Below are 72089 nucleotides of genomic sequence, written 5' to 3' on the forward strand. Positions count from 1 at the left end.
TGTGTCATGTGTGCAGCTTATCTCATAAATAGAATGCCTTTGAAAGCTATCAATCTTGACACACCTTATTTCAGAATGTTTGGCATTGTTCTCAATCTCTCTCACTTGAGAACTTTTGGATGTCTTTGTTATGTTTCAACTTCTAAGGTTGGGAGAACTAAACTTGACAGCAGAGCATCTCCATGTGTGTTTATGGGATACTTAGTTACTCAGAAGGGTTACAAGGTGTTAGACATTGATACTAATAAGTTATTTGTTTCCAGAGATATTCAATTTCATGAGAAACACTTCCCATACCATCTTTACAACAAACACAAACCACCTACTTCTAATTACACCAATGCCATCTTTCTTCCAGCTTTTGCTTCACCACCTTTATTTGATACTCCTGATTTCACCACTCCAGAACATATCTTTCCCACTTCTCATTCTATACCTAACACTCCCACTTCCTTCTCTTCTCCTGTTTCTTCTTCCCCACTTGTCACTTCTCCCATTGATACTGGATCAACATCATCTTCCAGTCATAATACTCATAATGAAGAACAAATTGTTTCTTCCACACCTATGAACCCCATTTCTACTGTCACTCCTCCTCTAAACCATCCTAGACAGTCCACAAGAAACCCCAAACCTCCTTCTTACCTAAAAGATTATATCTGTCACACAGCCACCTCTCAAGATCATATTCATGATCTAACCACCACCCACTGGTGCAATCTGGTATCTTACATCACATTTCCCACAGATTTTAAAGCTTTTTTATCTCAAACCTGTGATATTCAAGAACCAGTGAATTACACAGAAGCTGCTAAACATCAAATCTGGGTGGAAGCTATGCAGAAGGAGATAGAAGCATTGGATCACAATCTCACATGGGAATTGGTAGAATTACCAAAAGGAAAGAAAGCTATAGGTTGTAAATGGGTTTTTAAAGTTAAACTGAAGTCTTGTGGTGCTTTGGAAAGGTGCAAAGCAAGGTTGGTAGCTAAGGGATACAACCAGAAGTATGGGATTGATTATGAAGAAACTTTTAGTCCTGTGGTTAAAATGAGTACTATAAGATGTCTCATTGCAGTTGCAGCAAGTAAACACTGGCCACTTTACCAACTTGATGTAAACAATGCATTCCTTCATGGTGATCTAAAGGAAGAAGTATATATGCAAGTTCCAGAAGGCATTCCTAATCCTACAAACAAGGTCTGCAGATTACTCAAATCTATATATGGTCTAAAACAAGCATCAAGACAATGGCATGAGAAGTTAAGAACAGCTCTTGAACATCAAGGTTTTATTCAGTCTAAATTTGACTACAGCCTGTTCATTCACAGAGAAGGGAACCACATCAATATTGCTGCTGTGTATGTAGATGATGTCATTCTTACTGGCACTAATCCACAAAAACTTGATGAGATGAAATCTTACTTACACACAGAATTCAGCATCAAAGATTTGGGGAGACTAAATTATTTTCTGGGCATAGAAGTTGGGTATACTGATGATGGTGTCATTTTGAGTCAAAAGAAGTTTACTAAAGAACTTTTCTTTGACTGTGGTTTTGATCTCACCAAGAAAGCCATCACTCCTTTGCCTTTAAATATCAAACTCACTGCTACTGATGGAGTTTTATATGCAAACACAGAGAAGTATAGGTCTTTGGTTGGCAAACTCAACTTTTTGACCCATACAAGGCCAGATTTATCTTATACACTTCAATCTCTGAGTCAGTTTCTTCAAGCTCCTAGGGAACCTCATGTAGCTGCTTTACAACATACATTGAGATATGTTGCACATACTGAAGGACAAGGGATCCTACTTAAAGCTGCAAACAATATTACTTTACAAGCTTTTTCAGACTCAGATTGGGCAGCTTGCCCTGATTCCAGAAGGTCAGTGACAGGCTATGTGTTGTTACTTGGTGGATCACCTATTTCTTGGAAGTCAAAGAAACAAACAACTGTTTCTAGATCTTCAGCAGAAGCTGAATACAGGGCCATGGCAGCAGCAACATCAGAAGTCACCTGGATAGTAAATCTCCTAGCTGATATGGGGGTACATAATTTAAAGCCAATTTCTTTACTTTGTGACAATCAGTCAGCATTGCACATTGCCAGAAACCCAGTGTTCCATGAGCGTACTAAACACATAGAAATAGACTGCCATTTCACAAGGGACAAAATTCTTGATGGGCTCATTCACCTCACTTACTTGCATACTCAACAACAGCTAGCAGATGTATTCACCAAGCCCTTGCCTTCTGCTCAATTTCAGCTGTTACTATCCAAGATGGGATTGTCTGATTCTCACCCCCTTCCATCTTGAGGGGGGATGTTGGATTATTATGTACTAAGTGATGCAATCAGCTTATTGCAGCAGCTGTGATTAATGCTAATTGTAACTAACTGTTGCTGACTCATCACCACATCAGCATAACAGATTCACTAGAAATCAGTTACGCATTGTAACAACTTTTAGTACATTCTAGAATTATGCTAAGCTATAAATACTACTTGTAATAAGCTTGTGATTATCAATCAATATAATTTCTAAATTCTGTTTTCTTCCCAAATCTTATCAGAGACTACAACATAATACTGACACGTTATTAATTTCTTAGTATTCTCAAGGAGAGATATTTTAAGCATTTAAATGTAATAGATGCTTATCGTGGACCGTGGTTATGATCCTAGTTTTTCTCGGAGGAGTATGTGGGGGGGGGGGGGGGGGGGGGGGGGGGGGGGGGGGGGGTGCAAAGTCGATTATTAGAGATGGCTCGGTGTGGCGCGTGGAAAATGGTATGAATATAAAAGTATGGTATGATCCTTGGCTTATAGTCGACAGAAAAAGTTCATTATCCTACGCCAAATGATGCGTGCAATACGGATTTAAATGTAGATGACTTGTTCTTAGCTAATTGTGGTGAGTGGAATGATGAGTTGATCAAGAGTTTATTCCCCTCAAATATTTGCAATACAATACGGGCAATTCCTACAGCTACATGTTGGATGGTAGACACCATTTCCAGGATGCAAACATAGAATGAAGTGTACTCCGTTAAATCAGGGTACTGGTTGGCGGTGAAAATTGTACTCCGTACAAGATAGGCAGGATGCGATTGTTGAGGAGAAAGTATGTCGTACTACTTGGTTTATCGAAGGGCCTCCGAAGCTCAGCCATTTTCTGCGGAATGCATGTAAAATTGACATGGCAGTACGAGATCGTCTTGTGTATCGTCACTATTGGAGTATAGAACATTAGCTTGTAACTACCTTGTAAATACTTAGTTATAAATACTCTAGTTTTGTACTATTCCTATTATCACGACATTAATAATTACTCTACCTGATATTTTTTGAGGATAAGAAGCCCAATTGCGTAATGGTGGCAACATGGTACTAACGGCTTGTGGAGGAGTATAACTCCTACTCATGTAAGGTGTTTCGACCAAGCGTCAATGTTGATACTTTGGCTTTTGTTTTTCAGGTTCTGATTTGCACATATACGTTGGTTTTTGCTTTGCAAGTTCTGATTTGCACATATACATATAGTTTTATTACATAGTACTCCCTCCGATCCTATTTGTTGTATCCATTTGGAATCTTAGGGGGTTTTTTAAGAAAACTGGAATCTTGGTTTATATGGGTATAAGTGTAATAATTGGGTGTAAGAGAAATGATTGTGTGTAAGTGATTGGAATAAAAGAAGGAGAGAGAAAACAATAAATAATTAGTATAAATGGGAGATATTTTATTATTATTAATAAAACAAATCAGATTTCATCACCACTAATTTGTATACCGGAATTCGAACAAAAATCAACAAAAAAAAATCAAGAAAATTCGAAAAAATTCAACCCGGAATTCGAACAAAAATTCAAACAAAAAAATCAACCTAAAAATCAACAAAAAGAATCAACAAAAATTAACCCAGAAATTCGAACAAAAATTCAAACCCAGAAATTCGAACAAAAATTCAAACCCAGAAATTCAAATAAAAAAATCAACGAAAAAATCAACCCAAAAATCAACAAAATTCAACCCAGAAATTCAAACAAAAATTCGAACCAAAATCAACCCAGAAATTCGAACCAAAATCAAGAATTCGAACCCATAAATCAAGAAATTCAAACCCAGAAATTCAAGAATTCGAACCCAAAAAACAAGAACTCGAACCTAGAAATTCAACCCAGAAATTCGAACCAAAATCAACCCATAAATTCGAACAAAATCAACCAACAAAAAAGCGACAAATTCGAACCATAAAAATCAACAAAATAAAATAAAAATCGACAATTTTACCATGAATCCAAGATTTTGAAGATTTAGAGGTCAAATTCGACCATTAAAACTCTAGATCTAGAATTTTTATGACCGAATTTCACCACCTAAAGCCTTAATATAGAGTTTTTTTTCCCAGAGGATGGTGGTGGAGGCGGCGGAGGCGGAGGCGGCGTGGGTGTGGTTGTGGTGGTTGCGGCAGAGAGAGAAATGAAGAAGAAGAGGAATGAAGAAAATCACAGAGTTTTTGGAGGAGAGAGAAAAAAAATCGGAGAGGAAGATTGTAATCCCCCGTAAATTTAGAAACATTATTTATATATTTTAACATATAGTTAATTATATTCAAATAGAATTTACGAATTTTAGAAATAAATATGTAATTAACGAATATTTATTTTTATACGTTTTAAATATTTCAACGATTTATGAAATTAAAATAATTTAAGAATTCGATATTGAAAAGAATTTGAATTACGAAAACACGGTCGAATTTAGAAAACAATCTTAAGCGGTGTTGAATTCAAATACCAAACGTAATTCTAATCCTAGCCCAAGTTAGCAAAGCCCAAAATAAGTAAACCCACATCCCTTACCCATATTCCAAATTCATGTAAAACTCTCAATCCTCTCCTCTCCTTCACGTGAAAAGAGAAGCAGAAAAACCCTCAAACCCTCTTCAAGAATTCACGTGAACTCTCACACCTTAGTGCTCTCCTTGTCGCCGCCGTCCAGCCACCCACGCCGGACCACCGTCGTCCCTCGCCAGCCGCCGGTAATCCCCCTTCTCCCTTCTCCCTCTCTTGCTTCGTCCTTCTTTCTTCTCCTTAGTTTTATTGCTCTCCTCCTCACTCGTTTCTGTTGGTGCGCAGCCACGCACAACCATCGAGCACCGCCTTCTACACTCGTCGTTCCCCTCCACGCTGCGCCGCCCACCTGCAGCGTCTGTCCAAGCCGGCAACTCCCCCTCCTCCTCCTTGGATTCGGTTTCCACTCTCTCCCCCCCTAATCGCAGTGTCTTTGTTCGACCAACAACCACTACTGCCTCCCACGACAACAACCGCTGCCGCGCCGCAACCGCCTCCACGTCGCCGTGCCTCTGACCCGGCTGCCCTCTTTCTCCTCTTGATTTGGTTGATTTTCTTAAACCCTAAGCTAATTAAATGTTTTAATTATGTTGATTAATTCTAATTATGTTCTTGAATTAAATTTATAATCTTTATGGTTTGAATATGATTTTCAGATTTGGTGTTGATATTTATAAACTAATTATTTTCAGTTTTGGTTGATTAAAATATAAGTTAGGGTTTAATCATGTTTTATTAATTCGAATTATGTTTTCTTGAATTAAAGTTATAGTTTTTATGATTTAAATTATATATTTCAGATTATACGAATTATATAATAAAGTTACTAATTTCCAGATTATATTATATTGGTTAAATTAGTGCCTTTAAGTAGTAAAGTGTGACTTTAAAGCATAATAGAACGATTATATATTATTAAAGCTATTATTCTTATGATTCTAAGAATGTTAATTATGTTTTGGAGTAGTTTGAAATTAGTTATATTGCTGAAAGTTTAAAGTACGATGTTTGCAAAGAGTTTTCAATGAATTTCAATCACTAATTCAATAATTATGATGCTAGGAAATCAAAGGTTTAAGTTTTGATATTGGGGAATGTTCAAAATATGTTTAGGATGTATTTAGAGTACTTTAATATTGCTGTAAATTGTTGGATATTGATTGGGGAATTTTATTGGTTGTTTTTAGGCGGAGAATTCTTTGTAGGCGACTTTTGAATTCTTTAAAGTGGCCTATCAGTTTGTTTACACAAGGTACGTACATACCTGTGTGCTTGGAATGAGTGTGATTTGTGGAAACCATGTTGAAATGATTCATGAACTTCGTTATGTTGAAATGATTAAGGAACTTGGTTATGTTGAAATTGTTGATGAACTAGATTATGTTGAAAGTGCATGTTTAATATTGTTGGATGGACATGTTAAGCATATATATTTCGTTATGAGAATTATAGCATGTTGGTATGGATGATTGATGCGAACATGTTGGTTGGGAACATTAAATTATCATATATGTTGATTCAGATCGATTGTTCAGTGTTCCCTTTTAGCTTTTCACTACTTTATAAGGGCCGAGGACCTTGTTTAGTAAGTTGAAACCTTATACCCATATAGAGGGGTTTATCAGTATTAAAGGAAAGGTTGAATTAATTGGAATAAGTCTTGTGTGACGTCTCTGTGATCACTTGTTTAATTCAAAGATAAAAGAAGTTGCGTTTACTTGTTGAATATAATATTTATGTTTGATGAGTCATAACCAAGTATTAAAAGTTAAGTCATGTAAAGTGAACATGAGTAGCAATAGCTTTAGACTGTGCACGTCTAAAGTGTCGGACAATCAGGAGTTGGGGTCATGGGTCGCCTATGGCTTTTTCTGGGGCCGGATTGATCACCGGTTCTATTTTTATTTAAAAGTCCCTCGATATCGCAGGTCATTGGGGTTTACGGAGTCGCGCCCGTACCTCGTCTTCCTTAGTGAAGAAGAAGAAGTTTCTAGTAGACAACTCAGTCCATTGACTATTTCAATTAAAATAATGTTAATGATACAAAGGTCTAGTTCAGTCAAATATAGTTTTCAAGTCAATATATCTTGATTATCCTTGCTTATGTTTTATTTAGTACCATGTTAGGATTGTTCGTTTAATAGAATCATGTTAGGATTATTATTGATTTAGTATGTAGTACTCAGCTTTGCTGATTACGTGCTTTTGCTTGTGCATGTTGATCATGGCTATGCCTTATTGATCCTGTGATGACCCAATCTTTGGTGAGCAGTCTCTAAGGATCAATAAGCATTGTCCATCTGCAGGTTTGAAGATGTTGCATCATTGGGATCGGGAATAGAGAGCTTGTATTTAGTTTTGATTTGCTAAGTTAACTTGGGTTTGTTAATTGGGACTTTAAACTTGTCGTACTATTTATATTTCCTTATTTTCGTTGGATGATTCTTGGGGACTAAATCTGTAATAGATTATTTATAAACCTAAAGTTAGTTTTATGTTTTCCGCTGCAAAATTCTGAATAAGCCGTTACGTTTTCACACGGGCGATAATGCCTTGATAATTCTCTACGTTTTATGTTAAAAGATTATTTTAGAAAAGAGAGAATTGTCGGGGTGTTACAAAGAAGGAGAGAATGAGGAGAGAGAGGAGTGAAAGGGAGTTTTTGGAGGAGATAGAAAAAAAAATCTGAGAGGAAGAAGGAGTGAGAGAGGAGAGAGACGTAAGAGAGGAGTGAGAGGAGTGAGAGGAGAGAGATGGGGGGGTGGGGAAGTGGGTTATAGGGGGGGAAAGTAATTTAATATTAGGGGTTGGGAAGATAAATTAATTTAGTATTAGGGGTTGGGAAATTTAGTGGGAATATGGGTAGAATCTTTAGGTATTTTGGTAATTAGATAGGAATGTGAGGGTATTTTGGAAAAAAAAATATGGCAAAAAATAGAATAGATTCTAAATGGGTAGAATAAAAAGAAACGCCTAAAATAAAACCGGGTAGAACAAATAGGATCGGATGGAGTATTATTTATTACACACTATTTATTTAATTTCTTTTAGGCAAATACACATTTGTTCTTGTTGATCATTGGTTCCTCAGTTTCAGATAATGACCAACTAGCTTATATAACTATACTAGATTAAGTCCCGTGCACGCACGGATATTCAAAAATTATTATTTGACCATGTCGTTAAAAATATATATTAATTGAATGAAATATTTATCCCTAAAGCTAATGTATAAATAATAAATATTTATTGATATAGTTTTTGACTAAAATATTAACAAAATCATCTATTATTGTGATACTCTATAAACTCTAATCCAATATTTGTTACCATACATAAATAGTTTATAAAAAGGATAGAAAAATAAAATAAAATAAAATAAAGTGATATATTTTTTAGGAAAGAGGTGTTTTGGCGGGAAAATTTTGCACCATGAAATGACATGTGTCATTCCTGGTGTCTGTTTTAGTATAAAGTAATAGATAAGACATGTGCAACGTACAAATGTTACTAAATAATTAATTAATAATTAATCATAATGGCGGGGTATTATTAATTAATCATAAACAATAATTTATGAATAAGAAATATTTTTAACGAAATAAAAATTATTTAGACTTTGTTATGTTTGATTGAGAAAATATGAGATAGAAATGAAAAATAATGACATATTCCGTAGTAAAACTTAATATTTGTATAGAACGCATTTATTTCAAGTTGGGCAATTAAGCCTGGTGTTATACACTACTTAATTACTTATACTACGTACAATAAAAAATTTAGACCTTGTTATTTTCATTATTTTTGGGGGGAATTTTTTTTTAGAGAAATGGACAAATTGAAGTAATTTTGAAAAAAAATACATATTTTTTTTGTTAAAGATTAAGCATACCCGTATAAAAATTGTTGCAATAATGAGATGATGAGAAATTGTTTATGTTAACATTATATGATATACTTGCTACTTGTTCTATTTATGAAGCTGAAACAAGGCATACAACATCAGCATTTCAACATCTCAGCTTGAAGCATTGCAAGCTTGTTGTTTAATCTGCACTGTCAGCATACAGTCAGCACCTTGGGTGCACTTTCTGTTATTCTGCTGACATCATGATCAGTTAGTTATAACAACTTATAGATGCTTCTAGAATTCTAGCTTGTATATAAACACTCCTCACTGTAATTCTGTTATTCATTCAATCAAATATACAAAAGCTCCCAAACACTCTCTGCATTCTTTTTGCTCTCAAAACTGCTGATCAATTGCTCTTGTTTCAAGTTTTGTCATGGTATCAGAGCAGGATTAAAGATCCTTAGCTCAATTGTTTCTGAAATTCCGCAAAATTGTTTTGCTCTAAATCATTCTGTGTACTTGTTCTTTTGAGTTTCGATCGTTCTGATTCTATCTCCTTCTTTGCTGAATCTGTTTCTTGATTTCAAAACCTGTTCAAATTTTTGATAATGGCTGCTGGTGATCACAACACTGACAATTCACTGAGAAACAATGTTTTACCTCCAAATCAAGATCCAGCAAGCATATACTATATACATCCTTCTGATGCAAACTCAGTACAATTAATTTCTTTCAAATTCAATGGTGAGGAAGGTTTCACTAGCTGGAAGAGATCAATGTTACTTGCATTGTCTGCTAAGAACAAAATTGGTTTTGTTGATGGTAGTTTTATCAAACCTGATTTTGGCACAGCTGAACACAAGGCCTGGGAAAGATGTAATGATCTAGTGTGCTCACTGATTTTAGGGAATTTGAATGAGACTATAGCCAAAAGTGTTATGTTCATGAAATCTGCAAGAGATATTTGGACTGATTTGGAAGACAGATTTGGTTTTGCATCACTAGCACAGATTTATTCTCTTGAGCAAAAATTGGCTGAAATAAGCCAAGGAGATAAATCTGTAGCTGAGTTCTTCACTGAAATCAAATCTGTGTGGGATGCAATTGAGGAAGCAAATCCTTTACCATACTGTACTTGCAATAATTGTACCTGTAATGTGACAAAGAAATTTTTTCAGAGGCAACAAGAGAGAATGGTGATGCAGTTTATGATGAAACTCAATGATCATTTTGCTACTATTAGAGGAAATGTACTGATGGTTCCAACTTTGCCCAAGGTATCTGAAGCTTACAGGTTATTTGCTCAAGAAGAGAGGCACAAGGAGGTTTCTCAAGCTAGTAATCAAGTTGAAACACTGGCGTTTGCAGCTGAGAAAAGGAGGTTTACTGGAGATCATTGGAACTCTAGCAACAAAACTTACAAAACTGGTTTTCAGACAGGTTATCAATCTGGTTCTCAGAAATCTGGAGGAACCAATAGATTTAGTAGACCAGGATCCAACTACTACTGCACACATTGTCAAACACAGGGACACAGTGTGGAGAGATGCTTCAAGATTCATGGTTATCCACCTGGCTACAAGACTGCAAGAGACAATAAGGTTGCAGCAGTTTCATTTGGTGACAATTCTAATAACAGTGTGCCAGAGTTGCCACAAACTGAAGCATCTCCAACTATCACAGTGGAGCAATATCAGCAGCTTATGGATATGTTGTCTAAACAACAACAACAGAATGCTAATACCAATCCTAACCTGGCTATGATGGCAGGTAATGTCTGTTTACTCTCTCACACTAAATCTAAATGGCTGTTAGATAGTGGAGCTTCAGACCATTATTGTCATGATTTGTCCCAATTTTCATGTTATAAGCCTGTTGACAATCAGAATACTTACATTACTATACCTGATGGGAGCAACATTGCAGTGAAACACATAGGTTCAGTAACACTGAATGATGGTATAATTTTGAACAATGTCTTACATGTTCCAGATTTTAAGTATAATCTGATATCTGTACATAAGTTGTGTCAAGATTTGCAATGTGAGATTCATTTCACTCATGATAAGTGCTTTGTTTGCTGCCAGCAAGGGAGGCTGATTCCTCTTGGTGATATGAAATCAGGTCTATACAAGTTGGGAGAACAAGAACCTGAGAAAGTCAACCCTGTCCAAACACACATCTGTAATGTGGCTTGTTCATCCACAGTAGATAATGCTAAATTGTGGCATTTAAGACTTGGACACTTACCTTTTAATAGACTGAAACTAATAAATCCTAGTTGTGATGTGTCTGTTTGTTTACAAGACACCATTTGCCAAGTGTGTCCTGCTGCAAAGCAAACTAGGTTGAGTTTTCCTCACAGTAGTATTAAGTCAACTAAGCCATTTGATCTTGTACACATAGATGTTTGGGGTCCTCATGCTGTAAAAACACCTTCTGGTTGTACTCAGTTTTTGACTATTGTTGATGATTATACCAGATTTACTTGGATCCATTTTCTGAAAAACAAAAGTGATTGTGTTTCTGTTATGGATAATTTCTTGAATATGGTTGAAACACAATTTGGAGTGAAGGTTAAATGTATTAGATCAGATAATGCCAAGGAACTTTGTGAAGGGGATATGAAGAAATTGTATCTGAAGTTAGGCATTCTAATTCAAACCAGTTGTAGCCATACACCCCAACAGAATGGTGTTGTAGAAAGGAAGCATAAACACTTGTTAGAAACAGCAAGAGCCTTATACATACAGTCCAAAGTACCAGAGAGATTTTGGGGGGAATGTATACTTTGTGCTGCTTATTTGATCAACAGGATGCCTTTGCAATCCTTGAAGCTTGAATCTCCTTACTATAGGTTGTTTGACCAGACTCCAAATCTCTCACACTTGAGGACTTTTGGTTGTCTTTGTTATGTGTCCACAACCAAAGTAGGGAGAACAAAATTGAACCCAAGGGCCACTCCCTGTGTGTTCATGGGTTACTCAACAACACAGAAGGGATATAAAGTTCTGGAAATAGATACAAACAGATTCTTTGTATCAAGAGACATACATTTTCATGAAAAACACTTTCCATTTCACCTTTATCACAAACACAAATCCACAAATATCTCTCCTTACACCAATGCCATCTATCTTCCTACTTTTTTATCCCCTACAGTTTTTGATCCACCAGATTTTTCTTCACCCACTACCATTTTTCCTCCTCATTCCATAACACAAGCTAATGTGTCACCTGAACCCTTCACTCCATCACCATCACCATCCACATCTGCTTCTCCTTCTGTACATAGTACAGAAACTTCTTCTTCTTCTTCTCCAACAAATTCATCCACTCAATCTGCTACTCCTTCTGTACATAGTACAGAAACATCTCAATCTACTTCTATTTCCACTTCTGAACCACTTCCTTATCCCATCATCAGACAATCTGCAAGATTACACAAACCACCTGCATATTTGGATGCTTATAAATGTTTTACTGCCTCAAATCCAGACACAATACCAGTTGCTCAACACTGGTGCAATCTGGTTTCATATGTTACTTTTCCAGAGGAATTTCAAGCTTTCCTTACTCACGTTTGTGACATAAAGGAACCTTCATCCTATTCTGAAGCTGCTAAACACCCTTTATGGGTTGAGGCAATGACAAAAGAACTGGATGCTTTAGACAGAAACTACACCTGGGAGTTGGTGGAACTACCTAAAGGGAAAAGAGCTATTGGTTGTAAATGGGTATTCAAAGTGAAGCTGAAATCCACAGGGGCTTTAGAAAGATGCAAAGCTAGATTAGTGGCCAAAGGATACAATCAAAAATATGGGATTGATTATGAGGAGACTTTCAGCCCAGTGGTGAAAATGAGCACCATTAGATGTCTTCTTGCAGTTGCAGCAAGCAGGAAATGGCCCCTTTTTCAATTAGATGTCAACAATGCCTTTTTACATGGTGATTTGAAGGAAGAAGTGTACATGCAAGTACCAGAAGGAATTGACAATCCAACCAACAAAGTGTGTAGATTGATCAAGTCTATATATGGGTTGAAGCAAGCTTCAAGACAGTGGCATGAGAAGCTATTAACTGCTTTAGAAAAACAAGGGTTTATGCAGTCTAAACATGATTACAGCTTGTTTATTAACAAGCAAGATGGGCATATCAATATTGCAGCAGTTTATGTTGATGACATAATCTTGACAGGGACTGATTCAGATAAGCTACACTCTTTGAAGGCTTATTTACACCAGGAGTTCAGCATCAAAGATTTAGGAACTCTTAACTATTTCCTTGGCATGGAAGTAGGATACACTTCTGATGGAATAATTCTCAGCCAAAAGAAATTTACCAAAGAACTCATTGAGTGCTGTGGTTTGGATGTATCCAAGAGAACAGTTACACCTTTACCAGTAAATGTCAAGCTCAGTAACACAGAAGGTGAACTTTATTCTGACACAGAAAAGTACAGATCACTAGTTGGAAAGTTGAATTTCTTAACACACACAAGACCTGATCTCTCATATGCAGTACAAACACTGAGTCAGTTTCTGCAATGCCCTAGAATGCCACATGTAGCAGCTTTGCACCACACTTTGAAGTATCTGGCACACACAGAAGGTCAAGGGATTTTGTTAAAAAGTTCAAACAATATCAGCTTACAGGCTTTCTCAGATTCAGATTGGGCTTCTTGTCCAGATTCTAGAAGATCCATCACTGGATACATTCTTTTACTTGGTGGTTCACCAGTGTCTTGGAAGTCTAAAAAGCAAGGAACAGTTTCTAAATCTTCAGCAGAAGCAGAATATAGGGCAATGGCAGCTGCTGCTTCTGAGGTGACTTGGATAGTTAATTTATTGGAAGATTTGGGTGTTTATGATCTCAAGCCAATCACTTTGCACTGTGATAACCAATCAGCCTTACACATTGCTAAAAATCCAGTGTTCCATGAGAGAACAAAACACATTGAGATAGACTGCCACTTTACAAGAGATAAAGTCCTAGAGGGATTGTTGCACCTCACTTATCTACCTACACAGCAACAATTGGCTGATATTTTTACTAAACCTCTCTCATCTGTACAGTTCCAGACTCTCTTGTCCAAGATTGGAGCTTGTGAGCCTCCATCTTGAGGGGGGATGTTAACATTATATGATATACTTGCTACTTGTTCTATTTATGAAGCTGAAACAAGGCATACAACATCAGCATTTCAACATCTCAGCTTGAAGCATTGCAAGCTTGTTGTTTAATCTGCACTGTCAGCATACAGTCAGCACCTTGGGTGCACTTTCTGTTATTCTGCTGACATCATGATCAGTTAGTTATAACAACTTATAGATGCTTCTAGAATTCTAGCTTGTATATAAACACTCCTCACTGTAATTCTGTTATTCATTCAATCAAATATACAAAAGCTCCCAAACACTCTCTGCATTCTTTTTGCTCTCAAAACTGCTGATCAATTGCTCTTGTTTCAAGTTTTGTCAGTTTATGAAACTATAGTTTTTGTAAACATGCATGTTCAACAAAATCTAATAAATAAGTCATACGTGTATAAACTTTTTTTATATATATATATAGAACGGCTACTTTTGATTAACTACTTCTTTGTTTATTTTATTTTTTCAATGACACACTTGTTAATGATTTGTCTATTAATATCTGTAATATTTCTATTTGTAAAAATTTCAAAAAGTTGATATTTATAAAAATAAGTATTTTAATTTGTAACTAATTCAACATTTTACATATTGATATACTCATTATATATCGATGTTTGGTCTTACTAGGCCAAACCTAAAGTTACGTGAATATACGTTCGTTTGTCAACATTTAATCACGTGAAGCTTTGGAAACTCTTAAGACAAGTTACATGGTTTACACTTTACAGTCCAAATTAATATGCACACGAACAACATAATTAATCCATCAAATTACGCTGTATTACATAATTATCCACAAGATTACAATAACCCCATAATTAAGTAAGAATCTTTTAGAGTTTTAGTAAACACTAGCAACTAGTAAGCCTCCGGGGAGCTGCCGGACTTTTCAAACTACCAGTAATCACACCCATTGATTTCCACCTGAAACCCCTCTCCGGCGACTTTTCCGACGACTTCGCAGCCGATCTCATCATCTGTATTAAAGCCTCAGCATTCCCCGACAACATCTCCTCCAACTCCGTACGATCAATCGCCATTTTCACCCTCCAAACTCCATTTCCCCTCGACGGCAATACCTCAAAAGCAGAGCTTTGATCCTTCCTGAAGCTCACCACCTCATTCGACGGCGGCGCTTCCACCGTTACGGCGGATAAGGTCTTACTACTAGAGACCCCAAATGGTAAAAGATAGTAAACTTGACCGTTAACAAGAAGTTCATCCTCGAACAACGGCAGTGAAAGATGACCCTTTTGGTAGATTCCATAACCCGGGAAATCATCGAGAACTACTTGAGCTAGCTTCGGACCATCGATTACAATCACTCGACCCGAATCCGTCATTATACGGATAGTGGTTTGTGTTTTGTTGGACGGTGATGCTGAGCTTTTTAGAGAACAGTTACCCATTTTTTGTGTAGTGATTAATAATGTGTTATGTTTGGGTTTGAGAGGAAGAAGGAAAGAAAGGTGACATTATATATAAACGATTGGGAATAACAAAATTGCAACTAGGGAGTCACGAGAAAGAGAAAATTGAGGGGAAATGTTGGAGGATTATAGAGTAATTTATTTGAAAATAAGTGCGGCGGAAATTAAAATTATGCAAATATCGACCGTTAGGGAACAACCAAAGTACCAAACAGGAAAACAGAGACCATAGTTCAAGACTTCAAGTGTTTAATTTCACCGAGTTATATTACTCCGTACTACTTTATCCTTGGGATGTGCAAAAATAAGCTATTATTGTACTTTCTCCCTTAGTAAGTTAGTAGGGCGTAGTATATTTTTCACTAATTATCATTTTAGATTAAAAAAAATGTCACTTATATATAAGGAGTACATACTACTTCCTCCGTCTTTTAATACTCGCAACGTTTGTTAGTTTCACGCATGCCAATGCACAACTTTGATCATTTATATCTTCAATTCTCTTTATGCAAAAATTATAAAAAGTTGATATTTTGAAAAATATACATTGAGACGAATCTAACAATATCCCACATGATTATGTTTTATCTTATATAAAAAACACTAAGAATAGTCAAAATAGATTATATGAATAGTGGCAAAAGTCCAAACGTTGCGAGTATTAAAAGACGGAGGAAGTATTATATAATGGCTCAAAAAAAAATGTGAGTACTTATGGTGATCTACTTCGTAGATACTTCGTAATAAATTGTTATAATCATTTATTTGTAGTCCGAATTTAGTTGTAGAGTCTATAGAGCTGTGGAGTTGAGATTTTCTTCAATTGAAATAACAGTTTACTTTAGTTTGATTTGGCCCAATTTGATTGAACTTTCACCGTATTTGTGTAATAATAATGATGATCCTCTTTCTGTATCTTTGTCCAATGTCAAAAAAAATGATGATCCTCTGAACTCTAACTAATCGAGTATAAAAACAAACTAATTTGAGACATAGGGACGAGACAATAGTTAAGAGGAACAATAGTGGGAGGGTCTTAGGTGTCTCTTAAGTAGAGAGAAAAATTAAGAGCTAGCTCTTAGATGAGAAATGAGAGACTCGTAATTAGTGTTTGTAAGTTAATTTTTTTTTTTTTTTGAAGGTTTGTAAGTTAAAATTCTAAAATAAGAGCTAGCTCCAATAAATAAGAGATATAAAAAAAGAGAGTAAGAGTTATCATTATTTTTATTTGTTTTTTTGAAGTAAATAAGAGTTAGTGTTAAGAGTTAGTGCATTTCAACAATTTTTGGGAATGGCTCTTATTTGGAGTTGGAGCTTATGATTAAGAGTCATCAAAATAAGATCTCTCGCAACAACAATTGGGAGGGGACTAGAACCTATCCAGCCAGAACTCGCCCCAAATCCGGATTAGCCCTAAGAGTGAACCGGATGCTAACACCAAAAAAAAATCAAAATAAGAGTCTCTATCTCCTTGTTATTGCTTAAGGGTTTAACTTCACCAAGTTATATTACTACTTTATCCTTGGGATGTGCAAAAATAAGCTATTTATTGTACTTTCTCCATTTTATTTCCACTAATTATCATTTCAGATAAAAATGTAACTTTTTATGTAATGAGTATTACATTGTCCCTGTGATCATTCGAACAAAAAACAATTGAATTGTAAGGAGTACGTTGTGAATTGTGGATCAACTTGCTATAACCATTTACTTGTAGGCGAAATTCTCTTCAACTGGAATAAGACGTTTTGATCTGAACCTTCATACATCTATATCTAGTATTTAAAAAGCGAAACCACATTTGATTAGATGACATGTCACATGTGTCATCCATTCTTTCCTCCACCAATTTGATTTGATTTTATTTGATTTTTTCTTTGTTGTATCACTGTATGCGCTATTATACAACTTCAACTGCCTCTTCCACTTCATCTTCCTCATACAACATCATTTAACATTTTTCACTTCATCTTCCCGATTAACACTCAATATTAATACACTATTTAATTTATGTATTATTTCAACTTTCAAATTTTACCTCTATTTAAATCATATATTATCTCTAAAATCATAAACTCGATAAAATTAGAAATTAAAAAGATAGACTAAATAGCCACTATACAACAGCCTGTTCTTTGAACGGGCTCAGAAACTAGTTTGGTTTAGTTAAGTTTGATTTGGCCCAATTTGATTAAACTTTCACCAAATTTGTATAATAATAATTATGGTCGTATAAACTTTAACTAATCAAGTATTAAAAATAAATAAAAAATGAAGGGCCCAACCGGGTTCGAACCGGTGACCTCTTGATCTGCAGTCAAATGCTCTACCACTGAGCTATGGACCCTTGTTTGAACATATGTCCATGTCAAGTATTAAGACAGTATGCACTTCGTACTTTATACGGAGTCACCAATTCTGAAAAAGATTCGTTAAAGGCCAATTCTTTCAATAAAAAAATAAGATGGCAGAATTTTATATCAAATACGGAGTACTTGGATATTATAAAATCAATTGGTGCGACTGTTTTTTTTTTTTTACGTTCTGTGTATGAATTTAAATTATTTGGGGGTTTGAATTAGTATTGATTTCGATTTTGTTGTTTATGTTCAAGAACAAAGAACCTCACTTAGTCACTTATCCTAACAATAAAATAATGCTATCGTACATACATGATACATACTCCCTACAAGAAAAGACGTATTTGAGTTTGTTTGTTTGTTAATTTATACTCCGTAATAAATTATTTATTACTAAAGCTCAATCATCTAGGTTTCCTCAAACAAAGATTTATGGAGTATGATTCATCTAAGAATAACCCTCATTTTTTAAGTTCTTGATTAAAAGAATGTGGTAGAAGAGAAAAGGTAGGAGTTCATTGTACGTTGTTAATAAACAAGCAAAAATTAAACACAATTCTTTATTGAAATGGGCCTAAAATAGTAGGGTGATGATAAAGATCGCGAGTTGCTACAACATTTAATTGTAGCAATCTTACGTGTCAGAGTTTAATTGGTACATATAGACGCCACGTAGGCTATGCGTCATTTGAATATTTTTACTACGGAAAATGAAAATAAGATAGCCGATATGAATAAGGAAACAAATTATAATATTAAGATTTTCCTACATTTTTTTTAATAACATGTATAATAGGTTATACTCCGTATAAGTTAAATATTTTAGTTTCCAATTTAAATCATGGCACATAAGCATATCATATCATCATTGTGACACAGCTTAAATATTGCATGTTACTGCCTCTATCATTTTTAAAAATGGTATATATTGGTTGCTCAATTGACAACTCAAATTCGACTTCTTCTATCGTTTTAATCTAAAGTAACATATTTTGAACTACGTAGTACGAAGAACCACTTAACAACACTTTGATTTTAAAATTTTATGTCTGAGAAAAGCTCATACAATTATTTAACGTGGCAACAAAGAAAATAAACTAATTCACATTTTAAGTTTCGTATTTTAAGCATTTTGTACTTTGTTACGATTTATAATTTAGCAATAATTTTCATTTAACAAGGTTTTGTATCCAATAGATTTGGTACGCTTTAGATTTCAAATGGTGGAATTTTCTTTCATATGTCACTTTCGAAGACTTTGATTGGTAGATAGATATTCAGTAGAGAAATATGGAACCATGAATAATGGTCCAAAATATGAAACAATCAAAGTTTGAATATTTTACTCAAAATTTGAATTAGCGTAAGATAACGGTATGCCATTATGATAAACAATTGATAGTTCAACTTCAACCCACATAATACTCCGTAGTTGATATTTCATTATTGATTGATAATTTGATTATCTTTTCATAATTCCTTCACTTAAAGCTGGTAGGCTCAACAATACACTTACCTCTCGTGACAAGAAACGTACATAACTTTCAATCTATCATGATGGTCACGGGCTCATGAGGTCAGAACGTTCACTATTCAATCGGTTGTATCTTGCGAGATTTTTCACCAAGACTATTTTTTCACTCTCGTCGCCGTATGTTCATAAGATATGAGCACATGGACAAGATACTAATCATAGTTATGGTTATGGTTGTATGAAAAATTACCCCGTCTCCGTATGAATATCGAATTGAAGCATCGGATATTATAGTCTATTCCATACACAGTATGGGAGAAACGATTAAGATGTGGAAATGATATTTTCGCAAGTTTTGTATTATCAACCACGAAACATCTAATGATGGAATTAATATAATAAAAAAACAAACTACTCCGTATGAATAAACTTCTTAAAGGAAGAAATACATATGATGGAACTCTATTAGGTATCTTTGAAGCTCCGATTTCAATTGACAATTGAAAAGGAAATCTACATATCTTCACAAAAAAGTATCCATCACTCTCTTCACGAGAAAGTCTATGTTAAAAATGACTTTAGTAATATCGATAAATTTGGTTTTCGTACTGATTATTGTGTTATTGGTCTATTAACACACTGACACTACAGTACTTACTACTTAGTACTACTTCTGTTGTGTTATTAATACCAAAAAACATTATATCGGATAATTTACGAAAAGGCTACATATTATGGGTATGGAATAGTGTCATGCCCTGGGCTGTGATTGGTTTAGATTTATAAATTCCATGTAGGGTTGCTATTTTAGATTTGAATTTAAATCTCATGTGGGGTTGCTTATGTAAAAACAACCAATAGGAGCTCAGGGTATAACACTATTCCATACTCAGGCGGTATATATATCAGCTTCCAATAACTTATGTCCAATTTTTAATCCATTTGACAATTAGAAGAAAAAAAACCCATTTTTTCTTTTTACCTGTACTCCAGAATTGTACCAAAGAATAGCAAAAGGACTATTTCAGCTTTAAAACAAATCGCAATATATAGATTAAATAGCACAAACCATAAAATTCCCACTATAGATAGATTTGTACAACAACGGCACAAGTAGTCTAGTACCACTAACTTTGTGGTAGCTAGGCTTACCTGAAAAATCATTATTCGCAGATCGTACTTATTTTTTTCATAAATAAGACGACATACAGGCAAAGTAAGTAACCAGGTGACATCTCTATGCCCAACTTTACAAAATGTATGTCACATTGTCGTTAACCATGTATTACACTATATATAAACAAACTTCTTTTTTTTAATCCCTGATAGTATGTGTTTCTTTCTCCTGTCTTAAACAAACCCACCACACCGTATAACTATCTGTCTACTTAGCTTAGCTCATTCACTATTATCTTGTAGAAGTGTTTGATGTCTGATGTATATATATATAGGACTGCTCCTTTAACAAGGGTTTGTGTATTCTCAAGTACGGTTCTTACTTCTCAGCAAAAATGTCCAGAAGTGAAAGAGCCTGTAAACACAGAGAATTAGGATTAACATCTTAGCTTAATAAGGCTAAAATAAGTAAGCAATGTAAACGCGATTATAAGGATAATCACGGGTTTATGTGTGTTTACCTCTGGCACGCTTAACTCAAGGCGGAATTTGGGACCGTCGTAATGATGAAGGATTGGCCTGAAAGCATCTTCGTCTAGAGGTTCGCAGAGTTTTCTAGATTGGACTTTAACCTATAAGTAGATTCAGATGGTAAGTAAGTAATCGAACAAAAACACAAAGCACAACATGTATACGAAATACGTTACCAGTGCATTTAAGAGCAACTTTAATGGCAAGATAATTTGACAATTAGCTTATAATGCTACATAAGATTACAAGTTATTTCATTTACTAGCTAATTTGTACTTCAATGGCTAGCAACTAGCTGGTTATTTGAATTGGTCTCACTTGTCTATTAAAGAGTAATTATTTGGCAATTTCTGACAACTATTTGTCAAACAAATTAATTTGTTAAAGCTAATGTGCTTGGCTAAGCTAATTAGTCATTCATTTTCGCTCTAATGGTCTAGCTATTACTAATGAGTAACTTAAAACTTTTATAAATTGCAAGCTAGTCCCTGCTAAAGCCATTAGAGTTGCTCTAATATATAGACAGAACTCTTAATTTTTCATTTAGAATGCTAGAATCCAAACATAAGTAAACCTATTCTGTAAACAATTTCACTAACAGAAGTCTTAATCTTTCATTTAGACTACTCGAATCCAAACATAAGTAAACCAGTCCAATACACATTTTCACAACGACTAATGGTTGCAAACAACGCAGGCAAAAAAACAGAGATTTGTGGTATACCTGAGCAGGAAAGCGAGATTCGCCGGGGTTCTTTTTGTCCTCCCAAGCTGTAGGATCAATGTTAGTTCCTCCAAAACTGGCAGCCTGTACACATAATTCTTTACCATTAGTCTTCATTTCCACTCAAGTTGATTATTGACAAACAAATCAAAAGTCATTTTCCTATCATTAAAATTAGGCCAAAAGTCACGAGTAACCTACAAGTCATAACCAACCACACCAACAAAGTTCCCAAAATAAATTGATTGGAAACCGTGGCTCACCTCATATATACCGTGAAGCTGGTGGGTGGAGTAGTTATACAGAAAAAGAGGTAATCCTGGTGTTATCTGTCTCACTGAATCGCGGTAACGTGGCGGTAAACCTGCAAAAACATATCCAAACACATGATCTTCTCGCCTAATTCCAACCACTTCCACAATTATGAACAATATACTACCACCACTTTCTACCCATATCTTTGTCAAATTACACAAAACTAACATCTTCCATCAATTTCATGGAATTTGAAAGCTAAGGATGATTGATGAACTAAATGCAAAATTGACACTTCAATACTATAAAGTATTCATATTTGTCTAATTTAAGCATGATTCATAATCATATTATCCAGTATTATCCATTCGCGGACAACCAAACATAATTAATCAATCACATAAGGAGTAGCATCATACATAGCCTTAATGAGCAAATTCTGATTGCCTCAGTTTCTTAATTATGTATGGAATGGCCTTTGTACCTTAAAGATTGCTTCAATATCCTAATCATGTAAGGAATGGCCGAATGGGGTAATCTTTAGGGTATGGAATGACCGAATGGGACGATCTTTAATTCCTTAAGGTATGGAATGGCCGAAAGGGGCAATCTTTAGGGTATGTAATGGCCAAAAGGACATTATTTAACTCTTTTAAGGTGTGGAATGCCCGAATGGGACAATCTTTAGGGTGTGCAATTGTCAAAAGGGACGATCTTTAACTAAAGAAGCTAAGAAATGCCCGAATGGGATGATTTCGAAGGTCATAAATGGTCCGGATGGGACGATCTTTTAAGGTATGGAATGGCCGAATGGGATAATTAAGGTTGACCCAATTACAAAACCACATGTCACGCACAAATGTACAATATGACACCAATCCCTAGAATTTAACATGCTTCAATCATAAGTACACCTTATATGATCCTCCTAAACATTCCAAGTCACTTACCATACACTCATACACACAACACAATTCCTTGGAAATCAAGATATAATCGATCAACCCTCAATTAGCTTTTATCCATTTTTCGAAATCAAAAATTCTACAATGAATGTCATGTACCACTACACCACAATACTCATAATAAGTCAAATACTTGTAAAAATAAAAACAATAGTGAAGAAGGGATAACATACCAAAAAGTTGTCTTTTGAGATTTTCCTCCATGGTATCATTGTTGCACACAAAGATATAACCACCAACAGTCTCATCTCTAGGGAGTGCTTCAGAAGGTGGTAAAGTCTTAAACCTCTTATCAACCCCACTTTTACTCTCACCATTATTATTGTTGTTGTTATTATTATTATTATTCTCCTTTTTTACATCTTTGTTCTTCTTCCCACTTTTTCCTCCAATGAGATGTTGACTAAACATATCATCCCCTTTCAAAGACACATTCTTGTGCCCCTTCAATCCAACATTATTGTTATAAATGTTATTGTTAATAATATTATTGTTGTTATTAATATTATTATTAACATTAGCATTAAAACTCCTCAATACTTGATCATTCTGATTAACACCAACTCCCTTTGAGTATATTCCTTTGTTGAACCCGCCGTTGAGATTGATGCCCGACCCGAAACCCGACCCCAGCTTCCACCCATCGTTGAACGAGTTGAAATCCGAGTTTGACGAAGGAGGAGGGGTGGAATTGACGAAATTACCCTTGGGAATGGGATTGGGGTCGAGGTTTCCACCGACACGGATGTCGAAATTCCGGCGATCCTCTGTTTTCTTAGTGGGGTAAGAGTTGACGCTCCAGATTGAATCGTTGAGGGAGAGATTAGCTAAGTTGTTGTTTGAGGTGTGAACACGAAGCTCATCGCTGAATTGCCAGAACGATTGTTGATTGTTGTTGTTCTCCATGTGTTCGATGAAATGCCTCAGAGAAGAAAATGGTTTGTATCAGAAAAAGCTTTAAAGTGAAGGTAAAGGTAAAGGTAAAGAGTTTATGTCACTTTGGTGGTTTTTGGGTGTGTTGTGTTTAAGAGAAGAGAGACTTAACAAATGGGAAAGATGGTGAAAATGGAATTATATATAGAGAGAGGAAAAAGTCTTTTTGAGGAAAGTTCAAGGAAATTAGTGGGGATAGCGTGTTAACTTGTCATAGGAAAAGTAAAGGAGGGTTACTAAATAATTACACTCCGTGTATTTTTAGTTGGGGTTCAGGATTCTGTATATACGTTGTCTTAAGAATTAAGTTTAAATAATAAACGTTATTGTTATAATTATGATAAATTATTGACTTTTAAAGTTACTCCGCATAAGACATTGTATGTTAATAGATATATTAATTTGTGTTTACTTTTTTTATAGAATGTTTATCTTATTTTCATTTTTCTAAAAAGTAAGTTTATGAAAAATAAGGGACAATCAAGCATGATTTAGCGATTTACAAATAAATTAAGTAAAAAGGGTTTAAATATTAGTTATATTCAGATAAGTAAAAGATTTAATCAGACGAATATAACACAAATCTAATACTTAATACTTTTTTGGGAATTGAAGGGAAAAAAATGACTAGTTGAAACTTCTAATGAGAGTTGTTGGTTGACTTGATGGGGGGGTTTGAGCTCAAAAGCTAGTATTGTTTGCTAGAGCTTTTAGGAAGAGGGCTTTGTACTCTTGTAGTGGTGATGAAATGAATATTGTATTCACGATGTACTCCGTATTTATCGGAACTTTTACTAAACACCTAGGCTATGTTTGGCAACACAAGCTGAAATAAAGCTGAAACTGATAAGTTACCTGAAATTGATAAGATGATGTCTGAAACTGATAAGTTACCTGAACTGATAACCTACCTGGTTACGACAATTGTTTGGCAAAAGTAAATGTTTAGCTAACTTAAATTATACGATGATTATACAATTTATTTGCATTGTATTGAAATTTTATTATTATAATATATTTTACACTTTACCTATTTTCGTAACTCTTCATTATAATTTAGTAGACCATTACTTTTAACATGTTTTTATTTAAGTTTCTAGTTGTTCCTTATATACTTGCTCATACGAAGTATTAATTATATAATTATTGATCATTCATATTAAATAATTACATTTCCTAACAAATATATTTTCCCACTATGATACAGTGATACAAGAAATTTTGCTCCCATTTACTACCTACATCATAGTCAAATATACACAGGTGTCATATATTAGCGCTTTAATACCAACAAAATGTCAGATTAATGGCCTTGAGAAGCGAAGTAAAATACCGATGAAACTAATGTTGCGATGGGATTTCAGCACCTGATTTGCAGACGTTACTTTTAGTAGCGTCTGTATTTCAGTCATTTTCTCAGCATTTCAGCTCCTGAAATATGATTTCAAATGGATACCAAACACATATATTCATTTAAGCTACCTTAAATTTCAACTAGCTGATCATTTAAGCTAACTGAAATAATTTACCAAACAGAGCCCTAATCTAATCAATTGACGTAAGCCAATACTAATGCAAAGCATTAACAAATTATCTACTTCGTATAATTTAGGGATAGACAATATTAAATGGATTCTTATTCACCCGTAATTATTAAGGATAGAAATTCAAATTAAACGGATGATATGCGGGTGACGGATTAGGTCGGATACAAATGGCTCTCGCTCCATCCATTTAACACACTTTTAACCCAAATTTAATTAAAAAAAATTACATTAATGAAAATATTTTTAATTCTTGTTGAAAATTATGTTTTAAATTGATGTAATTTTTTAAAAAATAAAACATTAATCTGTTAGTCATCTGATCCACCTATTACATCCGCATATGACCGGTGGGTGAAAATAGGTAATAAGTTAAGCGGATGACGGATGAATGCGGGTGATTCTGATTGATAAACGGGTGAATTCGGATGAAGCTCCACCCGATTCGAATCCAACTTAGTACCATCCCTAGTACGGAGTAGTATTTAGTCTGATTTCTACAATTTGATCAATTAATAAAATTTGTCCTTTTCTGCTAGAAAATTACTCCTATATCTTTAACTATAAATATACTTGGTATAATCTTAAGATATAAAATTCGTCAAACCGTCGTAGTTCGTATTAGTTTATCATTTATCCCCTAATTGTTTTTTTTTGAATAGGAGAAAGGGGGTTTAGGTGAGCAAATAAGAGAAGAACGTCGGCCAAAAACGCGTATTAAAGATTGATGGAAAACGAAAGATATGATACTACTAGAAGAAAGGACTATTAGACCAATTCTAGGATGTTCGGTGAGTTCACATTGAACAATATTCTAATAATTTAATAATATGATGTGTTTTTAGATATTTTGCTTAGTTGCTAAGGAGAGCAAAGTGTGAGTTGGGGTGATAACATAATAATAATATACGGAGTAATAAGAGAGCACATGACATGTGTATACGGTTGTTGTTGGTACTTGGTAATGCTGCATTTCTATTGGTCCAAGTGTGTCATGTTTGGGATGTATAATTGCCAACTAAGCAACTTGTATCCGTATGATTTGTGTGTTTTTTTAGTGACAAAAATATGTGGAGGGTACTTGTTCACTAATGGAGTAATGGCCTTATGTCGTGGGGTTTTGCTCAACACGTCGTTATTGTTATTTTGGGGTGTGGGTATATGACTATATGGCCGTGTGGGTGGAGGATTAAGGGCTTAAATTGGGACATGTATAAAGAATTAATATAAATTTTGTTATAAAGCGGTTTTACACAAAAGACCACATTGATTGATCTCATACAAGTTAAAGAATGAAATCAATTAGTTAAGCACTTGAATCAATTAGTTAAGCACTAAAATTAATTAGTTAAGCAATTAAACTGGTATTTCCGATAAGGCGGTTTTACACAAAAGTTACAAAGAATTAAAGACCAAACAAAAGTGTAGAACTAAGTTACATACTTTTTTTTATTTTGTTTAGTTGTAACGTTTTAGACTTTCGCGCTTTTCAACCTATATGGTTAACTTATAATATATGTATAAGTAAAACTTATAAAAAGTACTCTGTATATATTATGAAAATATAAATTAAGATGAAACTAACATGTTCCGACATAACTATGTTTTAGTTTATGTATAAATCAACAAATCTGGTCAATAAATAATGTAAAACTCAAAACTCTGCAACCAAAACAGAACAGGGAAACTATGTTTTCTTCTATTTTCCTTTTTTGATTTTTTCTGATAAAATATGAACATACGACTTAGATGTAAATGGGAAACACTAACGTGTAACGAATAAGGTCATAGAAAATTTCGTAAAAGTAAATAAAAACGCTAACGAATAAGTTCAAATAAATACATACTACCTCCGTTTGTGAAAGTTCTTTACGCTTTGAAAAATGTGTCCAAAATATAAAAACTTTGACCGTAAATTCTCACTATTATACACATCAAAACGTTATATGTAAGATCTTGTTAGATTGGTCTCGGTTTGTATTTTTAGAATATCAAATTTTTAATATTTTTTCACATACGAAATTGGATATATTAATAGTTAAATATCGCATTGGAGTTCGTGCAAATAGTAACCGTAAAGATCTTTTTGAAACGGAGGTAGTATGATATAATGCCAAAGAAATAACTCAAGCATTACCACAATTTATTACATTATTCGTTCCAAAATAGTTACATCACTTTGATTTTCAAGTGTGCCAATATATAACTTTGACCACTAATATTTGTAATGTACTAACAAAAATCATGAAAAAGTTATATATTTAAAATATACATAGATACAAACCCAGTATCATTTTACATAATAACCTTATTTTTATTTATTAGTAGAAAATTATACTCAAAATAAGATAAATTCATAGTGTCAGAAGTCAAATGGTGCAACTAGTCTTTTTTAAAATATCTGATACTCCCTCCGTATTTATTTAAGAGATACACTTGACCGGGCACGAGTATTAAGAAAAAGAATTGAATGAAATAAAGTAATAAAACAAGTGGGGTTAAGTAGATATTTTAATAAGAAAAACAAGTGGGGACCATGTCATTTTAGGGATTGGGGGGTAGGGGTGTGGTGTAGATTTATTATTACGGTTTTTTCATGAAATGCCCCTGAGGTTTCACGAAATTCACCAAATACCCCTGCGTGTTTCAAAATACATAGTATACCCCTATTTGAACTTAGAGTGCACCAAATACAACCTTGACTTAACGGCCGTTAGTGTTCCGTTAACGTTATTTTACCTTTATGCCCTTACTCACCCAATATTTTACATTTAACTTTTTTTTTTTAAAGAAAAAATTCCTCTCTCTTCTTCTTATTCTCTCTCCTCTCCTCTCTGTTGCTCGACCCATCTTTGACATCCTGTCTCTATTCATCTTCTTCTTCTCTCTCCTCTCTTCTTCTGCCATTGTTGCTCTCTTCACAAAACAAAAAAATATTTCTTGCCCATTGATTAGCCTAACCCAACGCGAATTCGTATCCATTTTCCAATCTGAATTCAACCGTAAACCCTCTTCTTTGGGTTCGCCCTTCTTGTTTCTCCAATCTCAGTTCAAGCGGCGACTTATCCGACATGATATCGCCTCCGGTCAACCCATGTTGGTCGCCAATGAGAGCGGATCTCACCGCGGTGTGTCAGGCGTTCGCGACGGTGGCGGAACCGGACAAAAGTTTGGGTTTGCAATTTTCAATTTTTTACCCAATTTGATTTGTTTGAGGTTTGGAATTTTAAAGATGGATAATGCGGTGAGTCGGAGGAGGGCGATAAACGCGAGTTTCTCCAATCTACCTTCCCGTATGTTCTCCTCTGTGTTCGGGCGATTATTTTCCAATTGATGATTTCAATTGTTTTTACTCATTTCCCATTTCAATTTAGGGACACCAATTTATTTCAATTTATTTCAATTTATTTCTCCATTTGGTGAGTTAGATGGGGATGTCTCCAATTCATGCTTTACAAGCCACTATAGCTCAAGGTGTTGCTTTTGGAACTGGAAGTGTCGTAGCACACAAGGCTGTGGATGCTATTATGGGACCTCGCACAATCCAACATGAAACTGTTGGTACAGAGGTTGACAATATGATTTTGGATCTATGTTGTAAATGTAAAACAATTCATTGAAGGTTAAAGGTTGGCGGCGAATATGATTTCCGCGGATATGAGTTCCAATATTGTCAATTTTTCCATATGATTTGGGATCTATGTTGTAAAAACAGCAGATTAGAGAGAGATTATATATAGACACTAGAATTCGAATTTGTAGTTTAGATTTTCGATTTTAGGAATTAAACTCTCAAAATTTAATATTCTCTTCTTCAATATTATGGGTTTTGTTCTTCAATTTTCACATGTGTTCTTCAATTTTGGGCTTCAAATTCAATTATTAATGGTATAAGCTGTTTGGGTATTTGGTACAAAAAACTTTATAAATAGGTGTATATTATGCAAAAAGTTTATAAATAGGTGTATTTGGTGAATTATAAACATGACTTAACGGAGGACTAACGGAAAGTCATAATAGGGGTATTTGGTGAACCAGTTTGAAAAAATAAGGGTATTCTATGAATTTTGAAACGCGCAGGGGTATTTGGTGCATTATTGCAAACCTCATGGGCATTTCATGAAAAAACCGTATTATTTAATTAGATGGTGGAGTTGATAAGTTACTAAAAATGACAAGTGTATCTCTTAAATAAATACGGCCGGAAAAGGCAAGTGTATCCCTTAAATAAATACAGAGTGAGTACTAATTATAACTGACAGGCCGTGATAGATAATGAGCTTACTAAACCTCATAAATACTCAACCAACTACCCTCTCTAAATTTACCCTATCCCTCCTTACTTTTCACCCAAATACACTTTTCACCTTTAACCTTCTCACCCACTCCGACTGACATAAATCCGACAACAAAATCCGGCAACCACCACTCCGGCGAGGGGCAATTTCCCGCGCAACGTAAACCTCCGACGAACTTTTGTTTTTTGTCGGCAAAACTTACAGAGACTTTTACAGTTTGAATTTTCACCATGGTGAAGAGTTCTGCAGTCATGGCAAGAGCTCAAATAGAGTGGTGGAAGTCTCAAACTGGGGATTATGAAATATCGTCCGTCAAGTGTACCACAGTACAAGTATCATCAGCAACTGGGAGGAGAGGTCTAGTTTCCCCTTGTTAGTGGGCAAATAGATATCCTATCTAAGTTGGGCCTCCTGCATTAGTACCATAACACAAAGGAATTCCTAACACAAATGCTTAGTAGTTAATACTTCGTACAATACAAATACAATATTTTTATATTGGCAGGTAATAAAAATAAAGCCCCCAAAGTCCCATTTTACACCCTCAGCCCCAATTAGGCCCATTGGACCCAGCCTCTTCCATCCTCATTTTCCACACTTTTTTATTTATTTTGAAGGGAAGTGAAAATCCGAATTTCCATATAACAAAAAAAATGGTGTATAACCAACATGTGCACAGATTAAAGATGGTCGTGGGCCACCCAGGTCCGAGGCCCGACCCGGCTTGGCACCTGGCACGAAAAAAAAGTACGTCGTGGCACGAGCACGAAGTCATGGTTCGTGGGACGGGTTTGGGCCGCATTTTTTTGAAAAAGCACGACAATACCCGACATGACAAAGCACCTAAATTTAGTAAAAATTAGGCTTAGGCAAGACAGCTCGTGGATCTGGAACCTATTTTGAACTTTTCAGCCCGACTCCACCCGGTATAATGGAGAGTGGGCCTAACATGGGACCGGCCTGTTCAGGCTCACGTTCCGTGAACTTTGTCCGAAGCCCGGTCCGTCCCACATCCATCTTTACCGAAACTCAAATGCTTAGTAGTTAGAGTGATGGGGTGTGATCATTGCCCTGCCGACAACAATTTTCCACAAAATTTAAGTGCGGTGGTAAATTGATTTAGAGTAATGGGGTATGATCATATGTATTAAGAATTTACGGACTATCAACGGATAGGAAATTTTGTAATTGTTTTCAAGTATACACAACCAAAGATCAAACTCCAATGCCTAAGTGACCCAATTGAAACTCTATAGATAGCCATTAAATCAAATTTTGCTAGTTTACTAGTTTTGACTTGTATTGTTGATCACTATTCACTAACTATACGGGGGAAAAAAAAATCGTAGAAAATATTTATTAAGTCATCCAGCACATAGCTCCAGTTAGTTAAGAATTTGGGTTCTAGTTGATTGAAATTTGGATGCGATAAAGAATCAAACCATGTGAGATGTAAACCTTCGAACACTAACCAGCTGAGAGTATGTTGTGACTTAACTCCTCCATGATGCTTGAAGACCGGTGGTAGTGGCGTTTGGCGAGGGATTGCCTTTTTGTCATTGGAAATTTTGTTAATATGAACTAGCTTTTGAGCTCGTTTATAGAACGGGCGGTTGTATAGTGGTTGTTCAGATGTCCTTTGAAGTTTTAATTAGTGATTACTTTTGATTTTTGGTAATATATGAATTAAATAGAGGTGTAATTTGAAGGTTGGAAAAATATAAAAATTATATGTTGAATAAATATTGGATGTTAAAGGGTGGCGTGGAAGAGACTAATGAGTATATAAGACTATTAATAACTTGATGTTGAATAAGGAAAATAGAGTGGAAGAGACATTATAAGTTGTAAATCATAGAAACAATAAAGAAAAATTGAAAAAAAAAAAACAAAACAAAATAATGGATGAAAAGAGAGATGCCACATGTCTTCTAATAATAAGATGGCACATGACTTCTAATAATCTATGATGTTCCTTTTTAAATACTAGGTATAGACTATCTATATATATAGATTAAGAAAAAGATGGGCAGAAAGAGGCAAATTTTGGGCCAGGGTCGAAACTAGGCCCAACCATAAAATGATTAGGGTCAAGTCTGGCAATGCTACATCTTTGGACCGAGTATCGTTGGCCCAAACTTAGTCATTATTTGGGCTTTTAAAAAAAATGTCTCTTCATATTAAAACATGTTTGTTTTCTCCATCGTATTTGTTAATACGCATAAAATCTAATTAAGCATGTAATCATGATCTGATCTTCGGAATCCAAAGTGAATATGCTTTGAAGTATCTTCAACAAACTTGTGACTCAAGCATTTGACTTAACTTAAATTATTCCACATAATTAATACACTTATTTGCAACTACTGATGTCAACATGTAATGAAATACCTGTACACAACCAACTTGCAATTTACAAAAAATGGACTCATAACAAAACTACATTATTGACAAATGACAAATACATAAGAAATGGCCTTTATATATGGAATACTATGAGTTCCTATAACTTGGAAATAAGTTTCTAATGGTTTGGCATATTTGTGATGTCAACTGGTTTGGCTGGTTAGGTTTTAAGGAGCTGGTACCCAAGACCTGAGATCGAATACCGTCTATATCATTTTTTACCTTGTCCGTTTTTGCTCTCTTTACATCAAAAGTAAATAAATAAATTACTTGTCATACTTTGAAGCCTTTTTTTAACGTTTATTTAAATGCTTCCCTTCTGTTGCAGATCGATTAAGAACTTTCAGTACCGATGAATGACTATGAAAGGTTTTATTTTCTCTAAGTAAATTATGAAAGAGAATACTATACTTTGGATAAACATGTGTTCAATTCGATATTAGTATGTTTCGTACGAGACTGTCTCGATTTAAATCAAAACGGACAGTATAAAGGTGTAATTCCTTATAAACCATAAGTTGTTTTGTAATACGAAGTAATTTTTAAAAGTTGTGTAATAATCCGCACTCCACAAAAATTAGTCCTGTCATTGACAATAATCTATGCGTAAAATCTTAAGTCTCACTGCACCCTGAAATACGGTGACGCCTCTCACAATTTTTTACAATTGGTTACAGAGTAAGTACTACTCCATACTTGATAACTTGATAATATTATCAGAGCCGTGTTCGAAATTCAAATTACACCCATTAATGACAGCTGGTTTATGAATCCAGTGATCCGATCCACTGAAAGGGAAATAAAAAATTATATATTTGAGCCTTCTCTGTTAAATTATAATTACGCTCAATACTAAAACAAGTGATCACTACTTGCTCCATAAATTTGTGAATTTTGTAGCCATGTCAACCAACATTTTGTACACTTGAGGGTACTTATCAATTTAATCATTTTATACTTGGTTTCCTAGGCATTTTTAAAGAGTGTCACCATCCAAGTCGATTTTCTGATCCAAAAAATCAATACTACCAATTAGAAACGTTTTCTTCAATCGTGGAATATGCTACAAGTCAATTCATTCATTTGAACATCATTTTGGATCTTGATTATTTTAGATGAATTCTTAGTTTCGTCTATTCTTGATCAATCTTGTGATCCTTAGTTCTATATTTATGACCTTTTGTGACTCTGAAAATGTAAAACCCCTGTTTGTTTTGTTTTTTTCTTAATTTTATTGTTGACAATATTTAATTAAACATAAATCATTGTACAATTTTTTATTTTTTATTTTTTTATAATCAATCATTGTACAATATTTGTTATTAACTTTTTAGTTATTGACGTAAATTGAAGAAAAATGAGCATTAACATTCCCTTTTTGGATAGGTACATAACTACATATGGGCTTTGACCCACCTATCTTATGTATTTGGGCCCATTCGTGAGGAAACCTACCTTGTGAGTAGAATAGACCTAATTAACAATGGTCATGCAAGAAAAATGTGCGGGGTTGGGTAGTCCAAAACGCGTGATTTAACCAAAATCAAGCCTTATCCAGAAAAATCAACACAAACCAGTTTTGGTCCGAAAAACTTGTCCTGGTTTCGCAATCTTGGGCATGAGATTTTTGTGTTAAAGTCCAACCTAAACCGATTTTTCATCACCGTTTGATCACCTACTTTACCTCTAAAGTGGAGGGAGGGGTATTAACTTCCCACAAGTCCTAGCGATAAGATTTGAACTTGAGACCTTAAAGACAAATCGTTAGCAGAATTCCCACAAGTAGAAAAAGTCTTGCATGGTAGTATAATTACCTTCTATGTTAGTGAAACTCTCGAAACTAATTATAAATATATTGAATTGTCCACGATATTTTCAAGGCTATATTTACGGTGTCATATAAATTTTTCATCCTTTTGAATTGAAAAGTCAAAAAAAATAACTCATTAATGGATATCTAAAAAGCAACAAAGAATTTTGTTCCCCATGTATGTATTCTTTTCGTCTTGCAACATTACTTGCATAGTAACTAGAGAAGGAAGGTGCTAATTAGGGTATCAAGTTAAGTTTTGATGATCACATATTAAAATTCTACTATGTCAATGTTAGAGGAGGCTAAGTGTAAAGGATAAAGAAGTGAAAGTTTTGATTTGCACCACTAAACAATCTAGAGGGACCAAATTTCCACTCATCCATTTTTCTAAAAAAAGAATATTAAAAAAAAATGTGATAAAAAAATAATAATTAAATTGATATTAATATATGATTAGATGGATGCAAATATGCAATTGAGAAGGTTAAGGAATCCACTAACAAAGTTTCAAGTAATCGCCTAATTCCCATGATTGTATTCACATGGATTCCAATCTCATATGCTTTGATTTCTTTGGCTTTGCGCCGTGCAAATAGTTTGCATAAATAAACAAATCAATAATAGTTCTCCATTAATTATACTTTGCCTTTTTAATTTATTTATTTAATTAATTAATTAAACCTTTGAAATAGTGCAAACCTTAATAATGCTGAAACCTAGGAGTTGATGGTTCATTATAAAAATAAAATGATTAGAGCAAAACGCTTACTCATAATTCAACTTGGGGTGTTTCTGATTCGCAAGCCAAAGACCAAGTGCATTAGAGATAGGAAACCAACACCAACCGTATTGGTCTCCACGTGGGAGTTCTTCTTCTTTTTTTTTTCTCCCTCTTGTTTTGGAGGATTTTTTGGGTTGAGTTTGGATCAGATCATATTCGATTTTATTATCAATAGACTATCATTGGAATAAAATTAATCATCAATAACTATATTTAGTATCGAGCCAATTCGGGTTAGATTGGGTTAAAATCAAGCCTGGTACACTTTTTAATTAAAGTGATTTCACCTATAATTAGATCTCAGATCAAGTGATATGGATCTGATAATCGCATACAAACCAATTTCTCGAGTTTACTCATAATAATATTTATTAGTGAGCCGCTCATAATTAAAGATGGTTGTGGGTCGTGGCAGGTTGTGCCTTGTGCCGAGCCCATGTGGCCTTGGGCCTGAATAAGTCCGACACTCGCCAAGTCCTCTTGTTATGTGTTTGGTTTTTTCATGCCTATAATTACAAAATAATGGTCTAGACTCTTGTGTCATGTTTACGATCCTAGCCCAAATTCACTCAATTTAACGTGCTTTTTTAGTGTCGGACATGCCTTGTCATTATTTTTCCAAAGAAAAAAAAAATATGATGTGTGTTGTCGGTTGTATTTTTCCGTTTTGGGTTGTCTCGTATCTCAGGTCGACCAGGTCCAACACCATCATTACTTGCAGTGTTTCCTCCCCTTTTCACCCTAACATTTTATTTTCCTGGTTTAAGTTTTTGGGGCGATTAAACCACACGGACAACATTCATATACAAAGTATTACAAATGCCGAAGTGGACATCTGAACTTACGATCTACTATTGTACACAAACGACCAGTCTTAAATTTTAAACACTAGGTCACACAATAATTCGAGTCTGGATCCTCTAGAGTTTTAATAAAACTCTACAAGGTAGAGTTTTAATAAAACTCTACAAGGTAGAGTTTTATCTAAATCATACATTTTAAAATCAATGGCTCATATTGATCAGAAAAAATATGGAAACCTTTGGAAAGATAATATATGAACCATTGATTTTTCATTCAATGCTTGATATGCTCAAACTCTACCTTATAGAGTTATTTTAGAACTCTAGAGGATCCAAAACCCAATAATTCAAGTTTGTATATTCTAATATATTTTCTCACAATAAGTTAGATTAGGAGAGTTGCCTAGTTGCCTTTTAGGCTAATTACAAGTGACACAAACTGTACTAAAAATGACCAATTATTGTCACATGTCGGAGAGGCCATTATGGATCTAGAAAAGTACTCTAAGTCACAACTACACAAGTAGTAAAAGCCCGGTCCTTTCTTCTGTAGGACTCATGTGAACTGTTGGGTCAATTTGAAGTAAATAGTTTCATCAGTAATTTAGTACAATACCCAATTCAATTATTGTACCATGTACCATGATCTACCATCTAAATTACAGATCCGTTTTACAAAAACTGTTTTGGATTATCTCTAATTCTCTATGAATGTTGGTGTTTGATAAGATATTTCAAACTTCAACCTTTAAAAGTAAAGTGTAACCATTTTTATGAAACAGAGAAGAAGACTGATTAAGTATACTGTAATGATTATCCGGTACCAATGTGTTGTCAAACACTCAAACACCATGTACTATAGGGGACAAGTCTTTTGTAATTTTAACGATTACTTGAAGGATTGATAGACTAGTCCGATCATGTGCAAATTGTTTATTTTCGTACAAGAATGGATAATGGAGGTCCCTCCGTTCCAAAATAAATACCACATTTAACTTTAAGCGTTACATAGTACTATTTAAAGTATTTAGATGAGTATTAAATTTTCTAATTAAACTATTACTAATGGACCACTTACATAAGGTTCTAGTGCATCGAACTAATCGCAATTATTAGGTGAGTTTATCTTGGGTAAGTACCACGGAGTAATTAGTTGGAATTGGTAAAGGAAGAGGACCACAAATATAAATATGATCTATAATGCATAAAGCTTTCTTCTTTAATGCTAAATTTAGTAGTATTATGGAATATCTCCCTTTCAATGAGTTTTGTTCTTTACAAAGAAAACAACTTTTTAATTTTTTGTCTAACATGGTTAATCATGTATAAAAGTTCTTGTGTATATTCTGTATACAATAAATTTATTGTATATCGTGTAACTTTTAATCAGTTCGGTTTAATTTTTAACTTGTTTTGATTTATTTTGTATATTACCCTTTTTTAATAGTTTGTGAATGATGTACTTTAATTACTATTTAATATTAATAGAAGAAAAAGAGAATGACTCTTCCAAAATGGCAAAGGTCGTTATTAGCACCTTTAAATTAAATTAATAATGACTTTAATAGAGATTAAAGCATGGGGTTTTATTAAAATAGCAATCAACAGGTGTCGATCAGTAAAGTGAATGATACCAAATCTACCTTAATGCCTAATTTTTGCAAAGACAGTCAGACATTTCACATAACATACTACTCATTGGTTTGTCCTCAACTATTTCTATCTAACCCTTTTACAATAAGAAAATACGTTTCTACGTTTTTTTAGAGGTACTTAACTCGCTAATCCATAGCCAATTAGAATATAAAAAAATTTGGATCCGACCCGAAATCCGATTGGAGCAAGCTCTTCCAACAAATGATGTTGCGTTCGGTACTCAATTATGATTGAACCCTAATATTGAACAACCCCGTTGCTAGACTCTCACTAAAACGGATTTGAGTCGAGCCAACTCATAACTAAGGTGTTAGAGTGTTGAATATGTTATTATGGACTATGGTTGTCTGACTACGTCTATTTTACTGGATTTCTGCATCTGTCTGGAGAATATTATATAAATTCCTTGGGTCATAACCGAATTGTATTTTGTAAATTGTACTCCTCGAGATCAATAAGACTCCCCCTTCTTTACTTGTGGACGTAGCTAACACATTGTTAGCGAACCACATTAAATCTTTGTGTTCTTACTTATCTTTCTTACTTCCGTTATAACATGAGGTATGAAAAAAGCATTTTCCCAACAAATGTTGTTGTTTCCCAGACTTGAACTCGAACTCGAACTCGAACTCTGGTTAAGTTGAAACAACTCCTGTATCTATTGAGGATCCTTGCACTTGATAGATCTATTTTAGGTTAATTATCAGCATAATGGTAGCTTAGTTGCGCTTATCCACTTGATCAAAAGGGGTTAAATAAATTAATATAGTGGCAAAAAGATCAAGGAAAATGATCAAAGCAATGATCTCATGTTGCACCCATAAATTGCAAACATTTAATTAAAAGTACATGCATATGATTTTCATTGGTGATCATAGTAAGGTGGTTGCCTCTTGTAGTTTAAACTAGTCCGTATTGGTGTATTATTTGCTTTTGGTTACATACTAGGATGTCATTAGAGACCTAATTAGCATTTGCCAGCTATGTTACGTTTCTTTTGTACGATTACTTATCTATTTTTTATGATTACTTCGATCATATTATTGGATCGATGTGTCATTGAGTTAAGCCAATCGATTGATAAGAAGATCAAACTAATTGGTGTAGATTCAATTATTTGCTACTTTTGAACTTAACTAGTTAACTTATTTCCAATGTATCATGGATTGCCATAACGTTTTAATTTATACTACCTCTGTTTCAAAAAATCTTTACACTTACTATTTGCACAGACTCTTGTGCAATGTTTGACCGTTAATATACCAATTTTGTATGGAAAAAAATTATAAAAAGTTGATATTTATAAAATACATTTTGAGACGAATCTAACAAATATCTCATGATAATTTTTTTATAGATATAATAGTGAGAATTTATGGTCAAGGTTTTGATTGTTGGACACATTTTTCAAAGCGTAAAGAATTTAATGAAATAGAGGTAGTAGTAATTTGATGCCGAACTAATAAAGACATGTTACGCTCATAAATCGTAATGTATACATTTACGGTAATCGAAAGACAAAAACCAAATTAGATTAATACTCTGTATAAAATGTTGAAAATAGTCTAAGAGCAACATCAAGGGGGTCTTATTTTAAGACTTTTCTCATATGTCATGTCAGCTTTCCGCTAATATTTGATTAATTAAATTTTGTTAAGATTTCTTCAGACTAATCCAAATTTAGCTCTTCACCCCTGATCAAACTCTTTTAAAACATCTCAAATAATATAATATCTTTTTTTAATTTATTTAACTCATATATTGAGTCTTAAGTTGAGTCTTAGTTTTTCAAGACTCGATTTAAGACTTTGTTAAGACTAACCTATTTCAATGCTACTAACTAATATGTTTGATCTCAAAACTAGATGAGTCATATGTCATGTCAGCAAAATTCAAGGCTTAAAACTTGGTGCTAATGTTGCTCTAAGTCTGTTAGAAATTAGACTATTATCTGTCTAATTGACAAAAAAAAATGAAGTCAAGCAGAAGAGGAAGATGTAAATGAGTAATCGAAAACTAGTTGTACTCCATATTTGTGTTAATTAATGCATGGACATGAGGATTGTAATTTGTAAATAAAATTTGGTTAACTTGATTTGTCTTCCTTTTAAATCAATCGATTATATATACATTAGTGATTTTTTTTTTCTTTTTTGAGTAAATTAAATTGTAAAGTGAGTCCATTTTAAACACTTCATGATTTTTATCATAAATTTTGGTTGGTGTTTTTTTACAACTTGAAAGGTAGTGTTGAGTGGTAATGAATAATGATAATTGAGAGGGGGGGGGGGGGGGAAGTGTGAAATTTCATTACCCAACATTCAATTGCAAGGGAGTACGGATCATTGTTTCATTGTTCTCAATATCTCATTGTGTGAATTGATTTTGGGACTTGATTCTCAAAATGGGCATGAAATTTTGTTGGTTTAAATTCCCATTTCACCGGTGATACAAAATTAATTTAGGGTGTGTTTATCTCTCAAACTCAACTCCAAACTCTAAACTCGACCACATCAGCTTTTCTCTAATTTTTATTCAGTTGTTCATTCTTCAGACTTACACAAAATTCTCCTTACTTTCACACATTATCACAGACTCACAATAAACTCACCTAAGCTCCTAAATAATTAAGTTGGATAAAATGTATGGATGTGACATGATTTGATTTGGCCGAAGAAAATAAGGCTTCGTTTGGTAGGGCGTAAAACGTTTTCATGGAAAACGATTTTTCCCTTTTCAATCATTTTACGTTGTTTGGTTGGGTAAGGGATGAAAAACAATTTTCCATGACTCCCTCAAAGGTGAAAAACCCTTTTCCATTTGAAAGGGAGGGAAAACACTTTTCCTTCTTTTCTCCTTACCTCCCTCTCCTTTTTTCCCCTCAATCTTCACCATCTTCTCTCATTTTCCTTTAAGGTACCAAACAAAGAAAAGTAGTTTGAAATTGTGTTTTCCCTTGAAAAATGTTTTACATGGAAAATCATTTTACAATGAAAATGTTTTACGTCTTACCAAACAGAGCCTAAATGAAGTCTTGGATTTTCAAACCCATCTCCAGACTTGATGTAGTATTTTACCACGATATCTCAAGAGTCTGGCTCTACACTTCCTTTCAAACTCCCCTCAATATATAGGGATAAACTCCCCATTACAGAAGTTGGTGGAAAATTCATCTTGTTAATTGAAGATCATACAATCAATTATGTCCCTTCAACTATAAATTGCTTAAAAGCGATTCAAACTTAGACTTACATAACTGAGCGGACTAACCCACTAACCTAAGTCCTGAGATATACAATACTCATAGGTGTCACAAAAACATAAGAAAAGAAGGAAAGGAAGAACCATAGACGTGGGAAATGATGTACGGTAACATAAGAAATCACATGGCAACAGTGGTAAGGTACACTAGTGCTGACATGTATCGATCAATCAAAGGGACCACCTGTATCCTTTGAGGTTGAATTTTCTGCTCATGAATTATACTCTGTACGGAGTACATTTTCAGTTTTCAGTTTTTACCCCTACCAACAAATGCTTTTTTTTACTTACACACGAGGAAATACACCCCCACCATGTCTTACTTTGATCCCACCAAATTAAGGTTAAAATGTCAAATTGTACTCCGTAATCAAAAGATTTGTTGAATCTTTCTAGCAATAATCTTGTGTTAACTACTAAATCAATACCTCAAATGGTATAACCTGGTGTTACTGAAGCACCATGAGTCCATGATGCACATATTCGGTACATTTATTACTCCGTAAACGTTACACATTGAATGATACCTAGTCTATTAAGTTAAATTTGTTACTTTGTATGTCTGTAATACTTTATTGGGTTAATTTCTTTGTTAAGAACATGATAGTAGATGAATGACGAAGTATTTATTATGAGAATATATGATGTAAGTAGTTAACACAGTGTGACCATGGAAAAAAATTAAAGATTAATATAAACGAAAATTGGAATAGAGGTTGTGATTGGAGATAAATAAAGTTAAATAGCGTAGAAATTTCAAATTTTGAAAATATAACTGTACGGGGTGTCCTACCGGCACCACCTGGTACCGGCAGAACTCCTCGTATGTAAACTTAACCTGCAGGTAATCTGGTCATCTTAGGTAAATATCCTCTACCGGCATTATTTGCAAGACAACCTACCGGCATTATCATGAAGACAACCAACCAAGGGTCACTATCAACAGGTCGCTATCTAACCACAAGGGACCTACCAGATCGTACCCTTGGATTGGTCTATATAAGGAGCACCTCATTTATTGCTATGAGGTACACAAACACTTAAACACACTTCTTTCTTACTCTCTAATCATCTCTTAACCATCTCTTAATCTCTCAGTAATCTTACTTAAGCATCGGAGGGGGATCCTCGAACCACCCCCGAGGCTAGTTAATCCATTCTGTTATGCAGATATCAACCGGCAATCTCGACAGGAATCCAGTATCCCACAGTCAGCTGTTCTCATTCCACACCCGGAACAATAACACTGAAAATAAAAAGGGCGATAAGAGTAACACTTGAAAAAGGGAGAGTGTAGTATTAGATATTGTAGAATGTGATTCACGACATTTTGCTGGTATTTATTTCCTCTTCATTTTAGAGGGATAGGAATGTATCCAAATCTATACTAATATATTAAAAGGCGTTGTGGAAAATGTATATGTGTCACGTAGTACTCTCCTCACGCCACATCATTCACTCACCAAGTATTATGTAATGGACAACCAAAAATCAATACAATACAATGAGGTTCGAACACCAGACCTCAAGTGTGGATGATAATTCTCATTACCATCTTAACCAACTACCAATTGTGGTTCATATCTTCACATTAATTTATAAATAAATGTTCACATGAAATCTAAAACAAATAAATTTTTAAATGACTTTTTAATTTCTATGGACTATTTTGAAAAGAAGAAAAATTAAAGCATTATGACAACCATGAAGAAACATGATGTCATAAGTCTCATAAGAATCAACTATAGGATTGCCTTACATAGCTGTATATATATCTAATTTGGTGTTTATAAATTTGACGCACTTAGTTCCACGAGAAAACAAATTATACACATTGTAAGATGATATGATTGAAAACTTACTTGCCATGATAAATGACTTAGCGTGTCTGTGTAGTTGATGAACTTAACGGATATTTTTCATTCTATAGAAGACAAGTATTTTGGTCAAATATTGAGCTCAAGAAAAATCTAAAACTTTAGTTATTCAATGTAGCATCCGGGGCATCGCCCGGACCACACACTAGTTTTATTTATTAAAACTAGTGTTTGTATGAGTGATGCATGATGCATGACATTTTATATCAAAAATTATACAGTGTAATTCTATATAAATAAAAGGTGCTCGTATTTGTTTCCTCTTTATTCCGGAGAGACATACTCCGTAATGTATCACGTACATTTTATTATGAAAATTTATACAGAGTAATTCTATTCCATATAAATAATAAAAGGTCAAATGTAATCTAAAGTATTTATATCATACTATTCATAATTCATGTAGTGATTTTTTTTTACAACTGCTTATATAGTGATAACCGACACTGCTTAATAAAATTAACACAGATGTTGTACGTTCATGTACTTATATGGTGTGTCCTTGTGTTACGGAGTATTAAGTTTTCTAAGTTGTACCCATTGTTTTTAAAAGTTACATGTTATACCCTTCAGATGCAATTATTTTACGCACCATAACATTTTTGCCAACTCGATATTTAGTAATTATGTTAGTCATTTACTAATCAGTCATTTACTAATCGTTAGTTAGTTCTATCATATCTTTCCTTTACCGCGACATGAGTCCACACGACGAGACTGGAGTGTCTTTAATTCGATGGTGTATTTTAAGCTTCTATAATGCTGCCAATTTTTATTTTATTTTTTTGCTTCCGTCATTTTCAAATCATTACATAGGCTATTGTTTGTTCAATTGGTGTAATTGAGGAGTACGATGTATAACTTTTATGAATAATGGGTACGACATAGAAAACTCCATAACACAGGAGTACAGTGTGAAAAATCCCAATAAATTTTATTAACTGAATAGTTCTCCAATGTTAGATCAATCTCAACAAGTCACCATCCTCACAAAGTCACAATTGCAAATTTGCAATTGCTTGTACAACACCATCATAGAGAGCAAAGAACCCGTGTGTAAAACGTGAGCTACGCACCAGAGTGGTAGGTTAAGTGTGAAGAGAACTAGAGAAGCCAACATTTTTATATTATTTTTATTTTTCTTGAAATCTAACAAAAGAATTGGGATCAAAACATCAAATGTGAAATTGGAAACTCTTGACATTGCCATACTAACTGAATCGATTACGTATTTATGATACAAAAATAAATTGGCCATAAATTATCAACGACACTTAAAAAAGGAAAAGTTACTTCGTATGTATTTCCATACGTAGTATAAGAGGGAAAATGGGAGAAAGTTTATACCCCGTAGAACGCATGGAAAAAACATTGAAAAGGGGACACGTAATGTGACAGATCATGACCAGATCAGAACTGATTTGTACAGATTATAACTGATATGTATAGATCATGTCCAAATCATAACTGACCCGTAGAGATCATGTCCAGATCATAATTGATCCGTACAGATCATGTCCAGATCAGAACTGATCCGTATAGATCATGTCCAGATCAGAACTGATCCATACAAATCATGTCCAAATCAGAACTGAACTGTACAGATCATGTCCAGATCAGAACTGATATGTACAGATCATGTCCAGATCAGAACTGATCTGTACAAACCATGTGTAGATCATATCCAAATCAAAACTTATATGCCTAGATCATAACCGATCTATCTAAATCGAGGAAGTCATTTTGGCATGCTGTGATGTGTTTCAAAATATATCACAGGGCATTTTTGTAAATAAATTGAATTTCAATGGTACATGTTTTTATCGTAATGGTACATGTTTTTATCGTAATGGTACTCCGTTTAACGAAATGGTACTTTCTTTTTAATAAATGGTACACAAAATGCTCCTGTGATGTACATCACAGCATGCCGAAATTCCGCTCCCATCTAAATCATGTATAGGTCTATCTAATATAAGGAATAGTTAAATCATGAGTAAAGTCAAATAAATAATAACAATATTATAAATTTATGTAACATTTATTTTACACGTAAGTCGTTTAATATTAATAAATGTAGATTTTTGTTTAAACTTAATTCTGGAGAATCATATCAGATCAGATCAGACCAGATCAGACCATACCAGATCAGATCAGAACAAATAAGTCCAGATCAGATCAGAAAAAATAAGTTCAAATCAGATCAGACCAGAAAAAATAAGTTCAGATCAGATAAGATCAGGAGAAATAAGATGAACTAAATAAGGCTTAAAGGAGCAATGAATATGGATACATTCATTTACCTCATTTTCACTCTTTTTTTTATTTATTTTTATTTTTTATCTAAACTTGTACGGAATATAAACTTATCTGGATTTATTTATTTTTCCAAAAATAGGTTAAACATGTGATAAAGTCGTTTTTCTTGCTCTGTTTTACGGAGTAATAAACTCCGTATCCGTGTTGGTAGCATAGTCGCAATTAGCATTGAACAATTCAAAACTAAACCTATTTTATGAGAGATTCCTTTTCAATTGTCATTAAATTGGGGAAAGAAAAGGAAAAAGATACTTTAAAGGGAAAAAAAAAAAAAAAAAAAGGCCCAAAAATTTCTGCCGGGTTTCCTCTAGCCAACCGTGTTGCCTGCCGCGAAGCAGACAGTGATAGTGACGAGACTTAGCGGTAACGGTAGCCCCACTAACTTCCGTCACTGTTGTCTCACTTTCCCGTTAAGTCAGTCAATTACTATCACGCGCCTCTAGACGCCGTTTTATTACTTGACTGACTGACACCTTAATCTCTCCTTTTTATTCATGGTGGAGTATTATTTCTACTGTTTAGTCAAATCCGTCAACCTACTTGACTTCCCGCCGTTACCTAACGGCCCCGTCTATGGTTTCTGTTTCCACCCCATCTCACCAACATTAATGGTTAAGAATCTAACCATGGTTAGTTAGGTTACTTTAGTTTTTTGTTTTTTTTTTTTGAAAGGAGGTTACTTTAATTAGTTAGTTTTTACCCGTTTTGCATTTTTCGGGTGGTTATTTTGTTGCCGGCCTTGCCCACATTCATGCATGAGAAATTGAGAAAGAAGAAAGGTCCCCCCACAATCCCACATTATGTACTACACTATTACACTAATGTCTTGTAATTATTGAACTACTTGTGTTTCTAGATGTGACTTTGTCAAATCACATGTTTAATACTATTTGAATAGTAGTGCAATATATCTTGATTTACCTAGGTTTTTTTTGTAAATTGTATCTCTTCATTACTAAGCTAAAAAAAATCCAAAAAAGAGTTATTCAATTAAGGGAAAATTTTCCGTTTATAGACCTCTGTGTATGTTCACATGTGCAATGTATGTTGAGAGGCCCGCACCAAAAGTATTTTGTTGAGATTTGTAATTTTATACCCCTTTTTGCAATTTACATACAAAAAAATCTTAGTTTTAATAAACAAATTAAGAGGAATTAGAGTAGTGTCACCACGCAATAGATAATTTGTAAGTATTGCATGTGTTAAATGAGTATTGTTTGTCATGTTTGCTCACTATCTATTACTCCATTAATTGTCGAGGTGACAAATCACAATATTACGCATTTGCAAGACAAATTATTTGGTGTCACATTCATGCACATAAACGACTTGAAAGTTGAAACATTTTACTCATCCATTCACCGACTTTATAAAGAAAAATCATAACTACAAGAAACATAATGAACTTCATCTTTTTTTGCACCATTAACAAATAAATAATAATAAACTTCCTCTATTTTTTCGAATACTTGCACAAGAACTTATTTTGTTCATTTATCTGAAATAAGTTATCATGAATTAAACTTGCAATAAATTGAAATAAGTGAAAATTAAAATAATAGAATGCACTATACTAACGTAATTACGGTAACAACAAAAATCAAGGAAACATGGGGGTATTATTGAAGGAACTCGTGGCGATTGTACTAAAGATGCATGGGAAGCCACCTCATCCTTCCCCCTTCTATGTTTTAGGGTTTGAAAGAATTAACGGTTTCTAAGCCAAAAATAATTTTGGCTATTTTCATCGCTTTGTCTTATTTTGTTTTTTGTTTTTCTTGTTATAAATTTCTCAATTTTATAGTTTATTTGTATCCTATTGTTTATTATTGCATCATTTGCATAGTATATAGTATGAATGTTTCATTAACGCTTCTTTGTTGTGGTAGTGTTCCAAGTTCCAACCATCATCAAAGTTTAATGACTCGGTATCTTTAATGCCCTATGTTGAAAATTGAAGTACGATCTTCATATTGATGTTCTTGATCTTCAACCAATAATATCACCCCGGGTATAAGATTGAAATTGACTTATGATTCATCATGTAAACCAAGAAAAAATTTCTCCCTAAAAGCATAATACAAAATTTGTATTTCGAGGGGAAAAAAGGTACTTGTTGAAAGATGAAACATTACAGAGTACGGAGTATTATAAATCTAAAGCACAAATAAAATTAAATAAAAACCCAACGGAATAACAAAGATTGAACTTTTCAATCGACAAAAACAGATGGAAGTCCCTTCATAACTGGCTAATAGAAGTTGGGGTTTAGAGATAGAGAAGGGAGGAGGGAGCAACCAAAAGCCCAGAGATTTTTAAGTTGGAATTGACCTCACACGACTCATTGACTCACATACTCCATACACACCAACATGATACAATATATCCACCGTGTACAAATTGATGCCATTTTTTACTCATTTGTTAGACGTTACATCTATATTAAAGCAGAATGGTGGTAAACGTGAGACCTCCAAAATCTCATCCCTCTACTCTCCTGCGTCGTTATTTTAGGCAGGTTAGACAAGTTTAAACAAAAATAAAGGACAAACCAGTGCCAAAATTCACGCTCTTTCAAATTGGGTCTTCAATATGGCAAGAATGTAGCTAAAATGGTAATATTCACGGTCTAATTACAACATAATATGGTAAACAGAAGAATTCAAGCGAATTATTCCGGAAACTTACAAAATTTAAAAAGAATCAAAATCATCAGCAATAGTCACGCACAATTATTTGGGTCTTGAATATGGTAAGAAGATCAATTAAGCAGCGAAATAGGTAATGATTCACTGACTAATTTCAAAATTTGTCAAAGGATTTCAAAATAATTCAAGCAACACAATCGAATTACACAGTTCAACAGTACCACAATCAAAAAGGATTTCACAAAATTATTGAGAACTTGCTGCACCGTCAAGAACGTTTCCTTCATCTGCCGCCTAAAACATTGACATTCCGCCTCAAACGAGGTTATCAATTACGCTCCCTCTCCCGTCTTTACCGTATACCTGAATTTGACTCCATTAGTTTTCAGTACCATCTGTAATAAAAAAAAATAACTATGTTGTTATCTATGTTAATATAGAACTTTACCGCACCATCGAGTAGTTTGCTGTGCCGCTGAGAATATTGTCCCTACGCCATATTCCAGGTTAGCCATTAATCTCCCTTCCTTTGTTGAATTACACTCCATGACATTGGATATTTTTGAGCTTCTTACTTCGGATTTTATGGTTTTTTAAGACACATACAATGTTTAGATACATTTCGGTACCCATATAATGTTTAGATACATTTTACTATTTCGTCATTTAAGAGATTTTATATTTTTAACAGGTACCCGAGCAATAGCACGGGAATAGACTAGTATTGTATTAGCTAAAAGTCATTATATGCCATCTTAAAGCATCACCAAAATGGAGAACTCCCATGATTTTGATGAGACTTACTTTTCATATTTTATACGAATTATTTGACAAATTACAACTTTTTTTTAACACGGTAGAAACATACGAAATGTACTTAAACCACATCGGTATCCTAATTAAAATAACTAATTAACAACAATTTATAGTAAATATTGAAAATTTACAAGAATACTTTCTATATTAGAGATAATATCCATTAATAAAAATAAGATATCCCAATCAAGAAGATCCTCCACAATATATATACAAAAATATCCTTGAAATATTCCTACATAACCCAAACCAAAGTAATCAAATATTCTCACAAGTATTAGAAAGTCTCACAATCTATAACTTTGTCAAAATTAAGAAATCCGAATATTACATTTTCTATAAATACATTTTAAAAAATATAATCTTAAATCTAAAATAGTACAATAAATAAATAAAAACAATCATGCTTCATTACAAAAAGTAAAGGAATATTTAATGAATTTATATAATTAGAATATAAAATCATTTCTATTTTTATAATAAAGTTATTATAAATAAAAAATTAAGGAAGATTATAAAAAGATTAGTCCTATTTAGGAGAGAGAGTGTAGGAACGACGAGTGATGAGTCACGACACGGTGAAAGGCAACCAAACAACATAAACGGGGGTAGGAAGGATGCGTATAATAAGACGCGCGTAAAGCGGTTTTGGGATTCTGTAACGGCGTTTCCTCAACCCCATCAAATCAGAGAAAAAGAGAGAGAAAATACTAGAGAGAGAAAATACCCAGAGCGACTTAGAGAGAGAAAACTACAGAATCAACTACTAGAAGAAGAAGAGAAGCTGGGTTTCTGGGTTTTGTGTGATTAAGCTTTTGGGTGGTATTCTGTATTAATTTTCAGTTACAAACGTTTCGAAACGCCAAAGGGTTTGGAGCTTTAATTGCAGACAATAATATTGGTGATAAATTTGAGTATTTATTGATTGAATCAGAACTTCGGTATATTTTTTTTACCATTTTCAGCTCGTTTTAAGATTTGAAGGACAAGAAGAAGAAGATTTATGGCTAATAGTATGGCATTTGGGCAACCCAATTTGTCACCTGCGTTTCGAGATTCAGGTTTTTATTTTTAGTTTTTTGAAATTTAATTTCTCTGAATTTCAACAAATTGTGCTCTAAATGAATTATTTTAACTTTTCTTTTTAAATGTGAAATGGTGAAATTTTCAGCTGGTGGAGGTGATGTTCTGTATCCAGAGCTATGGAGGGCGTGTGCAGGTCCACTGGTTGAAATTCCACGTTTAGGAGAGAGAGTCTACTATTTCCCACAAGGTCATATGGAGCAAGTAAGTGTAATTTTCATTTTAAAAAAATTTGGGGTTTTTTGATGGATTTTTCTGGGTAGTTTTTGATGATGAATTGCAAAATTGATTGATTGTAGTTGGAAGCTTCAACAAACGAGGAATTAAATCAGAGAATACACATGTTTAATCTCCCTACTAAGATCTTATGTCGTGTGATGAACATTCTTTTACTGGTAAAATTTTCTTATAATTTTGCAATTTAATTTAATTTTAATGGGAGTGTGAATTGCTAAAGTAAATTGTTTGTTTGTTTGATTGTAGGCTGAAAAAGAAACAGATGAAGTGTATGCACAAATCACTTTAATGCCAGAAGCAGATGTAAGACTCTTTGAAAATGATGTTATTTTTTGCTTGATTTTGACATGGCCTTTGCATCTTTTGATTTGGTTGTTTTTACCTTTTTATGTTGTCGAAAATTCCTTTTTTTGGTGTGTTTGCTTTATTTGATTTTCTCCTGATTATTGTGGGTTGTGTCTACTTTTGTCATTTGGGTGTGTAGCAAACTGAACCGCGTAAACCTGATCCCTGCCAACCCGAGCCACAGAGGCCGGCGATTCGGTCTTTCTCCAAGGTCTTGACTGCATCCGACACTAGCACCCATGGCGGATTCTCGGTTCTTCGAAAACACGCCAATGAATGTCTTCCTCCATTGGTATATACTGTTTTCTTGACTCTTTTTTGAGTTTAGAAGTAAAGGGGTTGTAATTATAATTGATGATCATCAAATTGTCTTGTTTTTTTGGTTCCTTAGGACATGACCCAACAAACCCCAACTCAAGAACTGGCTGCAGAAGATCTTCATGGTTATGTGTGGCGTTTTAAGCATATTTTCAGAGGTATGATCGGTTAACAATTCAATTAAATTCACTAGAATTTTATGTTCAATTCTCATTGATTAGTATAAACAACAAATGGAGTTGGTGAAGGTAGCTTTTCTTAAATAAATTGTTGAAAGTAAAGATGCTTGCTGCCTTGTTCTAAACATAACATCACATGGCTAAATAGAAACCACCTAATGTCCTCACCTATCATTTTGAATACTTGTGTAGGCCAACCTCGTAGGCATTTGTTGACAACTGGATGGAGTCATTTTGTGACTTCAAAGAGATTAGTTGCTGGTGATTCTTTTGTTTTCCTCAGGTATATTGCTATAGCTTAATGATTTACCGTATTTCATATTCAAGATTTGGAAATTTCCTGGGTCTTGTATAAATTGTCATTTGGTTGTTATTCAGAGGAGAAAGGGGTGAATTACGGGTTGGGGTTCGGCGTGTTGCCCGCCAACAGAGCAGTATGCCCTCCTCTGTGATCTCTAGCCAAAGCATGCACCTTGGAGTACTTGCCACTGCATCCCATGCTATCAATACAAATACCTTCTTCGTGGTCTATTATAAGCCAAGGCAAGTTTTGCTGTTGTAACTTGTTTAGTATTTTTTTGCCCCTTCCCTTTGATAAAAATGAGAGCTGTTCTAATTGAAAAAAGCATGATGTTCCTGAAACTTTCAGCAGCATTTGACACTAGTCCGTTCTTGTGTATTTTTGAAACAAACAGGATGAGCCAGTTCATTGTGGGATTGAACAAATATTTGGAGTCAGTCGACAATGGTTTTAAAGTGGGCATGAGGTTTAAGATGAAATTTGAAGGGGAGGACACTCCAGAGAGAAGGTATTGATTAGATTGTCATTTCTCCTTTCATTTAGATTTGTTTTCTGGGATTAGAGTGTGTCATTAAACAATCTAATCTGTTCTTAAATGTGGTTATTTCCAAAGGTTCACGGGTACAATTGTTGGCGTTGATGATCTCTCACCCCAGTGGAATGAATCAAGATGGCGATCACTGAAGGTTTAAAGCCCTTATTTGGTGTGTTTTAAGTATGAAATTACTGCACTTTTGAGTCATGATTCTTATTATTTGACCTTTCTTTTTGTAGGTTCAATGGGATGAACCCACATCCATTGCAAGACCAGACAGGGTGTCTCCGTGGGAGATAGAACCTTTTGGGTCGTCTTCTCCATCAGAAGTCATTGATCCTGTTGTTAAGACCAAAAAGCCTCGGCCTACCATTGAAATCCCTGGCCATGGTTAGAAGCTTTTATCGTCATTACCTGCCTTCATTTTTCTTTTGAGTTCAATTTTTTTTTTTAAAAGCTTCTGTTCCTAATTTCCATCGTCTTATATTCTTATGACAGCTTCTATGTCAGTTAATGATTCAACTCCATGGAATTCTTCAATTGACTTTGCTCAGGTAAATCCTTTGGGCTGAATTTCATAGACATAATTCTTGTGTTATGGATTTCATTCATGTTGATATATTTTCTCCATCTTAAATGAAACTTCTGCCTCAGGGAGAAATAGAGGATTGTAAAAGTGCAACTGCATGGTCCATTTTCACTGGATACACAACCCCACAGTCCACAAAACAGAATGGTGATGTAACTGAAAATGGGAAGAAAATCGAGACCACTGCAAGTTATCGGCTATTTGGTATTGATCTAATGAAAACTTCTACACCGACAACTATAGAGGAAGAATCTATGCAAGAACTGAATGGGACTGGAGGCTGCACAGAGGAAAACGGGCGTAGCTTAGACTCTCCTGTTGATTCGGAGCAGAAATCAGATCTTTCAAAGGTTTCCCAAGAAAAGAAACAAGTGCTACCATTGGCTTCACCCAGAGATATGCAGACCAAACAGGGTTCCTCTACCAGAAGCCGGACCAAGGTATATATGAAAGTGATTCATAGAATATGTTTAGACAAGTTCAGTTAAGTTCAGAAAAAAGTTACTCCCTTCGTATTTTTTTAAGAGATACACTTGGTTGGGCACGGGTCTTAAGAAGAATAAAAGAAGTGGGGTTGGGGTAGATATTTTAATAAATAAGTACATTGGGGACCATGTCCTTTTGAACAAGTGGAGGTGGGGGTGGGGTGGGTGTAGTTGTAAAATTATTTTTTAATTGGATGGTGGGTCATAAAGTGTAGTAGATATATTATTTAATTAGGTGGTGGGGTTGATAAGTTACCAAAAATGGCAAGTGTATCTCTTAAAAAAATACGGCCGGAAAAGGCAAGTGTATCTCTTAAAAAAATACGGAGGGAGTAGTTTTTTTCAACATTTTAATACACAAATAAGTTTATTTCAGTCAAAATAAGTTCAGATAATTTAAGATAAGTTAAGTTCAGAGAAGTTCAGAAAAATAGATAATATAAATTCAGACAAAATAAGTCGAATAGAACGAAGCCTAAGACCTCGTGAATCCGTGATCCTGTTTTTCCTTGTTCTCAATCATTTTCACATTTTGCTGGAAAAAGGTGCAAATGCAAGGTGTTGCAGTTGGCCGGGCTGTTGATTTGACCACATTGGAAAGCTATGCTCAGCTTATTGACGAATTGGAAGAACTATTCGATATCAAGGGAGAACTGCAGCCTAGAGCTAAATGGGAAATCGTGTTCACTGATGATGAAGGCGATATGATGCTTGTAGGCGATGATCCATGGCCGTGAGTTTCATTTCACCTTATCTCATAAGAATCGGACATAAGATACATAATTCCAGATGATTGATTCGGGGTGTTTATTTTTCTTTTTCTTTTTTCCTTGCAGTGAATTCTGTAGCATGGCGAAAAAACTCTACATATGTTCAAGCCAAGAAGTAAAGAAAATGAGCGCCAGAAGCAAACTGCCCGCGTCCTCATTAGAAGGTGACGGGACTGTTTTAAGCATGGAATCATCCGGGAATTGAAGGCCGTTAACCAAACTCCAGTTCCTTCCTTCTTACTTCAGGGTGGTCCTTTTCTTCTTCTTTTTAATTCATTTTGATGAAATGGAAACTGTTTCAGAAATTGTTAGTGCTAATGTGGTGAGGTTAGGGAAAAAGGATTCCTCTCCTTTTTTTCGGCTGCTCACTTTTTAGGCCTTCTTTTTAATTTTAATTTATAATTTATAACTTGGTAGGCTAAGGGTTAGTCTAAAAAGCCAATTACTAAAGTTGGTTTATTTTCTAATCATCAGGGTGATTAGTGGAAAGAGAGAGAGAGAGAGAGATGTTAGGAGTTTTAGAATGATGTGAATATATAAAATGTTAGCCATTTTTAGTGGCTCATCTTTGTCTTGTTCTCTCTCCTATGTGGTTTGTTGTAAATAACAGTTCTTGGCTTGTGGCAATTTGGTCATTTTGTTGCTCACTTTCATAGGAGTAGTACATACAAATAGAGTAATTTCTTAGAAGCATTAATGGACCGTCAAACTTTTGAATGATGAGAGTGGAAGTTGAGGCTTTAGTTGTAGTGGACCAAATGGAATGATTGTGTATGTAAAAGGTTCTGAAATTTGAAGGAAATTTCCCTGTTTTAACAGCGAAAACTGTAAGTGTAACTGTTACTTTGACAAGTTTATTTCCATTTTTTAGTGTAGAGAACTCCTAGTTTCTTTGAAGTCAAGTCTAGATGTTGGTGATTATTTCTACCATCCTTTTCACACAAGAATGTTAAAGGTTCTTTTTTACGAGTACTTTTTAACTGCATCGACGAGGTATTGTTGTGGAGAACTCGTGTTTGTGTAAAGTGTACTTATCGGTTGAGGAGAGACTTACATATTATGTGTTGTATATAAATCTGTATCAAGGATGAGTTCATTTACTTAAAGGAGTTGCTTGATAGCAACACAATGCTCTTTTTGATTTTAAGAATGTGTTTGGTGTGTGAATGCAAGTATGTGACTTGTCTTATTTCGGGTGTATTCCCGTATAGATTTCATAGCTTAACGATTTTGTTCTTTTCACCTTATTCTTATTGCTTATTAAATCAAACCCAATCAGACCAGGAAAAAGCAAAGCGGTCTCACAAAAAGCATTCACACTAGGCTATATCAGAAATTTAAAAAATCAGACCAGACCATACCATGTGAACAGAATAACCCTAAGTAACCAACAAGAAGTCGTGATGCTCAAGTCTTCTGGACCCCGTAGGCTTACCGAGAAATGAGTTTTTGTTCAATAGTGTAGATCATTAAGGCTGTGACACAATCCTACAAGATTGTTATCCGTTTCCAGTAAATCGTGCAAGAAATCCTGCACCGTATATGGCCAATTGGCTATTTTTTCACAATATTATACAACAAAAAGAACTATACTTCATTATGTTCCGTACATCAGTAACATTTCTCCCTCTAGATGCAGGCAATGTGAATTCAACACATCAAAGTCTCATGAAATTGAAATGGTTGGATTCGGAGCAATTCGTGTTGAAATTGAAATTCAACAATTCTTGTATTTTTGCGTGTATTATTCACATGAAACCGGAGGGTGCCCCGGCCCGACCTCAATCAATGCATAAAAGTATGCAGGCCTTGTTACCTGGGCCCGAGTGAGAGATACATATCTGGGAATGTAGGTGTTTGGACACGCCATTAGGCTGCCGTGTCCTGCATTCGACACGGATCGGACATAAACACGTCTTAAATACGCGAAAATATGTGTCCGATAGCGAAATTAAGTGACCGTTTTTTTTTTAAGAAACAGGGGACACTTGCCGGATACATGATGGACACATCTTGGACACATATTTCAATATTAGTTAATATTTCAGATCTTATGTCATGAAGGTTTGGTGTTCATTCACAACAATCTTCGTCTACTTTCCAAGAGGAGTGAAAGTTATCATACAAGGAAAGAACAAAAATGCGGGATGTAAGAGGAGATGCTTATGGAAATTTAGAAGATTCTATTTGTCTTGAAATTTTAGATCTCTAACTTGATGAGCCTGAATTGGAAAATGTCATCTTATTTGAATGTCGTTAATAAATTTAATTAATTTTTACATTTCTTTTATAGATGCTTGTGATTTTATATATTTTTGATAAATATTTTTTTTTTTTTTTTTTTTTATTATTATTACCCGTGTTCCCGTGTCTGTTATTTTTTAGATGACGTATCCCTGCACCCGTATCGTATTTGTTTCCATTTACATATCCGTTTTGGTGCAACCTAGGTTACTTCAGTGCAAGCCACACTGCCCACACCGGCTTGGCAGCCCAGGCCCTTCTTGCCCTAAACCGCCTGTGCATTTCCGTAGCAATAGTCAAGCCCATTGGGCCATAATCATTTATAAAATTCGCACTATTTTTTTTAATATCCCGAGGAAACCTTTCTATACCAAATTTATAATTGTTCCCCAAATTGGAGTAATGGTGTCAGGAAATTGTAGTAATGCCGGAAACGGAAGTTAATGGCCGGATTCCGGCACAAGGTTTGTTTTTGACGAAAATATTTTCTATCAGTTATTTTTTTTGCTAATTTTTCTTTTAATGGCTTTCACTTTTCACTTTTCCAAATATGGTTATATTCATTAATGACTCAATTTAGGAAATATGATATCTTGTTGTGTAAAAAATAACTACATTAATCATATTAAGATAAGATAATACCCAGTAACAAGTTCATTGTTTTGATTGGGTATTTTGTTGATAACTAGATTTCAATGCAACCCACTAATATAACTTGTACTTTTGAGGCACTCTAAGGCTTTGCCACATGCTGCAGCCCAATTACTGTATTGGATTAGCCCACTTATCAACCTTAATAGTGTCAATAATAATAATAATAAACGGCTGTAAAAAAAACTGACCCGATTGAATCGATATCCGATAAAAATCGAAGTTCTCACTTTCAATCCGCATGATCATAATGATCCAGCATAAAACATTATCCAATTATTTTTGAACCAATTATACTCGATTTGCAACTGATCGATGACCCGATTTGATAGTCCTTATTAGTCCACATGAACTAATTATTAGTTTGGTAATACTATGTACTCCGTAAGTAAAAATAAGGTGAATAGAACGAAGTTCCAAGTATCAATAATTAAATCATTGTGTTTATGCAAGTGGTACAAGTATTTCATATGAGAAACCATAACACAATAAAAATCATGTGATCATTCACTACCTGTTCAATATTTTCATCATTCAGGTTCTCAGTGTTAACCATTATATATGCTAAAACCTCATTACTACATATTAGGTACGGAGTAATATGTTAAAAGTAATTTATTGTCAAAAGTACTTGGAGAGGAGGCCGGGTTAATCTCATTGGCCAGTTAATTACAACATATTTTCAAGAATTCAACGAATCGGTTTAGTTTTATGGAATACGATAAAATTATTATTATTTTTTCTAGGTTGCACTTTTTTTCCGTGTGAAAATTGTATGTTAGTTGCACCATTTTCTTTACGGCATTCACATGTTTTTTTGGTGTGTTTATGTATTAAATACCCATTTTATATTTACCATTAATGCTTGAGACGTCAAGCGTAAAAAACAAAAAGAGACGGAGGGAGTAGCTAGCTAATTTGTTTGTTACTACATGAGCATTATTGATATTTACTTTCGTTCTTAATGTTTGTTCCCAACTTAAATGACGCAAGTAAAAAGGAGTAAATTTAAAGTGATGTGTATGTATAATTCTTTAACTACAGACGTTTTTTTTTAGGGGAATCTTTTACTACATAGTATAGCCGTCTGTATAGACTTTAGAAAACTTTAACGTCTGAATAGTGAATATGAAACGTTGTATGTAAACCATGTTAGGGCTAAACGGATGATCATTGATCAAGGATTCAAGCATGCATGGAGACTAAAGGCTTGTTCTTATTACAAACATATACAAACCTCAATCTGTATTACTACTTATATCAAAAATAAAGTCCTCACTGAAACATACAAGTGTAACGACTAACAAGTATGATAATGGAAAACAAAGTGAATACGAAGTAACTTAAATTAAAAACTAAAATCGTCATTGACCCTCACATACTTGAGTTTAAAGAAAAAAAAAGGTTACGTAGTAACAACTAAAAATAGGTCTTGCTCGCACCAGTTGGATTAGAGTCTCAACGGCTTGGCTTCTTGTTCTTTTTCTTAACTCTTTCCTAGTAGTCCGGGCATCATAAATTTGTAAATTAGGGCAACTTTTACCAAATTTGGTATTCGTAGCGTTTTTACATGTTTTGATTAACTTTTTATTGAAATAATTTTGATAGATGCTTTTAATAGGTAACATGTTTATCTTTAAACATTATGAACGTTTATGAAACATTTGGGTAACATTACATAGGGTCGAGCCACCATATTAGTTGTGGCATTTAACCCCACTTAAAAATTGACCATTTGCACTCACTCAAAATATCAAAACATATTTTGTTCCCACTTGTATTATTCTGGTCCCGTCACGGATTTTACATTCGCCATATAGGTAATAATATTTATTTTACATCCGATGTAATTAAGAATATGTGAAATTAAAAAGTAGGGTCATCGTTGTCCCTACGGACTTGAATGATAAGCAAAGCTCGATCAATCTAATGCCTTGAAAGGATTTTGTCAAATAATCGACAACGTTAAAGAAGAACCACACATGAACATTATGTATAGTACTAGGGATGATGGCCATCATACACCCATTTATCGATAACAAGACCTCTACGAATATTGCAAGAGTGAAGAAGATATTGCTAACAGATCGAGTAACAGGTATGTATGAACTATATATCTCATTAGCTTCTTTGATTTCGTATTCTATAGAATAGTTTTTATCTTATGCGATGAACTATGTGTCTAGTGAGTAGTGTAGTAATTTTAATTTATATCATCCATTTGAATCGCATCATGGGGGTGTTCTTCGGTCCAAACTCTGACCAGATATGACCGATTTGAATCGGACCAAACATCGGAGTTTTGATAAATCAAATTTCGAAGACGGACTGGTTATGCTTGGACCGGATCCGAACCAGATAGGGAGTCCAAAATCTGGAACGGACCGGTTTGAACCGATTGTAGATTTATTTCTATATTTTTTTTATTCTACAAAACACGATAAAAAAGAAGAAAATGTATGCAGAAAACTAAATGTTCAACACCATATTTTGAAAGCTAAATAAAATACTCCATATGTGTTCAATATGAGTTGCAGTTTGACCGACACATGTTATAAGAGAGTGAGTTAATTTTATCTATATTCTATAAGTAAACTCCTAAGGTCATTTAGTAATTGACCTTTTGGTATCCCTCTATAGAATAGAATACTCTCAATGACAATTAAACAAATCAAAGTTGTATTAAATAAATAATACGTAGTAATAGAAAACTTATTTAGAGTATTGTTAAGATCTGACCCATGAAACATCACGTGTGAGAGTCCCACATTGACAAAAGAGAAGAGAATTAATCACTTAATAAGGCCAAGGGGCTACTCCCCTTATTGCCATATGGTTTTAAGGTGGAACCTCCTACGGTCTTGTTAAGTGGACTCTCTCTCTTGGTGACGGGCGTGGCCCAGGCCCGTATTTAACAAGTATGTATATTGGTAGGCTCTTCAAAAGAGCTCTTGAAGGGTTCTCCACTCTTTCTCTACCCCTATCTCTCTACAAGACACATTCAAGAATTAGTTTCTAAAAACACCCATCATTGGTTGGTTCCTCAAATAAGCTCCCAATCTCTTTTTTTATCATTTGATGATCCATAATTAATAGTTTTTTTTAACAGAAATTACTATCCACTTTTCAAAGTTACTCTCACTTTTCACCAAGAATCAACTCTTGGAGGGCTCTTGGGCAAGTGCTATCTTGAAGTAGCTCTCCGTGAAGAGTTACTCAAAAGCCTCAATTTTGGCCAAGAGATATTTCTTGTTGAATAACTACTTGGAGAGCTATTTGGAGAGCCACTCCAAAAGCTACATTGTACATGCTCTTTAGAATGATTAGTGAAATAACAGAAAAGGAATAAAGTAACAACAAGAAAGTTATAAAATGGAAAAAAGGGTCAAATAATTACTCCTTAATTCTCTTTTCCTTGTGTTTTTAAGGGCACTTCATGACATATGTTTGCTAATGTTAAAAAATTGGGAAAAGAGGACGACACATAAACAATGATTAATTAAATTTATTGAGAAAAACAAAACATGTTAAGCAGTCGTGATTTAAATTCAAAATTCCTTATATTTACACGCACCACATACATATGAGAAAATATTGTATTTTACTTTGTTATTACACCGTAGTACCGGTTCGATGTTTGCTAAATATAAGTACATCAATTGTTCGTTAGAGGAGATTTTGAATAATTTATTTACATATTATTTCAGGTTAAATTGTAATACACAAATTTGCATCTTGTATTCGCACGCATCTTGTGCATATGAGACTAGTTAACATAAGATGAAAGTGGGGTAGTGAGTTATTATTTATGATAAGAAAATTATAGTGGTTGAATTATTAAAAAGACAATGTGAGTAAGTGTGGGGATCATAAAAAAGATAGAAAAATTAATATAATCGAGAGTGAAGATCATGACATACCAAAAATAGAAAGTGTAACTCGTATTAAAATACGACATCTTTTAGAAAATATAACTCATATTAAAATACGTAAGGAGTATCTCATTATTATAGTAATATTTTCTACATATGAAAGGAGAAAATATTTTTTTTAGTAGTTTATACTCTTTCTGTCCCTAATACTCGCACCGTTTTGACTATTTGCACTATTCACATAATTCACTTTGACCCTATTTTATTTATAGTATATGGAAACAAATGTTAGTATAGAATATATTGATAGATTATAAAACTAATCTTGAGGCTTCAACCATCAGCTTAACCTTTTAGTTGAGTTTGTCATTTGACATGGTATCATGATAGATTATAAACTAATCTTGAAGCCCCAAGATTAGTTTTATAATCTATCATATATTGTTGGCTTCATCTTAATATATATTTTCAAAATATTAATATTTTTATAAGTTTTTATAATATGTAGTTAGAGATATTGGTGGTCAAAGTTGTGCATTGACAAGCGTGTCCGATCAAAACGGTGCGAATATTAAGGGATGGATGGAGTATTAATTATGAAGTATTTTTTAAAGAAAAAAGCGATATTGTCCAAAACTCGAGTTTTCATCCCTTACTGAAACGATTATATCCGATCTGGTCCGGTCCATTTAATCTGGGCCGTTTTTTGTAAACCCCTCACCGTATCACAATTCTTACAAGGCCTTCGATCATAAGCTTTCTTGTTCGTCTCATAGCTTTTTTTCCCCCCTTAATTTCTTTTCTTGATTTAAGCTTTCTGATGTAAATAAAAAAAATACTTCCTTCGATTTTTAATACTCGCAACGTTTATGGATTCTACACTATTTTTTTTTACTTTTTTTTTTTTTGACAGCACAACAAAATATTCAATTGAACAAAGCTATTCCCTTTTTCTAACTTTTTGGTTAGATTATGGGCTATAGCAACAATCATACAACATTGAACAATAAATAACAAACCGTTACTAACTTGAGCAATACATGCTCTTACAAGCATTGGAACTATAACATTACGAACTACAAGCATAGCCAGTGCATTGGTCGATGGCCCTTGATTGTTGCCTTCGCCTTGCGCGCCCACATTCTCCTTTCTCCTCGGGATGAAGCTTAAGCGATAAGCAATAAGAACCCATAATCGGTGGAACTTGAAAGACGACGAAAGAAACGGAAGGATATGAACTTCACGAACCGGTTGAAACGACCTTGTGAGCAAGAGGATATGCTCACGAACAAACTCGACACTCTGGAGAACGAGCACATGGAGTCTCCCAAAGAGACTCATCTTAGTGAACATGCTATGAACCCCCAAAAACTTCATTTGGGGAGCAGTCTTCAAATATGAATTTTTGAATGTAATGAGAGAACCTCTCACCACGAACCTAAACTGAACAACCGACATTCGTGAATACAAGATTCTCCTTCCATAGTCACCCCTACAACCTTCTTTCTCCCTCTTTAGACCTGGCATACTACCGTCCAAGGGAGTATAAACACTAGGGACAAGTCCACTACCTAGGTTGACTGACTTTTGGACGACAACCAACTGGGAAAAACTTAAACCCAAAACCTCTACAATCCTCAACATTGGATATCCCGCCATAGAAAAACAAACCATTAACCAACCTTGCAAAGACAATAAACCAACAACCCCATACTTAACACTTCCAACAACCAAGCACAAACTAACCAAGTCAAACACATTAAAGCTAACTAAATTATACTATTCACATATTATACTTTGACTATTGTTGGTGATTTATACGTAAATTAAAACATAATCATGTGAGATCTTGTTAGATTCGTTTTAACGTGAATTTTCAAAATATTTACTTTTTATAATTTTTGCATAAAGAGAATTAAAGATATTAATGATCAAAGTTGTGCATAGCATACGTGAAAGTGACAAACATTGAGTAAAAATGAACGGAAGAAGTATAAAATTTCCTTTTAATTGGTATAACGATCTTAACTTGACCGTGTTTATCTGTCATAGGTAATAAATCCTCCTTTTATGACAAAGAGCCTATTCCAGAGATCAATGCCCCGGATATCAGTGTTCGATTTGTTGATGATAATGTTCTAATGACAATTCTTTGTGAGATACAACATGGTCTTGTTACCAAAATTGTTACCGAGATTACAAATAGTCATCTCTTCATTACCAACATGAATTCTATGCCAATTGTTGGTAATATTTCCCAAGTATCCTTTGTCGCTCGGGTAAGCCCAATACCTCTAGGAAATATTCTAAACTTTTCATTAAAAACAATTTTTTGAGCAATAAATGAATTAATTTTGGTTTTGATTTTTTGATTTTATCCAAACGTTTTAAGTTTTACACATTGTACCGGCTAGATTGTGATAAACTCCTTGAATTGGAGAATTTTTAAACCTTGGATTAACTATAAGGATAAGATTGACCATACTTTACAAGTATATGATACTACGTGGAAGATTTTAAATAACAGGGTACAACATAGAAATAAAAAAAGTACATATTACAATGTAGTAAAACCCATTAAGTAAAACACTAAAAAGTCAAAGATTTCAAGCATTCCATTATAAAATAGAAGTTGAAATGTTTAATTTAAATTCAAATTTAAGCATCTAATTAATGATTTACCACATATATTTTGGTTGCTTGCAGATGGAATCAGATTTTAGGATGAGTAAAGAGGATTTGACGAGCGTTCTTCATTCGATTTTCGAGTAGCAAAGATTTGTGGCACCGGATTGTGTTTGTTCAAAGACTTTCTGTCTGATGCCTAAATTTAAATTGTTTAATTTTACCTGTTTGAATAATTGAATTTTGTATTTGAGTTTAAGATGATGGAAAATCGTTTAAAATGGTTTGGACATGTAAGCAGTAGATCAAGTGATGCCCCGGTTAGGAGGATAGAAGGGTGGCAAAGTGATAGAACTGCAAGGGGTAGGGGAAGACCTAAGAAAACTTGGAGGAAGGTGATTGAACACGATATGAGCTTTCTTGGGATTGAGGAAAATGTGGCGTTGGATAGGACAGTGTGGAGGGAGATAATATACATTGATGACTTCAGTTGATTTATACAGCTTTCATGTTTTTGTTTCTTTCTATTTTTTAATTTTAATTTAATTTTTATTTTTATTTATTTTTAGAAATCTTTTAATTTTTTTTAATCTACATGCTATTTTGAAATATACTAATTTTACTTATTCATTTATTTTAAACTTTACTTATTTTTTATTATCTCTTAAAATATTTCTTCTATAATATGTATACATTTTTCCCTTTCTTACTTTATTAATTCCACTTTCTCTTCCTTGTTTTTCTTATTACTTCTTGCTCCTTTTTTGTTTGATTGGTGACAATGACGATATTCTACGACGATTCATGTTAGCCGACCCCAAATTATTTTGGGACTAAGGCTTTGTTGTTGTTGTTGTTGTTGTTGTTGTTGTTGTTTATTATAGGAATGAAATACAAATTCAGTGATAGTTTTGTATTGATGCAGTTATGACTTGTGAATGAATGGGCCATTGACAGATTTGGTAAAAAGAAAAAAACGTTCCAACAACAATTTAGTAAATGAATAGAAACTCTAAAATGTAGAAATTTCAAAACAATTCTTTTGATTGACATATTAAACGGCATGACTTAATTTTTCCCTCAAAAAAAAAAACATATCAAATGACATTCTCGTAATTATAATGAAAAAATATACAATCTAAAAATTGCGATGTACAATATATTTAATATTTTAAAAAATAAAAATAAAAGAAAATGATAAAAAGAGATTGTATATTTAAATGTGTAGATTGTATATTTTGATAATTTATTTACAAACATATCCCTAGATATGTTTCATTCGCCAATCATGGAGATTGACTTGGCGCAACTCCTCCAAAATGTGGAGTATAGACCATGCATGTAACTAGGGGTGTGCAAAAATTGGTCCGGACCGAAAAAATGGATCGAACCTGACCGACCCAGACCAGATCAGACCAGACCGAAGGCAATCGATCCGATCTTCGGGTTGAGAAATATTAAATTTCGTCTTTCGGTCTGGTCCGGTCCGGTCAGGTCCAAAACCCGATTTTGGACCGGACCTATATTTCCTTAATAAAATATAATATTAACTATTCAAAAATTTGATTCTCTCCTTTACAATGCTGTAAATATTATTATATTGTGATATTTTATTTTATCTTACAAAAAAGCCCTTGAACAATTGGTTTTTTATGTATATTTTTCTTCTTTTACCATAATTTTTTTTGAATAAAAATATATAGAAATGGGTCTACAACCGGTCCAAACCGGTCCGGTCCGGGTTTTGGACCGATTTTTTCGGTCCGGTTCGAGTCAGGTCCAAGCATGATCGGTCCGGTCTTCAGGTCTTGAATATCAAAATTTCGATCTTCGGTTCGGTCTGGGTCAGTCCGGTCCGGGTTTGGACCAATGAACACCCCTACATGTACCTCCACATATAGTGGCGCATCCAGGATTTACACATAGGGTATAAAGAATTAAATAGAAAATTATTCGAATTTATTTATACCCTATATTATCTTAACGAAGTATATTTCTTAACCGGACACTTATTTATTTTTATTTTGAGATATTAGTACTCATATCTTTGTTTTATAAAATTTGAACCATTGGGAAAAATTCCAAAAGGCAACCTTAAACTCTATGCCATACACTACCACACTTAATGCTCAAATCACCAACTTGTCGCATTCGTGTATTTTCTCTTAAGTTGCTCCCATTTTTTTTAAGTAAATGTATGGGAAATGGGTATGCAAGTCATCACCGCTTCAGTTCTTTCCGATCCGGAGTCACCAGAGATGAGCGTGCATGCTCAATAGTAAGGAATCCGAGATTGATGGAGGCGGACATCCGGGAACCGAGTGCCCTATTTCAAGTATTGAGAAAGAGATAGATGAGCCTGTTCCAGACTCCAGTGTTGAGGCCAAGATTGGAGCAGTTACCACGACATCTTCTCCATCTTCCATTGACAGGGGCGGAACCAGACTTCAATCCGATCAACATGAGACCACACTTAACGCCAAGGTTTCCAAGAGAGGTAAAGATTAAACCCTTACAATCGAAACACAAGGTCAAAACATGGGTCAAGTGTATCGCCATACGACCATATACACAACGCACCCCAGGAGGTAGTGGGGGTTCAAAGTTCAAACTCAAGGAAGATATTATCAATGCCTCCTGGATAAGAGGAAGGTCCTCACATATGTCACTACGATTCGCTTGGAGGATCTGAGAATGATGGGTTTATCGCAAGAGTGGCAGGATTGGGAGAAGTACTACCTTCCCCTCAATCCAGAACCAACAGACAGGCCTAGTGTGTCGATTCAACGTCCTCAACCATCTCTTAATATGAACATCTGTTTATGGAACATGAGGGGGGCTTCTCGTGATGAATTTATTCCATATACATGGAGTATTATTGATTATCAACACCATCAATTTAATTTCTATTGAAAACAAAAAGTGATACTCATAGATCTAAGGAAGTTATTCATCAATTGCGGTATAACGATTACAAAGTCATTGAGCCAACGAAAAAAGGGGCAACATTTGGTTATTTATCTTGTTCTTTTCACGACGGATATTAATCAATTCCATGTGCTCTTTCATTTCCAAAATGTCAAACCATAAGTTTTGGTGAACGGAATGCACGCACCAGGCGTTCCGAGTTACCGCCGCCAGTTCTGGAGGGGAATGCAAGACAATCCTCCTCCACCGAAGGCTCCGTGGTTGGTGGTAGGAGATATGGATGAGGTAACTTCTCAATTTGAGAAGCTCGGTTGAAGAACCTTATAGCAGAGTTGTAGGGGTTTACAGTTAAATACATAACATGATAGAGGAATAACCCCAAAGCCAGGAAGCATGTATAAAGTACAGATTAAGCAATACTTATGTTTGTAGCGTGTTTTCTCTAGTTCAACGAATCACGAACACGAACAAGAACTCTAGATGTCGTTTCTCTACTTGGTTCACCGACACGTTTAAATTCGTCTCGAGATCGATGGCTTAGAAGTCATTCAAGATTGTTTTCCTTTTGGGAAGAACACTCTTAACCGGAGGCACAAAGAGATTTTTAGGTTTTCTCCGTGTTTAGGTTAGAAACGGATTAGATTAAAGTGTATAGAAAAAAATAAGGGTGGATTAGTGTTATAACCTTTTGGTTATAACACCAACCGGACAAGGCACAAGGCCAAGATCGACCATCACTCATCAGGCCCGGTCCTGACATTTTGAGGGCCCTATGCGAAACAAGGTGGTAATTGGGTGATAACTGGGGAGGTAATGTGGGGGGAGGTAATAATTGGGGGGTAATGTGGGGGGAGGTAAAAGTAAAAGGTTTACTGAGAGTTGAAGTTTTTACCAACTCTTCCCAAGGGGAGGTCTTTTGGAAAGGTGTTGACTAGTGGAGGTCATCCACATCAACTTCAATTTGACTTTTCTTTGCCACGTCATCAACAACTTTTGTAGATTCATTTTTTCCAATTTTATGCCACAGTGGCTGGTATTTTGGGCTGCTCGTATTACCTCTTTCGTACTCTGATTTTGACTTTTTCCTCTTTTTCGAAACAATTGTCCAGCCATGGTTCACCGGCCGAACATTTTTGTACGATTTTTTTTTCCGGTATTGGTTGTTAATTTGTCATGGTTTGCGTTTGGAGTTGGAGTTACACATTTATGAGTCTGGTTATGGGTGATAGGTTGGTGGCAAGTTTAACATTTGTTGTGGAAATTTGTTGGGAGTAACGGTTGCTAAAATTTCCAAGCCAAACTGCAGTTGGGACCTTTTCATGGTCTTGAATTTGGCAGCAGATTCTAGCATAGGAGGCTCTGCTTAGATCCGCTCCTTTGAGGTCCGCTTTGACGAATTTTCCGACAGCATTTCCGATGGCCTTGAGCACATCCATACGATGGAATTCGACTGGTAGTTCAGGTAGATCGAACCATTTTGGGGTATCCAAGCTCTTTGCATCCGATGGCCAGAAACCCGGTTCCCAGTTTCTAACAGAGATGAAGAAACCATTCAGAAACCTTGGTCCGTCTTTGATAAGACGATTTTCTCCCTCCTCTGTTGGTAGGCGGGTGGAGTAGAAGCCTTTTCCGAGGCCGATTAAGATAGGTTTGGTCTTTAATTTCCAGAGGTGTTGTAGGTTTGTTGCTAGGTAATCCGCAGAGAAAGATTTCCCCACCACTTTCAGAATTATGGATGATTTTCATGGAGTTTGGATGGCTTGCAGAATTTCGTTTGGGAGAACGACTAACACATCTGTAGACTCGTCAAAGACCCTTGGTTTTTCTGGATTTGGTGTTGATACGGTGGTGTTGGTTAGTGGTAAGTCTGCGGTTAGGATGTGTTTGAAGCTCAATTTTGGTGTTTGGGGAGTTGTTGGTTTGTCAATGAGCATAGGGGAGGTTGGGGTAAAGGTTTGGGTGTTAGGGATGTTGATGGTGGAGGAGTGGTGGTCACCAGGTAACGGAGAAGTGTCCGCGAAGTTTGCCGTTTGTAGCCTTGACTGGTCGGAAGGGTTTTGAGGGGGGAGGGGAGGGGGGAGAGGTTCAGGGGGTTCCATTTTCTGTTTTTATTCTTACCTTCTCCAATTATTCATTTCTCTCTCTTTTCTCCCTCGTCTTTATGGTTCCAGTTTTTATATGTAATGTAACCGGCGACACCATCAACTTGACGGTGTGGCGTGTTCACACTTAAAAATAAACCCAGCGTGTTTAAAGCCCTTCACGTTGGTTAACGGAATATAAAAGTAACATCGGCATAGAAAATAAAGTAACATTAGTCTATACAAGGAACCTCTAACATGAAGCTGCAATAAAACAAGAAAAGTAACGACGAATACAATTTATAAGTAACACCAGCATAGAAAGTAAGATAACACCAGTCTATATAAGGAACCTCTAACATGAAATTGAATATGCTGCAATAAAATAAGAAAAGTAACAGTGAATACAATATATAAGTAACACCAGCCTAGAAAGTCAAGTAGCATCCGTTTATACAAGGAACCTCTAACATGAAATTGAAGAAACTGCAATAAATGAAGAAAAGTAACAGCGAATACAATGTATAAGTAACACCAGCATAGGAAGTCAAGTAACACCGGGCTATACAAGGAACCTCTAACATGAAATTGAAAAAAATGCAGTAAAACAAGAAAAGTAACCGTGTATACAATGTACAAGTAACACCGACATAGAAAATCAAGTAACACCAGTCAATAACCTTATCCATAGTAGTTGTGTGCGAGAGAGTTGCGCCCGTGCGTCACACCATCAAGTTAATGGTGTGGCTGGTCACACAAGAGAAGCGTTGTTTTTTAATTTGGTCGTTAAGCCGTAAATAGTACACTATTTTCGGCCTTTACTTAATTGTTTTCTTTTCAGTTTTTGTTTTCTTTTTGTTTATTTACCGTTGTTTTGTTCCAAAATTTAATTGGGATTTTTCCAAGATTTTTCCAGCTTGGTTTTTTATCCTCGTCCATGGATGATAATTTTATTTTTAATGTTTCAATAATTTTGAAGGTGATATGGATTCATATGGGTTTATGGATTGTTATCAATTTGTTGATCGAGAATTCGTATGCAGATTGCAAAAGGCTCTACTCGAAATATGCGAAAACATCAAAAATCACTGCTCGCATTGGGCAAGCTAGAAGCAGTAGAGTACGAGTTGTGCTTTACGCATGATACACAATAGTCACTGTTCTGCATGATAGCACATTTTTTCTCTAAATTTTTGTTATAGATATATTTTATCAACGTAAATGTTATATGAGTAATTATTAATAATATTATTATTTCCCTTAAAAAAAAGTTATTTTTTAGTTTTTTGTAGAGAGAGCCACAAAAGACAAAATGGAAAATGATGTAGATGAGATTCGATCCCAGGTCTTGGTAACACCCTCTCAAGACTCTACCAACTAAGGCTTCCTTCTGTCCGACTTATTTTGTCTTAACTTATACTTCCCCTGTTCTTATTTACATGACAAAATTGGGTTTATGATACTATTCACACAACCTCCTTTGATTTCATTTTGTGAATTATATTTAAGAAAAAAACATTGTCGGGTGGGATCTTATTAGATTTGTCTCAATAAATAATTTTTAAATATCAACTTTTTATAATATTTTCTTATTCACAATTAGAGATATTAACGTTTGAAATTATGCATTGACAAACGTGCCTAAATAACTGTGTCATTTAAAAAAGAACAGAGGAAGTATTATCTAAACTTATCTAAACTTAAATGAATTTATCTGAACTTATTTGATATGAAATAAGTCAAACATTTTTTTTTTTTGAGGGGGAATAAGTCAAACATAATAAAGCCTAAACTAGTTGGAAAGAGAGAGAGAGAGAGAGAGAGAGAGAGAGAGAGAGAGAGAGAGAGAGAGAGAGAGAGAGAGAGAGAGAGAGAGAGAGAGAGAGAGAGAGAGAGAGAGAGAGAGAGAGAGGGAGAGGGGGGGGGGGGGGTAGTGAGTTGTTAACCGTACTAGTTATCTACTCCCTCCGTCCCATAATTATCTTCCTGTTTGACCAAAAACACGGATTTTAAGAAAAGTGGAATATAGTAAATGAAAAGTGGAATAAAGTACAAATGTTGATTGAGTTGTATGGAAAAGTGGAATAAAGTACATGTGAAAGAGAATATAGTACATGGGTGGGGTTTTCAATTTAATTTTAATTAATATAGTACATGAAAAAGTGGGGACCTTAGTAGCCAAAATTAGAAACAGAAAGATAATTTTGGGACGCTCATTTAGAAAAGCATGAAGATAATTTTGGGACGGAGGGAGTACCATGCATTTCTATTTTTAGAAAGAAAAAGTCTACGTGCTAGGTTTGTAAGGATAAAGGAGGACCACACATGAACATTATTTAAGAAGTACATAGTGCTAATGGCCTTGATGCTCCCATTCGATAACAAGTTGTAGCACGCCTATTATTGCAAGAGTGAAGAGGGTATTGTTAACAGGTAAGGAGTATCTTATTATTAGTTTCTTTGATTTCCTATTCTTCTAGTTTTTTTAGCTCATGATCATGCAATGAACTAGTTGCTTCTAGGTAGTCATTTACTCTCGAACGTTAGTACTCTGATCTTATAAGGTATTTGGATGTTTTGTAGCACTAATTAAACATTAAAATGAATCATACTTAACTGTAAGTATTACACACTTAATTAACACATGATTTTATATATATATAAAAAATGTAATACCCGTATGTTTTTTATGATTTTTGTTTGTAGGAAAACGTTAGACGAGCATTATTATACTAATTTTTGTTTAGAAGAGTTTCATTATAATTGGTATTATGATCTTCACTTGACACATTTTTATCCCACACAGGTAATTAAATTATATTTATTAGAGATCGAGACTATGGATGATAAAGAGCCTACTCCAGAAATCACTGCTCCGGATATTAAAGTTAGATTTGTTAATGATAATGTCTTAATCACAATTGTTCATGAGATACCACATGGTCTTGTTACCAAAATTATGAGAGAGATTTCAAATCTCCATCTATTCATTGCCAACATGAATTCTATGCCAATAGGCAACATTTCTCAAGTATCCATTGTCGCTGAGGTAAGCCCAAAGCCCTATTAATCTTTTCTTTTTTTTAAAAAAAAAAAAGCCTATTAGTATTCTGTTAATGATAACTAATGTTTGGTTTTGGATTCTCTAGAGTTCTAAAATAACTCTACAAGGTAGAGTTTGAGCATATCAACCATTAAATGAAAAATCAATTGTTAATGTTTATGTACGCGTGGCATTCATATTTTAGTTCAATGCATACTTGCTTAGATAAATGGAAAGATATTATATACTCCGTATTTTGTTTGAAATGATCTTTTTCAAATTTAACATGTTAGTAAAGGATCAAAGATCTCAAACATTCCCTTATCGATTAGAGATTTAAAATCTTTATTCTTAAGTTCAAATTCAAGCAGATCTAATAATTTACCACATATATTTTGGTCAATTACTTGCAGATGGAATCAGATTTTAAGACGAGTCAAGAGGATTTGGAGAGCAATCTTCATTCGATTTTCCTTTGATTAGATTTGTGGTCTGAGGTTTTGTTTGTTCAAAGACTTTCCGACTTATGCCGTGGGAAGTGATAAATCCAGGAAAAATTTTACTTCTTCAAAGAAAATCCACATTTTTTTAAAGTTTATTTCTTTGGAAAAGTGAAAATTTTCCTTGAATTTATGATTTCCCGTATGTCGTCGCCACACCCAAATTTCGAATTGTTTTTGTTTTTATTTTTATTTTACATGTTTGAATAATTCTTGAACTTTTATTTGATGCTATTATGAATGAAAGTAATCTTCTTAATGAGAATAATGATTGGCGTGACCGCGTGAGTAATTAAGTGTTAGTTTCACAGAGTTCCTCAAGAGGGGGGGTGAATTGATATTTTACGGTTTTACAAAAATTAAACTACTAGGAACAGAAACAGTAAAATATGCAAGCGAGATTTAGCGTGGAAAACTCTCTAGGCCCAATAGAGAGGAAAAAACCACGGCCCCTTTGGGGACTTAAACACATTCACTAATTAGGCAAAACAACTCAGTTTCTTTACAAGCCTAATCTACTCGGGCCACAATCTGTTAGTCGCCTCTGACTACAGATGACCAGGAACAACCCCTCGTTGTTCCTTCCCTTACAGAAACAGTCCCTCAACTGCTTCTCCTCACAGATCTCTCGTGAGATCTTCTCTCTTGCTCAAGTAAGCCTGACTCAGGCTTATCATACAATATCTCAACACTTTAGACTGAAAGTAATATTAAACTTAATACTAAATACTAGATATAAGACCACGTAACAAATACTGCTCTATATGGGAACATGAACAGACTCTTTAAAAGATTAAGACTTTAAGGGTAATACCTGAAAGCTTCCGGTTAATGTAAATAAGTCTGATAAAAACTTTCGTAGAGAACTTAAGGTGTATATATAGGAAACTAAGAGTTTACCCTAGATTCTAATTCAAACCAATTTAGGACTCTTTTCAAAAGATATATTTTCGCAAATAATATCTTTAAAACGCGTTTAGATAAAATCAATCCTTACGGATTTGAGAGTTGTGAATTAACTCAAAACGTTTTAAGAGTTTAACCTTAAGTAAAATAGTAAAATCAGTTTTGTAACTCGACACTTATCTTTTATAAAATAAAACTGATTTAGGACTCTATGAAATATTCTGTTCCCATACTAAGCTGTATTTGTATCTACTGATCTTATACCTTTCTGGACTCTAATTTGCTTGCTGGGCTTCATGCTCCTTGGCCCATGATTCAATCTTAATCCTTGTTTTGAACTTCTTCTCTTCATGGTTTCTCAGCTGGTAACATTGTATACTTGTTATTGCTAAGTGTGCTGATCGTTTCATAATAACCTGTGACATTCCTTAAATAACCAGTTGTGAGTATAGCTTAAGTTTGTCATCGTCAAAACTCAGGAATCAACATTAAGTTAACTAGCTTTTAAGCCCGTTCA

General features: G+C 34.5%; 5 protein-coding genes, 2 long non-coding RNA genes and 1 other non-coding gene across 8 annotated transcripts; 5 read left to right on the forward strand and 3 right to left on the reverse strand.

Annotated features, from left to right (window-relative positions):
* Window positions 1–6047: 6047 nt before the first annotated feature.
* Window positions 6048–7373, forward strand: LOC130463506 (uncharacterized). The gene is made up of 2 exons (XR_008923812.1): window positions 6048–6113; window positions 7134–7373. It is a non-coding gene; the product is annotated as an uncharacterized lncRNA (long non-coding RNA).
* Window positions 7374–9926: 2553 nt separating this feature from the next.
* Window positions 9927–10930, forward strand: LOC130464361 (uncharacterized). Its single transcript, XM_056833899.1, has 2 exons — window positions 9927–10484; window positions 10802–10930. The coding sequence occupies exons 1-2, from the start codon at window positions 9971–9973 to the stop codon at window positions 10825–10827; spliced, it is 540 nt and encodes a 179-aa protein (XP_056689877.1). The 5' UTR covers window positions 9927–9970; the 3' UTR covers window positions 10828–10930.
* Window positions 10931–14610: 3680 nt separating this feature from the next.
* Window positions 14611–15406, reverse strand: LOC110803433 (uncharacterized). Its single transcript, XM_022008940.2, has one exon. It carries the CDS (start codon window positions 15277–15279, stop codon window positions 14722–14724), a length of 558 nt encoding a protein of 185 aa, XP_021864632.1. The 5' UTR covers window positions 15280–15406; the 3' UTR covers window positions 14611–14721.
* A 2169-nt stretch (window positions 15407–17575) lies between these two features.
* Window positions 17576–17647, reverse strand: TRNAC-GCA (transfer RNA cysteine (anticodon GCA)). The gene has a single exon. It is a non-coding gene; the product is annotated as a tRNA-Cys (tRNA).
* A 2535-nt stretch (window positions 17648–20182) lies between these two features.
* On the reverse strand, window positions 20183–23863 carry LOC110803424 (B2 protein). Its single transcript, XM_022008932.2, has 5 exons — window positions 22899–23863; window positions 21769–21869; window positions 21506–21589; window positions 20772–20882; window positions 20183–20665 (listed from the first exon to the last, which is right to left on the reverse strand). The coding sequence occupies exons 1-5, from the start codon at window positions 23629–23631 to the stop codon at window positions 20630–20632; spliced, it is 1065 nt and encodes a 354-aa protein (XP_021864624.1). The 5' UTR covers window positions 23632–23863; the 3' UTR covers window positions 20183–20629.
* A 24547-nt stretch (window positions 23864–48410) lies between these two features.
* On the forward strand, window positions 48411–53369 carry LOC110803422 (auxin response factor 9). The gene is made up of 15 exons (XM_022008930.2): window positions 48411–48941; window positions 49052–49167; window positions 49263–49358; window positions 49447–49503; window positions 49685–49837; window positions 49937–50021; window positions 50235–50325; window positions 50421–50585; window positions 50738–50851; window positions 50957–51029; window positions 51118–51268; window positions 51377–51432; window positions 51533–51907; window positions 52498–52685; window positions 52789–53369. Exons 1-15 carry the CDS (start codon window positions 48884–48886, stop codon window positions 52925–52927), a joined length of 1917 nt encoding a protein of 638 aa, XP_021864622.1. The 5' UTR covers window positions 48411–48883; the 3' UTR covers window positions 52928–53369.
* Window positions 53370–57561: 4192 nt separating this feature from the next.
* On the forward strand, window positions 57562–62641 carry LOC110803430 (transcription factor bHLH25). Its single transcript, XM_022008938.2, has 3 exons — window positions 57562–57715; window positions 61542–61768; window positions 62196–62641. Exons 1-3 carry the CDS (start codon window positions 57625–57627, stop codon window positions 62259–62261), a joined length of 384 nt encoding a protein of 127 aa, XP_021864630.1. The 5' UTR covers window positions 57562–57624; the 3' UTR covers window positions 62262–62641.
* Window positions 62642–69434: 6793 nt separating this feature from the next.
* LOC110803429 (uncharacterized) lies at window positions 69435–70958 on the forward strand. Its single transcript, XR_002537450.2, has 3 exons — window positions 69435–69556; window positions 69930–70172; window positions 70580–70958. It is a non-coding gene; the product is annotated as an uncharacterized lncRNA (long non-coding RNA).
* The last annotated feature ends 1131 nt before the right edge of the window (window positions 70959–72089 follow it).

The sequence above is a fragment of the Spinacia oleracea genome, chromosome 6, assembly GCF_020520425.1.
Source record: "Spinacia oleracea cultivar Varoflay chromosome 6, BTI_SOV_V1, whole genome shotgun sequence".
Lineage (NCBI taxonomy): Eukaryota > Viridiplantae > Streptophyta > Magnoliopsida > Caryophyllales > Amaranthaceae > Spinacia > Spinacia oleracea.

Coding starts and splice junctions, on each gene's coding strand:
- LOC110803430 (XM_022008938.2), top strand. CDS start 57,625: ATGATGGCCATCATACACCCATTTATCGATAACAAGACCTCTACGAAT. Junction 57,716..61,541: donor GCTAACAGATCGAGTAACAG/GTATGTATGAAC, acceptor TATCTGTCATAG/GTAATAAATCCTCCTTTTAT. Junction 61,769..62,195: donor AAGTATCCTTTGTCGCTCGG/GTAAGCCCAATA, acceptor GGTTGCTTGCAG/ATGGAATCAGATTTTAGGAT.
- LOC130464361 (XM_056833899.1), top strand. CDS start 9,971: ATGGTTCCAACTTTGCCCAAGGTATCTGAAGCTTACAGGTTATTTGCT. Junction 10,485..10,801: donor TAACCTGGCTATGATGGCAG/GTAATGTCTGTT, acceptor GTTTGCTGCCAG/CAAGGGAGGCTGATTCCTCT.
- LOC110803433 (XM_022008940.2), bottom strand. CDS start 15,279: ATGGGTAACTGTTCTCTAAAAAGCTCAGCATCACCGTCCAACAAAACA.
- LOC110803424 (XM_022008932.2), bottom strand. CDS start 23,631: ATGGAGAACAACAACAATCAACAATCGTTCTGGCAATTCAGCGATGAG. Junction 21,590..21,768: donor AGCTTCACGGTATATATGAG/GTGAGCCACGGT, acceptor TTATGTGTACAG/GCTGCCAGTTTTGGAGGAAC. Junction 20,666..20,771: donor TTGAGTTAAGCGTGCCAGAG/GTAAACACACAT, acceptor CTGTGTTTACAG/GCTCTTTCACTTCTGGACAT.
- LOC110803422 (XM_022008930.2), top strand. CDS start 48,884: ATGGCTAATAGTATGGCATTTGGGCAACCCAATTTGTCACCTGCGTTT. Junction 49,168..49,262: donor CACAAGGTCATATGGAGCAA/GTAAGTGTAATT, acceptor GATTGATTGTAG/TTGGAAGCTTCAACAAACGA. Junction 50,586..50,737: donor GTGGTCTATTATAAGCCAAG/GCAAGTTTTGCT, acceptor TGAAACAAACAG/GATGAGCCAGTTCATTGTGG.